Raw genomic sequence first — 72089 nt, forward strand, 5'->3', positions numbered from 1 at the left:
CTGAACTGGTGAGTGAATGCGGACCCTGGGGCAACCTGCCCTGGAAGAGAGCACAGACCCCCTCCCCCCAGCTCCCTCTGCAGGCTTGCTTCTGCTTCTCCCACTCCTGTCTCTCCCAAGTTTTCCCTAGTGTTCTCAGGTGTCCTGCTCCTGTTGTAAGGCCACCCACCCAAAGGGAGTGCAGGCTCCTTCAGATTGTGACGCAAAGAATAGGTCCTCCTCTGGCACTGGGGAGATCCAACCAGTTACAGTCACAGCAAAGATTGGTCTAGGACACCAAACGCCTCCGGGCTCCTTTTGAAGGAAGAGATGGGCAGGCGCCAATGCAGGAGCTCCTCCAACAACATGAAAGGCAACATGACATCACCACAAGCCAGACATCCCGAAACAACAAGATTTGAACACCCTACCCCAGAAGATATAGAAGAAACCGACCTTAAACAATACTTTATGAAAATAATAGAGGACCTTAAACAGGAGGTAAAAAACTGCCATAAAGAAATGGAGATAACAAACAAAAAGGTTGACGAAATAAATAAATCACTCAAAGACACTCAAGAAAAACAAGAAAAACAAGAAAAAGCAATCAAACAGGTAAGGGAAACAGTACAAGACCTGATAAATGAAATGGAGGTATTGAAGAAAACACAATCTGAGGTACGACTAGAAATGGAAACTCTGAGTAAACGAACAGAAACTTCAGAGACAAGTATTTCCAACCGAATACAAGAGATGGAAGAAAGAATCTCGGACTCTGAAGATACTATAGAAGAAATAAACTCACAGATTAAAGAACTAAACAAATCTAACAAATTCTTAACACAAAACAATCAGGAAATCTGGGACACCATGAAAAGACCAAACCTAAGAATAATTGGGGTAGAAGAAGGAGAAGACTTACATCTCAAAGGCCCAGAAAACATATTCAACAAAATTATAGAAGAAAACTTCCCCAACCTAAAGAAGGATGCTCCTATGAAGGTACAAGAAGCCTACAGAACACCAAATAGACTGGATCAAAAGAAAGCATCCCCACGCCATATAATAATCAAAACACAAAACATACAGAATAAAGAACAGATATTAAGAGCTGCAAAGGAAAAAGGTCAAGTAACATATAAAGGGAAACCTATCAGAATTACACCGGATTTCTCAATGGAAACCATGAAAGCCAGAAGAGCTTGGATAGATGTGCTACAGACACTAAGGGAACAGGGATGCAAGCCTAGACTATTATACCCAGCAAAGCTTGCGTTCACCATTGATGGAGAAAACAAGATATTCCAGGACAAAAACAAATTTAAACAATACGCAGCCACAAATCCAGCCTTGCAGAAAGTAATAGAAGGAAAATCACAAACCAAGGAGTCCAACAATGCCCACAATAACTCAGGCATCTAGCGACCCTTCACCAGCACAACTAGAAGAAGGGAAACACACAAACTCTACTACTAAAAATGACTGAAGTTAACAAGCACTGGTCATTAATATCACTTAATATCAATGGACTCAATTCACCTATAAAAAGGCACAGGCTAAGAGACTGGATACGAAAACAGAATCCAACATTTTGCTGTTTACAAGAAACACACCTCAACCACAAAGACAGACACCTACTCAGAGTAAAGGGTTGGGAAAAGGTTTATCAAGCAAATGGCCCTAAGAAACAAGCGGGTGTGGCCATACTAATTTCCAACAAAGTTGACTTCAAACTAAAATCAATCAGAAGAGATGGAAAGGGACACTTTATACTCATAACAGGGAAAATCCATCAGAATGAAGTCTCAATCCTGAATATCTATGCCCCTAATATAAAAGCTCCCACTTATGTAAAAGAAACACTTCTAGAACTCAAGGCAGCCATCAAACCACACACACTAATAGTTGGAGACTTCAACACTCCTCTCTCACCAATGGACAGGTCAATCAGACAGAAACCTAACAGAGAATTGAAAGACTTATTGGAGGTAATGAACCAAATGGACTTTACAGACATCTATAGAACATTCCACCCAAATAGGAAAGAATATACCTTCTTCTCTGAGGCTCATGGAACCTTTTCGAAAATTGACCATATACTTGGTAATAAAGCAAACTTCCACAGTTACAAAAAAATATTAGTAACCACCTGTGTCTTATCGGATCATCATGGATTAAAATTAGAATTCAACAACAATGCTACCCCCAGAAAGCCCACAAACTCATGGAAACTGAACAGTCAACTACTGGCCCACACCTGGGTCAAGGAAGAAATAAAGAAAGAAATTAAAGTCTTTCTTGAATTTAATGAAAACAAAGACACAACATACTCAAACCTATGGGACACAATGAAAGCAGTGCTAAGAGGAAAGTTCATAGCACTAAGTGCCCACTTAAAGAAAACGGAGAAAGCGCTCATTGGTGACTTAACAGCACACCTGAAAGCTCTGGAAAAAAAAGAAGCAGACTCACCTAGGAGAAGTAGAAGACTGGAAATAATCAAACTGAGGGCAGAAATCAACAAAATAGAAACACAGAAAACAATCCAAAGAATCAATGAAACAAGAAGCTGGTTCTTGGAGAAAATCAACAAGATTGACAAACCCTTAGCCAAACTAATCAAACGGCAGAGGGAGAACATGCAAATTAATAAGATCAGAAATGAAAAGGGGGACATAACCACAGACACAGAGGAAATTCAGAGAATCATTAGATCTTACTACAAAAGCCTGTATGCCACAAAATTGGAAAATGTAAAAGAAATGGACAGTTTTTTAGATAAATACCATATACCAAAGTTAAACCAGGACCAGGTAAATGCTCTAAATCGTCCTGTTAGTCGCGAAGAATTAGAAACTGTTATCAGAAACCTCCCTACCAAAAAGAGCCCAGGACCAGATGGTTTCAATGCGGAATTCTACCAGAACTTCCAAGAAGACCTAATACCTATACTACTTAAGGTATTTCATAATATAGAATCACAAGAGTCACTGCCAAATTCCTTCTATGAAGCTACAGTTACCCTGATACCTAAACCACACAAAGACTCAACCAAGAAAGAGAATTACAGGCCAATCTCACTATGAACATTGACGCAAAAATTCTCAATAAAATACTGGCAAACCGAATCCAAGAACACATTAGAAAAATTATCCATTACGATCAAGTAGGCTTCATCCCAGAGATGCAGGGCTGGTTCAACATACGAAAATCTATCAATGTAATCCATCATATAAATAAACTGAAGGATAAAAACCATATGGTCATCTCATTAGATGCTGAAAAAGCATTTGACAAAATTCAGCACCCTTTTATGATAAAGGTCTTGGAGAGATTAGGGATACAAGGGTCATTCCTAAATATAATAAAAGCTATTTACAGCAAGCCAACAGCTAACATCAAATTAAACGGAGAGAAACTCAAGGCTATCCCACTAAATTCAGGAACACGACAAGGCTGTCCACTCTCCCCTTATCTCTTCAATATAGTGCTTGAAGTTCTAGCAATAGCAATAAGACAACATAAGGGAATCAAGGGGATTCAATTTGGAAAGGAAGAAGTTAAACTTTCATTATTTGCAGATGATATGATAGTATACATAAGCGACCCCAAAAACTCCACCAAAGAACTCCTACAGCTGATAAACTCCTTCAGTAACGTGGCAGGTTACAAGATCAACTCCAAAAAATCAGTTGCCCTCCTATACACAAAGGATAAGGAAGCAGAGAGGGAAATCAGAGAAGTATCACCTTTCACAATAGCCACAAATAGCATAAGATATCTGGGAGTATCTCTAACCAAGGAAGTGAAGGATTTATTTGACAAGAACTTTAAGTCTTTGAAGAAAGAAATTGAAGAGGATACCAGAAAATGGAAGGATCTCCCCTGCTCGTGGATTGGGAGGATCAACATAGTAAAAATGGCAATTCTACCAAAAGCAATCTATCGATTCAATGCAATCCCAATCAAGGTCCCATTAAAATTCTTCACAGAGATTGAGAGGACAATAATCAACTTTATATGGAAAAACAAGAAACCCAGGATAGCCAAAAAAATCTTATACAATAAAGGTTCTTCTGGAGGCATTACCATCCCTGACTTCAAACTCTATTACAAAGCTACAGTATTGAAAACAGCTTGGTACTGGCATAAAAACAGAGAAGTTGACCAATGGAATCGTATAGAAGACCCGGATCTTAAACCACAAACCTATGAACACCTGATCTTTGATAAAGGAGCCAAAAGTACACAATGGAAGAAAGAGGGCATCTTCAACAAATGGTGCTGGCATAACTGGATGTCAACCTGTAGAAGAATGAATGTGGATCCATATCTATCACCATGCACAAAACTCAAGTCCAAATGGATTAAAGACCTCAATATTAATTTGAATACATTGAGCTTGATAGAGGAGAAAGTGGGAAGTACTCTACAACAAATGGGCACAGGGAACCGTTTCCTGCGCATAACCCCAGCTGCACAGACATTAAGGGCAACATTGAATAAATGGGACCTCCTGAAGTTGAGCAGCTTCTGTAAAGCAAAGGACATTGTCACTAAGACACAAAGGCAGCCTACTCACTGGGAAAAGATCTTCACCAACCCTGCAACTGACAAAGTTCTGATCTCTAAAATATATAAGGAACTCAAGAGACTAGACGGTAAAATGCCAATTAACCCAATTAAAAAATGGGGCGCTGAACTGAACAGAGAATTCTCAACAGAAGAAGTTCAAATGGCCAAAAGACACTTAAGGTCATGCTCAACCTCCCTAGCTATCAGGGAAATGCAAATCAAAACAACTTTGAGATATCATCTTACACCTGTCAGATTGGCTAAAATCCAAAACACCAATAATAACCTTTGCTGGAGAGGTTGTGGGGTAAGGGGTACACTCATCCATTGCTGGTGGGAATGCAGACTTGTGCAACCACTTTGGAAAGCAGTGTGGCGGTTTCTCAGGAAATTCGGGATCAACCTACCCCAGGACCCAGCAATTCCACTATTGGGAATCTACCCAAGAGATGCCAATCATACAACAAAAGCATATGCTCATCTATGTTCATAGCAGCATTATTTGTAATAGCGAGATCCTGGAAACAACCTAGATGCCCTTCAGTGGAAGAATGGATGAAGAAACTGTGGAATATATACATGCTAGAATACTACTCAGCGGTAAAAAACAATGACATCTTGAATTTTGCAGGCAAATGGATGGAAATAGAAAACACTATTCTGAGTGAGATAACCCAGACCCAAAAAGATGAACATGGGATGTACTCACTCATAATCGGTTTCTAGCCATAATTAAAGAGCATCGAACCTATAAATTTGGGATCCTTGAGAAGATAATAAGAAGGTGAACACCCAAAAAAAGATATAGTAATCCTCCTGGATATTGGAAGTAGACACGATCGCCAGGCAAAATTGGGAACTTGAGGGTTGGGCAAGACTGGCCCAAGGGAAGATGGGGAGAGAAAAGTGTGAAGGGGAGAATGGGGGGAGCTCGGAAGAATGGGGTGCTTGGGATATAGGAAGGGTGGATATGGGAGCAGGGAAGCATATATCTTAATTTAAGGAGCTACCTGAGGGTTGTCAAGAGACTTGACCCTAGAGGGGTTCCCAGGTTTTCAGGGAGACGCCCCCAGTTAGTTCCTTGGGCAGCTGAGGAGAGGGAGCCTGAAAAGGCCAGTTCCTATAGTCATACTGATGAATTTCTTGCATATCACCATAGAACCTCCACCTGACGATAGATGAAGAAAATGACAGAGCCCCACATTGGAGCACCGGATTGAGCTCCCAAGGTCCTGATGAGGAGCAGAAGGAGAGAGAACATGAGAAAGAAAGTCCGGACCGTGAGGGAACCTCCATCTGGCGACAAGATGGGGAAGGTGACTGAGCCCCACATTGGAGCACTGGACTGAGCTCCCAAGGACCTGATGAGGAGCAGAAGGAGCGAGAACATGAAGGAGAAAGTCAGGAACTAGAGGGGTGCGTTCACTCATGGAGATGGTGGGACAGAACTAATGGGAGATCACCAACCCCAGTTGGAATGGGACTGATGGATCATGCGACCAAACCCGTCTCTCTGAATGTGGCCAACAATGGGTGCTGACTGAGAAGCAAAAGACAATGTTGCTGGGCTCTGGTTCTTCTGCATGGACGGGCTCTGTGGGAGCCTTCTCAGCCTGGTCGATCACCTTCCTGGACCGGGGGGGAGTTGGGAGGACCTTGGTCTTAGCATAGAGTGGGGAACTCTGATGGCTCCTTGGCCTTGAGAGGGAGGGAGGGGAGGTATGGGTGGAGGGGAGGGGAGGGAAGGGGGAGAAGGGGGTGAGGGAAGGGGGAGGAGGAGGGGAGGGAAGGGGGAGGAGGAGGGAAGGAGATGGAAATTTTTAAATGTGAAAAAAAATAAACCATGGGGGGGAAAAAAAAATAAAGTCTCTTAATCTGCGTCCAGATTTATTTCTCTTTGGCATGTCTTTTTAACATCTAATTAAAACCTAATTCTTTCATTGCACATTTGAGACTTATAATCTATATACAATTGACTGATTTTTTAACTGTTTGTGTCTTATTTCTCTTTTTACTAAGTATAAACTAAAACTACTGTCAATTATTTCCTTGGGAATGAGGGGATAAGAAAAATATATATATGACATAAAAATGTAAAATATATAAGATTAACTAGTCCAGAAATGTATGAATTGAAGGCTAAAATTGTACTATATTTGGGATTTTTGTTATATTACTATATTTTAATGAAAGTTTCATATAAAAATGTACCTGTGAAATCACAGATGTTAACTTATTTTGCTGTTGATCAGTGAAGTATCTGACATTTTATGTCTCCATCATCCATCTTGTAATATAATGTGCTAAAGATCAAAATGTGCAATACAATTTATTTAACTTATTTTAATCATTTGACTATTGCTCCATGGTCTATGTGTATTTTTTTTGTGTGTGTGTGTAGAATTACATGCAAATTAGTGTCTTGATTAGTACTGATTATATGGTCATTGACTTATTTGTTTTTATAAACATACTTAACTCAATTGATTTTGAAACAAAAATTTAATGATTACCACTTCTGTGAAGGAATGTAAAAGGATGAATCAATCACATTTCCCGTTTTTCAAGAAAATATAATTTGGCTGGCGTGTTGTAGAGTATTCAATTTTGTTTTTTGTTTTTTGGAGGGGTTCAGACAATCATACATATCTCCTCTCTATACACACATATAGCTATTATGTACAATAACTCTAATTTAGTGCAGAAAAAGATACAGGTCTGTCACTAGAGTTTCTGATGGAAAGAGGATTTTCCCCCTTGAATTTTCACTCAAACAGACATGGGCTTAGAAGGAAAAGTAGTTATTTTAAGCAGGTAAAACTAATGGAATATAGATTATAGGTGGCCTTCCAGATGAATAAACACTTAGCAATTTTAAATGGAACTTCTGAGAATATTATGGAAGTTTAGAAGAATAAGCACTTGATTGCTTTACTAAATATAGTTCCTAGTATATTGATTCACTGGATTGAATTATCATTATGTGTTATAAATTACATATTGAATTTTATTGGCATAAACATCATGGGGACTAAAAAGTTGAGAAGAACTATACAGAGGGCATTTACTTAAGAAAATATGACATAAAGTATAATAAGTTTTGATGTTATAGGCTTTCCACCCTATGGTTACAGACTTTACCAGCAGTGCTCTCTCGGATTTTCTTTTGCTGTAAATTTCCAAGACATGATTTTGCACAGTGAAGAAACATGAGGAAAGACTGTAGAACATCTCCACAGCTACCTTCTGGGTTCATTCCCTGCAATCGTTCTCACAGCAGTGGGGTGGGTTTCTGCATTTCTTTGGCCATGGAGAGAAGGAAATGTGAGCTTTCTCTCTTTGAGCATCACAAGGGTTATGTGTACATAGCAGATATATCTGACCAGATTGTTACATTCCACAGGAACTCTCTGAAATGAAGAGCCGAAGACCAAACTCTTCAGTTTTCTACTTAGGTTCTATGAAACAGAAAGGCTTTTAGAAAGCCCAGAAGAGACACAGACTCTCCAGGACTCTCCACAGCACTCATTCCTGTCACCCATCAGAAATAAGCATCATGAAACCTAATACCAGACATGATGATGAGGAGAAGAATTTAAATCATTCATACACAGAAGAATTGTGGGAGGTAAGACAACATTCCTAGATTTTATGTCTAGATTCTGGTGTTTCTAGAACCCAATAAGAGAAATAGGAATTCTAGTTTCTGTGCCTTGTGTTAAGGAAGAAAAGAGCAGGAAGATGTTCTGAAGACAGAAAACTACAGCTTCAGAATCTTTTTATTGTGTTCAGATTATTTAGTAAAATAAGACCATGCTTTTGGGACTCTTTCCTGAGCCCACAGTCAGAGGTTGCACACTTTGGGGCATTATATACTGAGCCCCACAATCAGAGGGAAAGAAACTTAGTGTCTGGATTTCTGTAGCTCAAAGACAGACCTCTCCTGAAAACCTTTCTCCATGACTTCTTTCTCTTATTATAAGCCTGGGACACTTCTGCAGTCTGCCAGATAGATAGCTAACATGACAGTGACAGCTCGTGCCCATGTGCGTGAAAATAGCTTTAGGTTGTGGAGAAAGAAATGCCACCACACAGTACAGAGAACAGGACAATAGCCTTTGATGTCAAGTATTTTTTTCTTGCTCCTTTATCATTTTTGAGATGTTGTACCTAATTATTATTCTTTAAAAATAGATTTCTGACCAACAGGAGGGCCACCTTCCCACACGGAGTCCAGCAGAGTGAATAATGAAAACTTTGCCGTTAAGAACTTGGCCTGATGCAGAACATAATTAGCAGAGGATGGAGACACTTGTGATGTCCTACTTCACAGTAGAGAAACTTCCCTTCCCTTCTGCCCAAGGTGGCTTTTTCTTGTGTGTGTTGGGGAGTGTTTAAAGAGACTCTAAAGTTTGAATGATAGGTAAATTTAGAGAGGCGCTCTGTTTGACTGACATACCAAATCCTCTATTAACTCAGAAGCAGATTTAGATTAATGATCAAGTACCCCTGTTTGATATGTGCATCGTGATGAATTAAATGTGCAATTTAACTAGGTGAGCAGTTCCAGCTTAATGTGTTAGGTGCTGGGACTGGTGAGTTTCCTGGCTGTTTTAACACTTTCTTTATATTTGATACCAAGGAACAAGTCAGTCTCCCAGAAACAAACCATGTACAGCTTTGCTTTGTGTTCTACCCAGGCAAGTTGAAGTCTTTTTTTTACTTTTAAAAAGAATTTAAAGTTAAAGAATATTTAATGTGTATGGTGTTTGCCTGCATGTATGTCTGTGTACCACGTGTGTTCCTGGTGTCTACATAGACCAGGAAAGGGCATCAGATTGCAAAGAGCAGAATTTATAGAAGATTATGAGCTACCTGCAAATATTTGGGGGATGGAGCACAAGTCCTCAGCTGAGCCATCTTTCCAGCCTCCCATGTTATAGTTTCTTTGAGCCTCCACTATTCACATTCTATAGACCAAGGCCTGAATTATAGTAATTTAGTTATCACATCCTATTTTTAGCAGAATTGTTTGTACTTTTTCTCAAAATTTCCATCTTCTTAATTTTATGTGGTTTTGTCAGATGTCACTTAAACCAGATTGCAAGTGAAAATGAATATCATCAACATACTTAAATATTTCTCTGCATGATACAAAGCAGAAAACAGATGATTCTCAATGCTGAAAAATGTGCCCCTGGAACTTTCTTCTGAATTGCTAGTAGTATGTCAGAGTGCCAGGTTACTTAGAGATTGGTGCACAAAGCTTCACTAAACAAATCTTTTTTAAAAAGTTCACTTGAAGAATATGATAAAATGAGCACTATCCTCTCAGACAATACTCATCTCTCTTCCTATTGTTGGAGGAGAGAGCAGCTTGTTCATCCCGGCTACCCAGAACCAAAATAACCACACAGAAATTGTATTAATTAAAATACTGCTTGGCCAATTAGCTCTAGCTTCTTATTGGCTAACACTTATATTAATTTAACCCATTTCTATTAATCTGTATACCGCCATGTGGCAGAGGCAAACCAGCAAAGATTTGACACGCCTGACTCTGGCAGCTCCATGGCATCTCTTTAACTCTGCCCTTATTTCTCCCAGCATTAAGTCCAGTCTTCCTCGCCTATCTAAGTTCTGCCCTATCAACAGGCCAAGGCAGTTTCTTTATTCATTAATGGTAATAACAGCACACAGAGGGGACTCCCACATCATCTCCGCTTTTCTGTTTAAATATAAAGGAAGGTTTTAACTTTAACATAGTAAAATTTCATATCACAGGTATCAAGCAAGAATTACAGTTACAATATTTATATCTACTTTATGTTTTATCATAACTAAGAAAAACTATATCTATAACTATCTATCTATCTATCTTCAACTCCATCAAAGACTCCAGAAGGATATACTATTACCTAAGTAAACAGGAAGTATATTGTAAACAACTTTGAAAACTCTAGAAATGACAGACATCTTACTGCATGGACAGTTACCCAAAGTTCTTCTGTACCATTGGGGCATCCATCTTCAGCCTACATACCCATAGTATCCAGCAGACCTTTCCACGAAGCAGGAAATTTCAAAGACAGTTCAGTTACTTTTTTCTGTATCTTATAGAATGTCTCACAGACTCTTTTATAAATCAGGAACCCCATAGAATCATCTCACCTTTAGGTAATTCAGCAGTCATTTCTCTGCAGGTCCTGCATGTCTAATTAAGCAGTCCAGGCAAGAATAGTTTCTTGCCCAAATGTCTAATCAACTACATAAGGAGCCTCTTCAATGCCCATCTTCCTCTTTAAGTAGCTTCTGCTGCCAGTAGCAGATGTGTCTCATTGTCATGAAAAGTCTTAAGTTTTTAAATATTTTAAATGCCATATTCTGAAGGTCTCTGAAAGATTTGAAGAATACCTAAATGAAATATATCTCTATATATCTAGAAAACCTAACTAACATGACTATAATGTTGAATATTATGGATAACTATTAACCTATATTTCTTAATTATACATTACATTTTTAAATGAACTACACAATCATACTACCTTAATCAAGAGCAGACATATACATATAACAAGATTGACCTTAAATTTTTATCAATAGAACAAGATCCATAGCAATGCAAAGTATCCATCTCTATAGCATATCCCTCTTTAAATGTAAATAAGCAATTATAAACAATATTTGGAAATATGGGCATAGTTCTGTCCATACTGCTTCCTGCTGTTTGGGGGTGCTGTTAATCAGGTCTTTTATAGTGTATCCAGTGTGTTAGGTTCATCTCAGTCAGCAGTTGGGTGAAGTATTTTCTTTGTGGGAGTGTTCAAAGCAACCTTTCAGGGGGTCTTCTTCCATGAAACCATATTGGTTTGGAAGCAATCCACAGGTTCTCATCTTCTGTGGAAACAAGAGAAGAACCTCTTTTCCAAGTCAACATATCCTTAGACCCAAATTCGGAAATCATTATACCTTTATAATGTATGTGCTGGTTTAGCTTAGCAGCTTATACAATGAAATGTCTCTCTGTACTTATCTCCTTCACAGTCAAAAAATTCAAATAAAACACAATAAAATACATAATCCAGACTCTCTGTGAATTTTTCTTTTTTTTTTTTTTGGTTTTTCGAGAAAGGGTTTCTCTGCAGCTTTTTTAGAGCCTGTCCTGGGAATTTTTCATTTTTATGTGGTTTATTTTTCTTTACTCCTTTTAATCTATGACTATCTGTAATGTCTCTTTAAAGACTTTACCTTTTTTTTTTTAAAAAAAGCATTAACTTTATTTTATGACTCTCTCTATTCTTTTTCTTCTTTCATCCAAGCCTATATACATTTATCCAACACTGATACCCATTTAGAGTTCTTTTATGTCTGAATCTGTCCTTATTGCATTATCTATAATTCTCTACTGTCTTGAAGAGATTTTAAAAAGGTAAGCAGCTTGGGTGCAGTTGCTCTGGATGCTGGCTCTGCCTCTCTCCATTTTCAAAATGGTTGAGGCTCTGGGGTCACCAGGTAAGAGCCACACTCAGCATTTTAACTCTGAGCATGAGCGTGCAGCACATAAACCCTTTTTATCTGAGTAATAGCTAAATCTACCATGTAGGGCACTATGCAGCTTGGAAACATCTCTGTGTATGGTGGCAGGAATCTGCCATACTCTCTTGCCTATGTACGCTCTAGTAGACCTGATCATGTTGCCTGCCCAGGTAGGGAGTGCTGAGCCATGGGCATGGTCTCAGCTACTTTCCTCCAGACCCTGAGTGGGCACAAAACACCCAGGTCCACCAATACCATTAAAATACTCCATAGCTGGAGTTTGTGCTAGCAGCACAGCCCAGGATGCTGTGTTTTAAATCCATTTGACTTTTTTTCTACTATGGCTGAATCAGGAAAATCTGTTTTAAAGGAGCTGCAGCATGCTGCCAACAAACAGCAAGAAGCTGTGTTAAACTCTGAATTTTTGTGTCTAGAATTCCTTTTCAAACTCTTTCAGGTTTAAGTGGATTTAGCTGTCCACATGGTAGCCAAACTGTTGGAGGAGGGTGCTTTTTTTGTCCCGGCCACCCAGGACCAAAATAACCACACAGAAACTATATTAATTAATATACTGCTTGGCCCATTATCGCTAGCTTCCCATTGGCTAACTCTTGTACCTTAATTCAACCCATTTCTATTAATCTGTATATCATCACGAGGTCATAGCATACCAGCAAAGTTTCATCTATCTCCGGTGGCTCCATGGCATCTCCTTGACTCTGCCTTTTTCCTCCCAGCATTCTGTTTAGCTTTCCCTGCCTAGATCTGTTCCCCTACAACTCTACTATAGGCCCAAAGCAGTTCTTTTATTAATCAATGAAAGTAAGCTGAGCAGTGGAGGCACACGCCTTTAAACCCAGCTCTCGGGAGGCAGAGTTCAAGGCCATCCTGGTCTACAAGAGCTAGTTCCAGGACAGGCTCTAGAAACTACAGGGAAACCCTGTCTCGAAAAACCAAAAAAAAAAAAAAAAAAAAAAAAAAAAAAGAAAGCAACACATAGACAGAAGGACCTCCTACACCAGTCCTATGTTTGAAAATGTATGTGTCCAACTCCTCATACTCTGGGTGGGTACAGAGATAACTTTGAATAGGGTTGGTAATTTTATAGAAAGCCAGGTCACCAAGCATGAAGCATTAGGTTGATGGTTACTCCTGTGTTTCCTTCATGAGTGACCGCCCAGCTTTCTTGATGCCTCTCTTCACTGGGATCACAGCTTTAGGTGGAGGAATTTCACGACTTCCACTACAGCTTTCCCGGTAAGCTGACAATTACCTGGGAATCTTCAAGACTCACAAACTGCAAAATCTCGGGCTGTTTTCTGTGCATGCCTTTCCTCGGCTCCTCTTGAAACATTCAGTCTGTATTGTCTCTCTTCACCTCTTTCTTTGTTAATAAATGCATGCACTCACTTCACATTAACATGCATTCCAGGTGCTCTGGTCTCGACCCACCCCATTTTTCCTTGAGCTCATCCTGGTTTTCTACTTTTAGAATGCTGTTTTCTGTCTTTATTTTAATTTAAAATTTTTATTTTTAAGATATAAGTACTGTATTTATATAAGTGACAACCATTTCTCCCAATCCCAAGTGATTACCAAGTCCTACCACACTCCCTTATCATGACTTCCTTTTCTGTATTATTGCTACATACATACATACATACATACATACATATCACACATATATAAAATGTACTGAATCTATTTAGTGGTTGTGTGTTTATGCATGCATGCGTGTGTGTGTGTGTGTGTGTGTGTGTGTGTGTGTGTGTGTGTGTGTAGGACTGACCACTTGGGATTAATATCTATCAGGGAGATTGTTCCTAGAGAAAATGAGTTCTTCTTCTCTCAGCAGTCATTATTTGCAAGCTCTTTACCTGGGGCTGACCTTGCAAAATCTTCCTTGCCCATGTTGTCATGTCTACCGGTGTTGTCCTTACAAGGTTCTTGTTCAATACTGTTTCATTGTATGTTTCTTCATGTTGATATTTTATCAATGAAAGAACATGTAGAAGGGTTGGAGAGATGGCTCAGTGGTGAAAAGCACTGGCTGTTCTTCTCCAGAGGACCTGATTCAATTTTCAGCAGCCCTAGGGCAGCTTACAAATATACTGTATCTGTCAGTTCCAGGGTACCTGACACCCTCATGCAGGCAAAATACCAACATTCATAAACAAACAAATCAACCAATAAATAAACAAATAAATAGAAAGACTATGTAGATGTTCTTATTTCTAAAAGATCTCCCTCTTGTTCTGCTTGTGCATTCATTAGAGTTTTCACCAGCATGACAAGATGGCCAATGAATGAGTTAAAGGGGGATGATTTACTTTGGCTGTAGTTTCAGATGATGACTCAGTGTGCCAGGGACAACTTCATGGGGATCATGTCCCAGGAGGTTCTTATCTTGTAGCAGACCAGAAGAAAAACAGATGGGCGATGACTTGGAACTAGGTGTAACCTCCCAAGACATCCCTCCCTGGACCACCCTCCTATAGGGTCCCACCTCTTGCAGTTTCCAGTGCTTCTTAAAATATTAGAACTAGCTGAGGACACTACATAGTCAAATTATAGAGCCTTTCTGGCTGCGCATTGAGATCATTCTTCTCTAGAAATGGTCTATGCAATGTTTAAGTGCTGTTTAGTGTGGCCACCAATCAATCAAGACTTAGCTGCCCATACACATCTATGATAGTTTAGTGCTCACACTTTAGTGTTTTGTATACTTCTCAATTAATTTTCGTTATACCCTTCAAGACATTTTGCTAATTTTTTCCTCACTATTGTGTCATTCCTTCTTGGTCCTATAGCACCTATGCATATCCCCATTATAGCATTGAGGACAAAATGGAAGAGTCACACTATACCATTGTCAGCATGCCCTATTGGGTGGACCACCTAGCATATGCTCACACTCAGCAAACCCTGTTGACAAACTGATTAATTTTTAAGTGAATTGAGGCCAAAGATGAGTATTAATCATCTCCCCTACAACAGTTCAGAGTAATTATATCCATAAAAGTATCATATATATATATATATATATATATATATATATTGTATTAAGTTGGAGCTTTTGCTCTCTAGTGAAACCTTATTAATCATTTAATGAAAAAAGCAACGATGGTGACAATACTCACTAATCATGTAGCATTCACTGTGTACAAGGCAGCAAATGTACCAGCTTAATCATCACATCTCCACTGAGGGTGCTTACTTCCTTATCTTTCTTTTGCAGAAGAGAGAGGAAGCATAGGGAACATATGTGACTTTACTCTGGTCCTGCACCTTGTCAATGGTGTGGATGGGCTTTGTTGCAGGGATGCAGCTAACTTCACATCCAACACTTTCATACACTGTATTAGATCTATGAAAGCACTGTGATGTAATGACCTTATAATAGAGAACGCACTACTTGTGTGTTCCTTCAGCTATTGATACTCTGACTTGTTATCAATTTTCTTGGAACATCTTTAATTTGACTTGCTGATAACTGTCATGGGAACATTTCTTTTATAAACCCTGTGTGAAGACCTGAAACTTTGCCTTCACATCTATGATATTTGTTTCTTGACTTCTGTGAAACAGCTCCATCCTAACATAAATTTTGCCTTCCCATGCTTCTAGTTGAGAATTGCTCTTAAAAAAGACTTTCTGTTTAAAATAAGTAGTAAAAACATTAAAAAAAAATAACAATGCCTGTGGTGGTGGTGCACGCCTTTAATCCCAGCACTCAAGAAGCAGACACAGTCAGATCTCTGTGAGCTAGAAATCAGCCTGGTCTACAGAGTGAGTTCCAGGACAGCCAAGGCTACACAGAAAAACCATGTCTCAAAAAACAAAAATAAAATAATAATAATAATAATAAAATAAAAATCAAATCAAACAAAACAAAACAAACAAACAATAGAAACAAAATTCAGGAGCCAAAGAGATGTGTCAGAGGATGGCAGTGCTTGCATCCAATCCTGAGGACACAATTTAATCCTTGGCTAGGCTCAGATTTGCAACAATCCTCGTGCTTCAGTGTCCATAGATCTGGGTTTACAGGCATGTATTCACCAGACTCAGTATAAACGTGCATTTTTGAATGTAACTGTGGACATCCCATTTCCATAAGCAAAGCACAGTGGCACCTGTGCACTTTAAAGAGCTACTATCTTCCTTTAAAGATCTACCTAGTTAACATCAAGCAGGCAAGAGTTCGAGCAGGGAAGTGACTTGGAAACACAGGAATGATGCTTCCTTCCTTCCTCATCCTGTTTTTATACAGTTCTACCTGCTGGTACTGCACTCAGGTGGCTGGGTCCCCACATCATCATCAACCAAGAAAAGACCCCACAGACTTGCCTGGTGGCCCATATTCTGAAGACATTCTTTTTACTTGAAGTTTTTTTTTTTTTTTTTTTTTTTGCAGGTGATGCCAGCCTGTGTTTAGCCTACAGAAAACCAACTGGCATAATGGGCAGCAGGCTCTCATCTGGCTTCCATGAGCAAGGAGCCACATAGGGACAGGGACTGGCTGGAGCTGCCTCGGTACTTCATGTGTTCATCCCTTTCCTTCTGTACTCAGTATAGGAGCTCTGAGGCTGTGGGTACTTACTGTGGTTTTCCAGGTGGTTGTTAATTTGTTTTCAAATTTAAGAATAAGGACTGCGTTTATTCTCTGAAGAGACAAGTTAAAATGTGTCTATTCTAACAGGTCCTGTTAAAATAGTCTAAGAATAATATTAAAAATCTGTGGGGAAAAAAGAGAAAAATCTGTGCAAATCCCCGTGAGTCTGCCTGTTGCAAGGGGTGGGTAGAATATTTTCATATGTTAGCCCACTTCAACTTCTTCTGTGTTAAAGCTGGGGCTGGGAAGATGACTTAGTGGGTAAAGATCTTGCAGTGTAAGCCTGGTGCAGCTTGCCAGTAAACACTGGACCGACTAACACAAATGTCTGTAATCCCATTACATACACAACTCACAGAGCTGGGGTGGAGACAAGAGATTGGGTGAAAGCTGTGGGCTAGCTAGCCTGGCATCAGCAATGCTGCACAGCAAGAGGGAGCCTGTATCTACCAAGAACGGAGGTGTGCTTGACATGAAGCTATCCTCTGAGTCCTCCAGTCTGCTCTCGCTTTGTCCCTGTTTCTTTCTGTTCCTGTCTCTCTACCTCTGTCTCTGTCTCTGTCTCTGTCTCTCTCTCTCTCTCTCTCTCTCTCTCTCTCTCTCTCTCTCTCTCACACACACACACACACACACACACACACACACACACACACAGCCCAAAAAGTTACAGATAAATTTTTGTATATATTACACTCATCTCTGTATTTTATTCTCACATAGGATGTTATGAACACTAGGAAATGAGGGATTTGGGTTTAGAGTGAATTAACTAATTTGCAAAGGGATAAGTATGAAGTATATTTCACATGCCAAGCTAAGACAGAACTAAGTTACTCTAACAAGAATTATGCTTTTGTTTGCTTTGTTTGAGGATCTTTCTCCTTTAAATTTGCTATCCATAGCATCCTATGTTATTGCATGATGCTGATGTAATGTGACAGCCTAAATCAAATAATAGTTTGTCTAATTGCTTATCAGATGAATGACTTGAGTCACTTACATCCAATGTAACTCAGCTCTGTAGATTTAAGTAGAAAAGGTGAGAGTCTCTGGAAGAATGAACAACCACATTTCTGAGCTGCTTGAGCCATACAGAGAGCACCTAGCTATTCATCAGACTGACACATTTGGCCTGCGTGAGAAGAAAGGAAAAGGAAAGGGCACATATTCTTAGCTTGTGACACTACCACCTGTCACCTGTCACCTCCAGGTCAAGATCCTGAACTACTCAGTAATACAATCTGAAAAGGAGTCAGGGAACTTTTACTGACTGCAAAATGTGATTTATTTAAAGTGTCGCAACTAGTCTTAGATGAAGGCATTCAATATGATTGACAGCTACACTTGATGATTTTTCTGAGGACATTGAAATGAAAATCTCAGCAAGCCATCATGTTGCAATCAGGATATGGGACCAGGGAAAAATGAGTTTATAATTTATTTTCTTTGTGCTTACAATTAGTGCTTCACACTCAAATCTGGCCTTAGAGTCCGAGCCCTGCATGTACAGATAACAGCCATACCAACTGCTAACGTGTACCAAACTGCTTATGCACCAGTTAGGAATCGCTGCATTTAGCTCCCAAGCATCTCCTATATAATCAGAAGTCTTTCCTCGAGACCCCAGGAGATTCTTACAACCGAGCAAGTAGAAGGGTCCTTGCCACATTAAACTCTCTAGAATGTTATACCAGTGCCAAAGCTGATCAGATTCTTTTGTCAAATATTTTAAATGTTGTCTCTGAAAGTGGGCTGGCTTTTATACACACCAATTTGTAAAGTACCCTTCCTTGGCATGTTTTGGATCTTTCATTAAAACCGCAGTGAAAGACATCTGTTAAGATCTGCTGTTCATTATGAGATTCAATGGACAAACTAAAGAACAATTCTTTGGGTGGGTCTTATTTTCAAATGAAGAGATGAAAGTCTTATTTCTTTTAATGAAGAAGAAAGTGTTACAATGTAGCTCTCTGCTTTGTTTTAAGTATTCCAGTACTGAAGTATATTCTCAGTGAAATAATGAAATTGTATGTTACTCCATACTTCATTTTTCTTTTAAAGAACTCATTTAATTACTTTAATTTTGTTTATTTTATTCCATTTACCGTTAGAAACTGCATGTACTGTCAAAAAGTGCTGATATAAATTATTAGAGTAAAAAAAGAAAGATCAAAGCAAACCCCGAAATTATAGGTAAATGAAGTATGCTGCATTTCTGTTGTGGCCAGTGCCTTGGGCACTAACAGTCATGGAACTTCCCCATCTCCTCCCCTGCTTTGTCTCCTCCTCTGCCCTCTTCCTCTTCCTCATCTCTTTTCTCCTCCCAGCCTCTTCACCCCACTCAAGCCTCTACCTCTCCCTTCTCCACTACTTCCCCTCCTCCCTCTCTGATTCTTCTCCACCCCTGCCTCCTCCCTAGCCTCTACCCCTCCCACCTCCACTGCCTCCTCCCCTGCCTCCTGTGATTTTGCATATAGACTCTGTGCACAGGCTGTCCTGTTTCTCAAGTAAGATAAATGATTTAGGGTAAGTGTGGAAACTCATTTGATTGACCTTGTCTTGTGCTCACAAGTCTTCTTTGAGACTTAGGTCTCCCTGGACTTGACCTAAACAAACATGACAAAAGGAAACCTTGAATTATCTAATATTTTATTTACATTGTCCTTTTATTGAATTACTGTATCCAGAGAGTTACAGCCTTAGACATTTACTTAATTCTTAGAAACTATGACTTCTCTTATTGCTTCATCTTCCTACCTTTCTTTCATAGGAGCCCAACTAATTCTGTGGAATTAGTAAAGACTAAAAATATATAAAGTTTGAGTAGTTTTATTTAGTTAGAAGTGGTTCATAAGCAGTACAAGACAAAGTGGTTTGGGGAACTGAAGACAGAGACGACTGATCATAATGAACACAAGTTTTACCTTTCGCGTACCATTTCCAGATTACTTTCAGCGTGGTGTATTACCCCAGGATGATATTCCCAGCATCCAGAATTCTGACACAGGAGCATCACTAATCCAGAAGACCTGGGCTAAAGTTCCAGGACAGCACAAGGCCTGTTGAAAAATTAAAACAAAGGATAAACTAAAGCATAAACAGCACATTCTTTTCAAATTTGTTTTTAGACTGTTTTTAGACTAAGGATGAAAGGCCAAAATGAAAACAAAACCACCAAATACTTTCTTTGTCTGATAGTTTCTGTACTCAAGAATTTTGAGACAATATTTTATTTTTATGATTTCTATTATTTGTTTAAGACATTGAACATACTGTGTGTTCAGTAAATGCTTATCCAGTTTTATGTTTTATTCTATTTGTTTTGTGCTCAGCACATTGGAAAACCATTTAGTCTATTTCCATTTTCTTATTCTTTGGTGTTTTAAATCCTTATTTCAAGTTCTGCCACCCTTTCAATCAAATGAGTTATTACTACTTTATCAGTTTCTCAGTCAATCTACAATATAGGGCGGGCCATGTGACAAACATATCTTTAAAAGAATGCACAAGAATTGGTTTATGTATAAAAGTGTTCCTACATAATAAATTAAAATGAAAGTTTGTAAAACATCTTTGAAACACATAGTGGAATTCACTGAATTTATGCTCGACAATTTGCACAAATCTTCATCAGGGTGTTGATATCAACACCTGTTGAGAGAGAGAGAGAGAGAGAGAGAGAGAGAGAGAGAGAGAGAGAGAGAGAGAGAGAGAGAGAGAGAGAGAGGGAGGGAGAGAGAGAGAGAGAGTTGCCTCTCAGGAGTGGGCAGAGCTTGTCACTTAAAGGGACCTTTGTACCTGTGTACAGACTAGGACCTTAGGCTGGCCAGCGTACTGCCTGGGTGCCTTCTGTCAGATGACAGGGCTGGCCCCGTAAAGAATGAATCCTAAAATTCCCATTTTTCTTATTATAAAAAGGTGGTGAAATTAAAGGGGCTGGCAAGTTGGACAAGGATAGGGCACTAGGTCTCAAGACTGCTTTCTGCTAATTTGTGGGTGTTGAAATCTTGGGGGACCTGAGAAAGTGGGAGTGTTGGCCACATCCTGAGGTATTTGGTTGTTTCAGGCTCTGGGGAACTGTATGGTATCTCTTGGACCTGGTGAGATGCTGGCAGAACAGAGGTTAAGGTTAAATTTAAGAAAAAAATAATAGTCTTTATATACTGGTTATTGAGGGGGGAGCATGTCAGGACCAGAGAAAGGTGGGGAAAGTTGGACTCTTAGGGCTTTTAGGGCCTGGTAGTCAAGGGAGGGGTACATCTGACCTGTTTGAGGTAAATCCTTCAAGTTGGCTCTCTGGGACTTATAAGAATTTTTTGAGTTTGTGAAAACATAAGTTTTAGACATATTAGCATTTTTAATGTTTACAATCTGTATTTAAATTTACATTGTAGAAATGGCAGTATAACCATGTCAGAATGATACTGACATATTTTTTTTTTTGCATAATGAAAAGTATCTTTGAGGTCTATAGTTAGGAAATCACCAAAGGGAATTTAAACTCTTGATCTTGCAGCCATGATAGTGGTAGCACTTTGCCAGTGTTAGATTAATACTTTATCAGGATTTTATTGATTATTGTTAAGACTATGGACCCTTGGAGTCCAATATAACAGTAGCATAATGAAAGAGAGAGATCTGGAACATATTTTATTCTCAAATCACTCGCCTTTGTCATCACTTAAGCTTTTTATTCTCAGACGTTATCAGTTGTATTTACACACCTTAATAACTTGCATTTGCATACCCCAAACACCTTCTTAGACCCTAAAACATCCTTAGATCCTCACATCTTGATCTCTTATGTTTTTAAATAAACCTTAAAGTACCCGTTTTTCCCCTGTTATTAATCATTATGATATCACCTTGACATTAAGGAGAAATCTGTGAGTTTATTTCCTATCTGAGTCTGGTAACAACGTAAATTGTGCCTAGACTTAGTATTGGCTCAAGGAGAGCAAAGTCTCGGACCTGAGTTTTACACAGAGAACTGAGAGGCAGTTGGCAAAGCTACCAGTTGTCAAACTTCACCAGAAATCCTGAGAAGGATAAATTTTACCTGAGTTATTGATTTTAAAATGACAGAGACTTACTTGATTGACAATCTAGACAGTCAACCCAGGGTCCTCCATGGTTATTAAGGGCAAGGCGTAGAGCAACATCCATCTTTCAGCTGGCAGCGCAGGGCCTGTCAGGTTTCAGAAGATCCTGTGGATTAGGAGTTTGTAGAAGGACCAACATGTCTTGCCCTGGGCAACTTGAGGCAGTCAATTCCAGTGCCCTGTTGTCAACATCTGAAGAGGTTTGCAGTAGTTGAGGTGAAAGGCAGTTTTGCTCAGTGACTAGTGCGTTCTCTTGATAAAGTGAGTTATAGGTGGAAGTTGTTCTGCTCCCCATCCATCTTCTTTGGAGGATAAAGGGGTGGTGCTTGGAGCTTACCTGCCACTCCGTTATAAAAAGCTTTTTAAATTAAACATCTAAACGCCATATTCCTCAGATCTCTGAGTATTTGAGGCGTCTACTGGGTCTATCTGAATCATGACTACAATATAGAATCTGCCTGGAGAGCTAGATCCAAGTTTATAGGTTCTAGAGGAATGTTTTACCCAGAGTCCTCCAGCTTGACTGTAACTGGTTTTAACTTAGCAGGTTAGATTTATTATGAAGGACAAAGAAGTAAAGAATTATCTATCTGTCTGTCTGTCTGTCTGTCTATCTAGCTATCTATTGCAATAGAAGCTTAACAGTGAAAACTGACAAGTGTGAAGAACAGTTTACAGAAAATCTCTGGGTTAGCTTTTGTTAATCTGAAATTGATCTTTATAACCTTAAATTTTTATCACTATGTAGGATATATTTTAAAGCAGGGTTGAATCACAGAGAATGTATTTGTAACAGATCTAACTATATGTTTTCATCATTTAGAAGTACACACCATTTAAAAATATTTGAGACCCTTTTGTCTAAAAAGAGATACAATGAACAGACTTTAAACAATAATTATATGAATATATAATTTAAATTTAAATTGTATACACACACATACAGAATTAAAGCTAATTTATACTCACACAGAAAGTTAAATAAAAAGTAAGTGAGAAGAAGCTGGCTTTTTCATCTCTGACTCACACTTTGTAAAAAGTAAACAGAACATTTAAGGAAAAAGAGAGTAGACAGACATTTGCATGTCTTTGGAGCAAAGAGGAAAGTGGAGAATCAAAGCCACCAGTGAAGAAAAAGCAGATTTGTCGCAGGAGGGAGAGAACAGACAGCTGCAGAGTGGGATACCTGCATGAAGTACATGCTCTGGAGAGCCCTTGTCAGGCCAGCATGCAAACATGCCACATGCAACAGAGTTAGCATAAGAGTAGGTTTTAAAGGCATAGCTACTGGCGTAAAGGCAAGTGGTGGCAGGTGATGACATGACTACTCTAGCAGTGGGGGCAGGCTGCTTCCAGCGCTTGGCTAGGGGGTGGATCTGTGGCTCCTCCCTATCCTAACCTCAAACAAAATGGCAGCGGCCACATGGCCACCCTTAGCAAAGATGGTGGTTAAGACATCTGACCTATCCTTAGTCAAGATGGTGCTTGCCCACATGCTGTAACTATTCCCAGTTAACTGCCCACTGGCAGAAGTTAGAAATGTTCCATAAAAGATTGTGAAAGGGTTTTATCACCTTGTTTCCCCATGGGTGAGGGAGAAAGATAAGTGACTGTCTCAGGTCGCTCTCTGACTTGTTAGCTGAAAAAACGAGGACCAGGACAATAAGCCCGAAGGACGTAGAGTCTAAAGGTATGAAGCTGAAATGAGACCATAGTCCAAAGGGCAAGAAGCTGATAAAAGGGGGAGGGCCGTAGCCTGAAAGGCATGAAACCAAAGAAGGGGGCAGGGCAACAACTCCAAAGGACGTATAGATTTGAGAAGGAAGACACCACTCAGTGAGGCAGGGTTAGGATACTAGGCCTGAAAGCCTTACTCAGGGCAAATGCCAGAGGTAATTGTTAGTGAACGCCAACCCTGCAGAGGAGAGCTTATCAATCATAGCTGGTATAGTAGACAGGCAATTGGAAAGTGGGTTGTTCTTGGTTCAGCATCCCTGCATGCCAAGGACGGCCTGCCAACAAGCAGGAGGGAACACACAGAAAGACTGGTGGTAATAACATCAAGTGTAATGTTTACCGTGTTAGTTGGGACCCTGGAGGGTCCCGTGGCAGGTAAAGGACATGCAAGAGAGACCTTTGTGGCAAGTTGATCCAAATCATGGTGAGTAACAAATATGCCAAACAAACAGAGTGTAGAATTTATTAAAGGAGGGTAGAAGGGAGAGATTGGAGAGAGAGAAAAAAAGAGAGAGAAACGGGGAAGAGAGAGAGGCAAAAGCCTGCTTGCCTCTTTAGAACAATGTCAGGAAAGAGAGATCAGGAGCTTGTCTCTTAAAGGGACCTTTGCACCTATGTAGAGAATAAGACCTTGAGCTGGCCAGGGTACTGCCTGGGTGTAATCTGCCAGATTACAGGGCCGGCCAGCACAGTGCCTGAATCCTAACATGTACAGCTTTGAGTATAGAAATAATTTTCTCTAACTGCCATGTATGACTAAAGTGGTTCTTTTAAACAACTTTAAGTGAATAATATTCATAACAAAATTTTGGGAAGTATAAACTGGTATTTATTTTAAAAAATACAGTAGTTATTATAATTTTAGTTGACAATTGGAACATTGACTTTTATGTACCATGCCACAAATGCAACTTACATAGGAAATGTTTATTCTAAGCTTATGTGTCATCTGCTGAGAGACCTAAATTACACAGTGACAAAGACTATTCAGATAGGAAAGGCAAAATGTACGTAGAAAAAAATGAAAGAAAACTGAATTGGGCAGTTGTAGGAAAGTGATGGCAAATCATCCATTTATGTCCAGGAAAGTGCTAGCTTCTGTATTGTTGCTATGTCATGTAGTTCAAGTTGAAATACAAAGCTAACAATTCTTCCTTATTTAGCATCTGTCCAAGAAGAGTTCAACAGCGTTTAAGTAATAGTGTGGCCCAATAGTTCAGTGGAATAAGGGATAGTCTCTGATTATAACTTACAGGTCAGGAGTTGGCACTGACTACTGACAATGTGCTAAAACTGTTGCAGCATCACTACTTAGGGATTTGATGCAAGCCAGCAGGATGAGAGGATAAGGTGTCTGTAGCTGGCTGAATCAAAGCAGGCAAGGTCCTACTTGAGCATAACTCCAGAAATGTCACCAGCAATAGATAGTGAACACTGTCAAGATGGCTGGCATTTCAGTCTTTTTAAAAATGAAATATAAGAACTCATCTTTCTTAAATTAAACATACACACATTTACACCAAATAACAACAATAACGAAACAAAACAAAACAAAAACAGCCCTCGATTTGATATCATGTCACATTGTCTACTCACTTCTGTTGTTTTCTCTTCTATTTTACTACTTGACATGTTTGCAATTAAAAACACTTTAATTTTTACTATGACAAAATGAGAATCGTGATTTCAAATAATATATAAATTTGTTTGCTCAATATAAATGTCATATTTCTACGAATAAAAAATGGAGAAAGTTTGGACAATGTCTTATAATTTACTTGATGTTCAGTAGAATTTCAATGTACTTAGACAAGGGGATCATTTTATTTATTTTGGGTTGTAGAAAAGGATTTGTTTGGCTTATACTTTCACATCATATTTCATTACTAAAGAAAGTCCATACTGAAATTCAACCAGGGGTGGAGCCTGGAAGCAGGAGCTGATGCAGAGGCTGTGAAGGATTGATGCTTCCTGGCTTATTACACATGACATGCTCAGCCTACTTTATTTTCTTTTTAATTGAAAAACTTTTTAATTTTACATACTAACCCCAGTTTCCCCTTCTTCCCCTTTTCCTGTCCTCCTTTTTACTCACCCCTCCATCCATTCCAGAACCCTGGACCATGAGCTGTAGGGATGGCACAATCCACAATGGGCTGGAGACTCACCCAACTAATTGCTAATTAAGAAAATGCCCTACAGGCTTGCCTATAGCCCAGCATTATGGAGGCACAATTAAGTTTCCCTCCTCTCATACTTAAGCTTGTGTTAAATTGACACACAAACTAGCCATGACAGAAGTCAAATGTGATCCTTTCATTGATGACATAATTATTTAATTGGTAAAACTTGAACAAGAAAACTACTTGAAATAAAGAATAAGGAGCTAAGAAATTCATAATTAGGCCAATACGTACAAGGTCAGCATGCTTTATCAATTGTCTTTCTGTACACAAATATTAAATAGGAAACAAAATAAGATAACAAATTGTTTTAAAATTACATCAAAAATGTATATCTTTAAAAACAGACACAACAGCATTGCAAAACATGGCAATGAGAATGTTAAAACACTGTAAGGCTTAAGCCTAAATAAACACAAGAAGGCATATTGTATACTTGGTAGGTAGTCACTTTCTGGATCTAGAAAGAATAATTTCAATATGTAAATGAGGGCAGAGAAGTCAAAGAAATAGGAGCAGCAGGTGCAAGGTGTGCATGAGTCTAAAGTTGGAGAAATAACATTGGAGTTGGTGTTGCTGGAGTACAACCAAAAAGAGCAAGAAAAATGGCAGCAAATTGTCAGTTCCTAGAAACCCCGCCTCATAGGACTAAGATGTTTACTGAAAAGCAGAATTTCAAAAGTAAAGCTGCAACCTAAAAGGTGCTGTTTTTTTTGTTTTATGAGTTTTGTTTGTTTCTTTAGCTGCTTATCCCCCCTAACATTTTTTAAATTAAATTTATTTATTTTTATGTAGGGCCATATTATACAGGCCCATTTTTCTACATTGTATGGTGGCCAGAATTTCAGGGCAGAATGCACCTGCCACACAGGAGGTGGTCACCAAACTTTTGAGACAAAGTGCCTCCATCCTAAACACAAGGTAGGGATATGCTAATGTCGCCTTGTTCCTTCTTTGTAATTTGGGAGGACATCTGGAAAGGAGATGTTAATTCAGTCTATGTTACAGAGCAGGCATACATAGGAAGACATGACAAAATGGGCTTAAAAAGGTGTGGACGTGACTTCAGTCATTTGCCAGGTTACCTAGGAAACAGAATGCTAATGAATTTCCCCCTCAGTTTATGTTTTGGTATAAAAGTTGTTTGTTTATTTAAACATGGGTGAATTTTTCAGGATGTGAACTCGGGATTTTAGGAGGGAATCCCTGAACACTCTCTCCCTATAAAATGATGTGAGTTGTGTCTTTCTTCCCATGCCCCCCCTCTGGTCCGAGAAATAATTTATGGTCCGGGCTGGTCCTGGACCCTGAAAATTTTATATTTTGACCACCGCATGCCCTCCCTCCTCTCCTCCCATTCCCTCTCTCAGCCTCCCTCCACCCCTTAAATTCACCTCTGCTCTGTTTCTGTTCAGAAAGGGGCAGGCCTCACATAGGTATCAACAAAGTATGGCACATCAAGTTATGGTAGGACTAAGCTCCTCCCCTTGTTTTAAGGTTGGGCAAGGCAACCCATAATGAAGAGTAGGTTCCCAAAAAACCCCGTCAAAGCATTTGAAAGAGTTCCTCTTCCCATTGTTAAGGGTCCTACAAATAGACAAAGTTATAACTGTCACACATATGTGGAGCGCCTAGGTCATTTCCATGCAGGCTCCCTGGTTGTTGGTTCAAACTCTGTGAGCTCCTCAGAATCCAGGATGGTTGCTTCTGAGGGTTGTCTTGTGATGTCTTGGACTCCTCTAGAAGAGCATCATTTTCAAATGACCTTTCCAAAAGAAAGATAGGCAGAATTATGGTGTGGGAAGTCCTTCTGTACACGTGTTGCTTTTATGATTAATAAATAAAGAAACTGCTTTGTGATAGGGCAGAATAGAGCTATATGGAAACACTAAACTGAATGCTGGGAGAAAATAGGAGTCGGTGAGAAGTCATGTAGCTGCCAGTTGGGAGAGACGCCTCCACTGGATCCTGTCGGAGATTTGCCAGTAGGCCATGACATAGAGATTGGCTAGTTTAAGATATAAAAGCAAGCTAGAAATATGCTTAAGCTATTGGCCAAAAAGTATGGCAAATAATATAGTTTCTGAGTGATTATTTTGAGTCAAGGCAGTCTGGAAATGAGCAAGCAGCCTCCACTAACAATTTTGCATGAACATGGCTAACTATACCCACATAAAAACTTGAGAAAGCTTGAAAAGGTATTCTAGACAAAATAAATAGAGTTTAGCACAGTTTCATAGTAGCCACAATTTTTTTCCTCTGGATGGGCTTGCAGCTCCTCTAAGAAAGGTGCACTAAAAATTGTGTGGCTTCTTTAAAAACAGCAACTTCCTGGTTCACCAGCACAAACATCTCTGACTCTTTTGGGAGGTCCTGCCATAGAGCATTTAAATGGGGTTTGTGAGCAGAGTGTTCCAATTTGCTAAATGGTATCATAGACCTGTGTGTCTGAAAATGGAGCAGTGAGCATTGCTCGCACTGAACAGACCTCCATCATGTTGAACTGGGTGGAGCCAAAAGGCAAAGCAGCCTTAATCTTAGCCAAGCTGATTTGCATGTTAAGAAGCACTCCTTGGCAGAAAAGGATTTCAGATGCACAATAGGACAGATTCAGATAGAAAAGACCTCTAAATGAGACACAGTGTGTTTTTTAAAAATGTACATAGGCTTGAGAGAGAGAAGAAAAAGAGTAGATAGTAAATGTACTTTAAAAGCATACAGACAGTCATATATTAGAGTAGTAAAGATAATAAAATAAATATTAAACTTGTAATAGAGTAAAAACAAGCAAGCCTCGTAAATATGGAATATATATAGAAACTCTGGATTAGGTATATTATTGTGCTTTCTTTGAATTTTTTGAATGTTGACCTAAGTACAGAGAAACATTTCATTGTATGGGCTGCTAAGATAAACCAACATATATGTTTTAGAGGTATCTTGATTTCAATATTTGGGTTTAAGGATATGTTGCTTTGGAAACAAGCTTCTTCTTTTATTTCCAGAGTAGGAAAATCTGTGGATTTTTTTTCCAGATAATGTGGTTTTATGGACCAAGACCTCCCTAAAGGTCACCATAAACACCCCCAAAAATAACTTCACCCAACAAAAATCAGGAAGCAGTTTGGAGAGAACTATGCCTAAATTCCCCAAATATTATTTATAAATATTTGTTTATATTTAAAGCAGGATATGCTATAGAGATTTGCATTGCTATGGATCTTGCTCTATTGATACAAATTTTAGGTTAATTTTGTTATAGGTATATTTCTGCTCTTGATTATGGTATTGTGTTTGTGTAGCTCATTTAAAAGTATCTTGTATAATTAAGAAATATAGGTTAATAGATAAACATTTATAATAGTTAAGTGTGTAGTCATGTTAGTTTGTTTTTCTAGATAATACAGAGATATATTTCAGTTAGATAGGTTTTCTTCAAATCTTTCAGAGACCTTCAGAATACGGCATTTAGATGTTTTAAGAGCTTAAGACTTTTCATGACAATGAGATACATATGCTCCAGGCAACACTAGTCTACTTCAAAAGGATGATAAGCATCAAAGAGTCTCCTTATCGAGTTTGTTAGCCATTTAAGCATGAAACTGCTCTTGCCTGGACTGCTTGATGAACTGGACATACAGGACCCACAGAAAAACAACTACAGAACTTGCCTAAAGGTAGGATGGTCCTTCGGGGTTCCTGCTTCATGAAAGAGACAGCCAGACATTTTGCAGGACACAGAAGAAAGCAACTGATGAACTTTGCCAGTACAAGGCATAAGAGATCTTCAATTTTTTTGCTTCATGGAAATGTCTGCTGGATATTATGGGCCTACCCCCATGTTACAGAAGAACTTTGGGTGACTGTCCAGGCAGCAAGGTGTCTCTGTCCATTCTAGAGTTTTGGAAATTGCTTATAATGCACTTCCAGTTAGCTTAGGTAATATTATATCCTTCTGGAGTCTTTGATGAAGTTGAAGAATAGATAGTTATAATTATAGTTTTCCTTAGCTATGATAAAAGATAAAGTAGATATAAATATTGTAACCACAATTCTTTCTTGATTCCTGTTTTGTTATATGTAATTTTACTATATTAAAACCTTCCTTTTCATTTAAACAAAGAGGAGATATGGTGTGTGTGTGTGTGGGGGGGTCCTTCTGTATATGTGTTGCTTTTATTGGTTAATTTTTATTGCTTAAATCTCTTTTGGCCAGTGACATGGCAGAATAGAGCTAGGTGGGAAATCTTAACTGAATGCTGGGAGAAAGAAGGTGGAGTTAGTGACAAGCCATGTAGCTGCCCACCAGAGACAGACTTTACCAGTAAGTCACCACTATATCTCAATATATATATATATATATATATATAAATTAGTTAATTTAAGGTCTAAGAGTAAGCCAGAAATACACTTAAACTATTGGCTAAACAATATTGCAAATAATATAGTTTCTCTGTGATTATCTTGGGGCTGGGCAGCTGGGAATGAACAGTCTCCTGCAACAGAATTATTCTACAATATTTACATAAAGTTATTAGCAGTGGCTCTATTATTAAATAGATTAATATAGAATTAACTATTAACAGTTTCCTTACTCTTCCAAGGTTCTTTGTATCTATATTCCAGTGATGGTAGAATGTGCCTCATTACATTAATCTTTTGCATATGTTGAGTAATGAGCTGTTTTAGGCATGATGCTCCATGTACCCTTTATATGCACAATATCATGAAATTTTAGATACATTTTTGCAGTAAGAATTATTTCTTCTGCTCTATAGAAGAGGAACAAAGTAAGGCATACCATGAAACCGAATAAAAGCAGCCCTTTCCCTCCCACGGCGCTGAGGAGCATCAGTTAGACTCTAGTGAAGTATGGCTTTGTAGTGTAAGTTCACTCACACCTTCATGGCGATTTTGGCCTTGGCTGACATCTTTGACTGTGAGATGAGCAGAAATGGTCTTAGTTCCCACTAGAGTGCTCTCTCCAAGCAGAGGTGGGCAAAGCAGTAACTATATATTGTCACCAGGGAGCCCTGGGAACTCTTTAGTCAGATAACCACAGAGTGATGTCATATCCAAGAAAGAGTCAGGGATGATGAACTCTTGGGCTGTATGATAAACAATTCTGATAAAAAGAATGAAGAGAGATAGTGGTTTGTTGATATGCTCCTAGGGACATAGAGAGATTGAGACAATTATTTTTAGTGTTTTTTCTTTATTTTTTTATTTTACATACAAATCCCAGTTTACTCTCCCTTCCCTCCTCTGACTCCCCCCACTCCCCTCACTGTCTCCTCACCCTTTCCCACACCCCATCCACTACTCAAAGAGCATAAAGCCTCCCAAGGGGAGTCAACAATGTCTGACACATCACTTGAGGCAGAATCGAGGCCCTCCCCTGTATCTAGGCTAAACAATTTATCCCTCCATAGAGAATAGGCTCCAAAAAGCTAGTTCATGCACTAGGGATAAATCCTGATCCCACTGCCAATGGCCCCAAAACTGCCCAATCCACACAGCTGTCACCCACATTCAGAGGGCCTAGTTTGGTCCTATGCAGGTTCTCCAGCTGTCAGTCCAGTGTCAGTGAGCTCCCACTAGTCTAAGCTCCTCAGGAAAATTGATGTAAAACGTATCTAGTTGGACAACATAACATTTGTCAATGTTATTCTTTAATTCTTATTTTTGTAAAGAGATAATGACATAAAATTTTAAGATAATAAACATCTGAAGTGGCAAATAAAAGCTTTTTTGAATTATTAAAATTAAAAAATATTCGTTTGCTTCAATATAAATATATAAGGCATGCCTTGATAGTATGAGAAAAACAATCAGAATCACCAAGGCAAAGCTAACATTTTGAGTCATGCATATTTGAAAATGGGCAGGAGGTCATGGAAGCTGTCTTCAGTAGAGAGGGTCTGCAGGAGAAAATTAAGTCTTTATTAGCATGAAAGCAGCAGGCAAATGATTGCTTCATAATTATACTCAGTTTTTACATAAAATAAGCAATTTTTCTTGAGTGATGGAGATTTGTTTGTTTTTAACTGAGAAAATAAAATTTCTCTAGCTCTCAAGATGGAGTGAGAAATACATTTTGTTGTTAGTATTGTTTTTGCCTAGAGTAATGGTAGAAAAATTCCTCAGTCCAGCATGGAGTCTGACATGTTCATTCTGCATACTGTTCATTCAGCTCGGTTTACCTTCCTGAGTTCTTTCTTTGTGAAATAGTTACTCATAGTTTATGCATATTGGTTTTAAATGAGAATATTTAACTAAAAGATTTGATCTTCATATCGTGAAAATTGTTATAAATATGGTTGTCTAAGCCTTGTCATCTTCTCACAACTTATTTACTTTTCAGATTTATTAATATATTTTTAATATATTCATGAAGAAAATGCATGCATTTGAAATCTTTATGAAAACTTTCAGGCTAGTAAATAGGGTAAAATTGTGAAAATGAGAATGGACTATAAATTATTGCACCTGTGTTACCAAGTTGTAATGAGATCATATCTGATTCAGCCAAGCCTTAATCCAGTGTACAGTGTCTTTCTAAGAAATAGAATGGAAATTTGGACATCAATTAGAATACCATGTGACATAGAGGAAGAGGAAACTGGACAGACATAGTCAGAAGCTAAGGGATACATACCATAGCGACTATTAGAAGATGGAGAGAAGAAATGATCTTCATTGCAGCTGATAAAGGGAATATGGCCCTATTAACATCTTCTGTACGACTGACAGGGAGTGTGGCCCTGTGAACATCTTTAGTATAGCTGATGACGGGAGTATGGTCCAGTTAACATCTGGGATTTGAAAATTTTTCCAACAGAACAGTGAGAGAATATATTTCTTACCTTAACTGTTCTGTGAAACTTTTGTAAGTGCCTTAAGAAACTAGTACAGGCATCACATTTCAGTTTTCAAGGAAAAAATATGTGGGTCTGGATAGAACTCATCAGAACCTTAGGATTCATTCTTAAAATCTGAAGGTTAGCCACTTAAATACTACAACCCAGAATTAAAATGCTGAATAAAGATTTGTGATTAAACTGTCCTGATACCTGCCTGGAGATTATACTCTCATGGACGGTTTTGATTTTGTACCTAGGTGTTGTTAGAAACCTCACATATACTGCATTGTTTAGAATGGAGCATGAATGTTAATAGCTGTCTTTTCTAAGTAATTCCAAGACAGCTTCAAACAACCCATTAAATAGCTAGGGAATATTAGGAGCCATTCATTTTCTTTCTATCTACAAATTTCTCTTAAGAACCCTTACAGTTTTCTTAATTCTAAAGTGCTTTTATTTATTTTTTCTTTTCTGATTTGAATGGGAAATATGAGCTTCCTTTACTGAAATCCTTCCAATTGCTTCTCCAAATGTCAGTTTTATTGGACTATACTGAGGCAAAGAAAATATTGCTGTCAGGGAAGCAGTTTGTAGATCAAGTAGATAACAGAAGCCAGGAAGCTATTATTAGCTATGGAGGCGGTGAGCTTGCAGGTTACAGCAGTGAGGGAAATGGCAGCATTCAAGAAAGAGGAGAAAATGGAAAATTGATCAGTAAGGACAGACAGTTGAGAAACTGGTCCTTTCTCACCAATAAACAGCAACAGCAACAACAACCAAAATAGTCCAACATGAAGCTCTGGTCGGTCTGTCTGTCTTCTCCTACTATTTTAATCCAAATCAGCAAAGACTTAGAATGTCTTTTTTTTTTCCCCAGTGTTTCAAGGTTGATTGTAAAATCTCTAGCTTGGGTCGGTGAGCACAAATGAGAAGTTAAATGTCAAGCTGCTCGTCCCAGGAAAGTTATTTCTATCACACTCTATGTGACTGGGTCACAGCGTGTGGAATGCTGACGGCCCTTTCTCCCATCGCTCTGCATTGCTTCACAGTTCACAATCTGACTAATGGTTTGCAATTTTTTTCTCTAATTAGATTTCTGTTATGAGAAAATGCAGAGGTTCTTTATTTTTGTCTTGTTTTCTCTTCACCTCTCCCCATCTTTATTTTTATTCGCGTTCACATGCTGGTTTGATGATTCTGTGGATATTTCCTAAGACTTGGCCATGGGACCCTTAGTGCTTAATCTCTGGCAGAACTTGTGTGACGCTTGTCAGCTTCCACTTTACCTACCCTCTGTGTTTTCTTACTACACAAAGCCCAATCTTTATTCATTGTTTTTTTGAAGATAATGTTGGTTGTGAGCCTGGAACAATGTGAATAAACTTGCAATAAATGATCTTGTCTAAATGCAAAGAGAATTCATGGGGCAACAGTAAAACTGCTAGCTCCCCAGCAAAATCACTGAGTAGTGCCACAGGCAGCTCTCTTCAGGACTGAACCTCCCAAGAACTGGCTTCTTTTCAGTGGCGCTCAAACATTCCCCCATGTATGCACTGCACCTATTTAAAGTTAAAGTTCCGAGTCAACATTCTGAAACACTTTGTATCAAATGATTCATATCTTAATTTATTGAAAATCAAAGAAGCAGATCTCTGTTGAGGATACATTCATCCCAAACCTCTAAGCAAGGTTATACCTAAGTTTCTTGAAATACCATTATTTTTTATTCTCATAGTTAGGAATTAAATAGTACTCAGTAAGGATCACATAGAAGTGATGCCATATGTGTAGTCCAGCCACAGGAAAAGGCTACTAGGGAAACCTGGTGAAATTCTTAGGACAGAGATCTCTCTGCTATTGACTTATTGGTAGACCAACCCTGGGAGATTATACATAGTAGTAGAGCTTGAAACCACTCTTGTTTTGTGGACCAAGCCAGGATCTTACATTTTATATAATGTTGTCAATCCTGGAAAATTTCAAAATTTTTCCCTAATAATAACTTGGGTGTGTTTTAGTCTTAATGAGTCATTTAGTTCTCATGAGAAAAAATAATATCACTATCAACTAAGTATTAAATTATTACAGTGGTAGAAAATTAAGTCAGCCATAGGTAAGGTATATAGGGTAGATGTACTGTCAATAGCCGGTTCCTCTTGACCCACTATGAAACAAGTGGTGTGTGTGTTTAAGTGTCTGTCTGTCTGTCTGTCTGTCTTTCTGTCTGTCTGTATGTTTGTATGTATGTATGTATGTGTCTCCCCCACAGCAAAGCCCCTCACATTAAGACCTGGCTAGGCAACCCAGTAGGAGAAAAAGTGTTCCAAGAGTCAAAGACAGCAGTGGCAATTTTTCTTTTATGGGATTCCTGAGTGTTCAAATAAGTGAGTCACTCTTCATCATGCCTTCCCTTGAACTCTTTTCCTTCTATTTGCTGTGACCAGTTCTAGTGTGTTAGTTTTTATTTTATTTTGTCTTCAATTATTCCTTTGAAGGTTATTTGTTTTTTAATGAGAGACATAGATGGAGTGGATATAGATGGACAGGAAGTGAGGAGGAACTGGGAGGAATAGAGAGGGAAAACTAATCAGAATTTATTATGTGAAAAAAAATTTTCAATGAAAAGATAAGAAATGATTAGACAACAACAACATTCCATGAAGATAAAGACTTTGTTCTGTTGACTGTAAGATTTCCAAGGCTAAGAGCAGTTCCAGAATTTTCAAGTTACTGTCATTGTTTTTTGTTTCATAAAGCAAAACAGACGTTGTGGGTTAAGTTTGTTAATAGGCTAAGTTTAAAATAATAGTTAATATTCAGGATTGTTCAGATCTTCCTCTAAAGAATAAGAAAGAAAGGGCAAAGAAAAAAAATTAACTGACATCTCAGCACTTGGTAGGCTGAGTCAGGAGGAAAGTATGAATTCAAGGCCTGCTAGGGATATAAAATGAATTCCAGGACAATGGAAAACACAAAAATGTGTCAAATGAATGAGTTTGGAGATGCAGATAGAAGAAGGTGTCCCAACCAGGTAGGCTCTATAGACTGAGAGACGACCTCAGTGAAAACCACCAAAGCAAAAGGTAAGGACAGTCATCTGTGCTGCAGAAAAACTTATTTCTGCCAATACTGCCATTGGATAGGGAAAGGTAATCACTTGGAGTTTACAAAGAGGAATACAGAAACTGATTTTGGCCTGTTATAACCTTTCAGCAGAAAATTACTCAAATTTTAACAAGCTTTTAGCTGGGAAAAGTCTATAAAACAAAACTTGAATTGTTTTAAGGGCAAATAAGTCAGCCTGCCTCAGTGGATGGGGGAGGGAGTGGGAATGGCTTGTCTTGTAAAGAGACCAGGGACCAAAACCATAACAGTTACTGTATGTAATATTCTTAGTTCAAACATGAGAGAAATGTAGAAATCTTTAAAAATGCAGGTGGATTAAAAAGGTAAGACATTTACCATTTTCTAGGAACAAACAGAGTGTCTACTTTTCTGGTTTACAACCAGCTACTGGTGAAAACACAAAGATTTTCCACTGTAAATTTCTTCTTTAGATTTTGCATATATGAATAAAATGTTTTTTATTTATATAGATTTATATAATTTTAGATGTCTGGTGCCACTTTGATAAGAAAAGAAAAAAGAAGGTCCTTCTTTTTAGCTTATTTGATCTTGATTTTACTTTGCTCAATCATGATATTTTAGATGTGGGAAGTTTAAAAAAAGTTGAACAATTATTTTTATTCTCTCCTTAGTTATCTTTCTCTGCTACCCATTTATAGACTTATACTTCCTTTGATAGGATACTTATATCTTAATCCCCAAGTCTGTAATTTTGCTCCTTGATACAACAGAAGTGAACTAAAGTTTGAAGATAGAAACAAGGTTGCATATCAATTGAATTCTAGATAGGGAAAGTATTCTGGACCAACTAGGTGGCTTGTTGTAGTCATAAAAGTTTCTCAATCTGGAAGAGTGCGAGAGAGATCAGAATCACATGGAGAGATGCAGTGAGAACAACAGTCTCTGAGATGCAGCTGGACTGCTGTGTTAATGGAGAGGGGAATGGAACAAGAAAGGACACAGACATCCATTTTCCTTGGTAACCTTGAGGGAAAACATTCACCCTAGGTGAGGAGTGACTTTTGTCCAGAGAAATGTTTGTCGGACATCTGAACTGAGGGACAGTGAATTGTTCCAAGGCAGCATAGTGTATCACCTTCTTATGGAGGACATTAGTGTACTGTGTTGTTACACAGAAGTGACTGTGTAGCCATGTGTCTGTATGATGACAGGCCGTTACACTGGAACTGACACAAGGCTAAGCACATCTTGCCTATTTCTCATAGCATCCACTTATTTTTGAAAACCATTAATTTATGTGCTTAAAAATTAGAAGCCAGACTGAAGTATTCAAAGTTTAGAGTAGTTATTATTCATTCCAAAATGGAAATAAAGTTAATGTTAAATAACTAATATTTAAATAATTAATATTAATACTGTATAGTAAGAATGAAACTTTTAAGTTATTCTTAGAATTTGAGAAAACTTTAACAGGTATTTAATGTGTTGTATTTTAAGTTGATATTCTAAAACTTTAGGATTTGTTAGAATAGTATGCTAGCTCATTTATTACTGAGAGGAGCTAGTAAGCAAGTTATTCATAGTGCCTACATTATGCTTGGTAATGATAGCATTAGACACGTTTGCCGAAAACATAGTACATAATTGATATAGGCTTCCCAAAAAATGGATTCCCATTAACTTTTTCTAAGGATTTATTTTTGTAATTGGGTTTTATAAATATGTAATGAGAGCTTCTAACTGTATGAAGTATTTTTATACAAATTCTAATTATACATGAAGTATCTTTAGTGGCCTGTATCCACTATAAGTTAAATAATCCACTATTTTTCCAAGAAAATAACAACATTTGAGGCATAAAATGGATCCTGTGCTCTCACAGTCTATCTGATGGGAGGTATCATTACATAAACAGCATCGCCAAAGAGCAGACTTCGATAGGCAAGAGAAGATCCAGATATCACCCTCTTTGATGTTGAAGCATTTGTAAGCAGAATGATAATTGGAAACATTGAAGTACTTAAATTCTTTGTGGACTAGAGCACAGACTGCAGCAGTTAAGAAAGCCCTGTTTTCACACATGCAGCAGGGACGGAACAGAAGGGAAATGATAAGACTCTCTGGCAGACCTGGATCTGTTTTAAGAGACATGTGTGTGTGTACATTTGTTTTACTGAAACACAGCTAAATTAAGACTTAATGGGCCTCTGTTGAAAATTAAAGGGGTAATTTTAGTTCAACTCCATATGTTAGCAGGTCAATCACGTGATTTCTAGAACTTTTTTCTAAAATAAGAAAAATATTTTATTAAACGATTTCCATATTCTGATTGTCAGAAAGCATATATACAAATTTCACAATGAGAAGCATTATATTTAATATTAAAGGATCAGAAATTTCAAATACTCCTGGAGGTATCGTTTGTTCTTTTTAGAAAATGAGACTTACAGACACTTTTAACTGATTCCTTATGAAGGTTTATAAGAACTGGATGCTGTTATAGTTTTGCCACAGTTTTATTCCCAGAATCACACACATATCATATACATAACAATTAGTCCTAGAATGAATTTAAATGACTCCGTACAACAGTTAAAGTTGAATAAAGTATATAGCAAATGACTATGTGAGTTTAAATAGTAAAGAAATTTACATACATTTGCATACTGGTATAAATTCCCCCAAGTAATTCCACAGAATCATATATTCTCCATTCTATTTTTATGTGGTGGATGAAATGGGCTCAGAATGTTCTGACTTTCAAGCGATGTGTAGATAACAGTGTTGCCTAAGTAATCCCACTTTGCTCTTTTCCATCCTCACTGGAAGTATTCTGTCTTCCTGGTCTCAGATTTGACTGTTTTAACATTTAATCACTGGAGTCGATTATTCTTTGTCATATAACTTTGCTTGGTTTGCACTCTTTCCACATTATATCAGGCCACATAGGAAATCAATAGCATATCGGGTATGAATAGATAAAGCAGAGGGTGGCTTAGGAAATGGCCTGCCTCAGGATCCAGAGTGATTATAATTCTCAGCTGCTTTGTCCATGCTAGTAAAGGATCGGTGTCTCTGTGAGCTCTTCCTGCATCTTTCCCAGTTGATATTGCTCTATAATTCCCATTCAGGTTTAGGCTTATGTGGTTCAGATATGATTCTCAACAAGATGGGGTTTTGCCTTTACACTCCGTGACTATTATGAGTTGGTTTCATATCAACTAGCCACAAATTAGAATCACCTGAGTGGGGAGCATCAGTTGAAGTCTTCAGATTGCCTGGATCAATATGGGAAGATACGTCCAGACTATGGCAGCCCCTTCTGATGGCAGTCCATATACGAAGGGCATGGCAGAAGGAAGATCACCTAAGTTTTAACTGGTTTGGCCTCCTCTCTTTTCCTGGTGATGGTTTTCTTTGTTGTTTCTGCTGCTACTGCTGCTGCTGCTGCCGATTCCTTCACTGGTACCAGACCAAGCAAATTCAAGCTTTCCTCGTGGGCTAGGTACCAGTGCTCTCTGGGAGCCTTACAGGTTTCTGGAACCAGATTGGAGCTGCTGAGACACACAGCCTGTGGACTGAGAAACGATAGATTGTCACTCCTCTCCCCTAGTAAGAAACAGGTATTGAGGGACTATGCAATTGCTGCTGAGTCTCTCAGTCTTCAGGACCTAGTAACTACCAAGTTACAACTCTCGGGTGTAATTTTGTGATCTGCTGTTTCCACTAATTTAAAGAAACACACACACACACAAGTATAAAGCTGACTTAATAAACACATACACATATACACACTAGATTATAAAGATGACAATACACACACACTTCATTTTAAAGCTGATTTACACACACACATACACACAGACACAGACACACACACACACACACACACAACTAGTAAAAATTCCTTTAGAGAGCCCTAATACAGTGATTAGTTGATATTTTCATAGTAGTTAATATCCATTTGTAATCTTTGGTAAAACTCCATGTAATAATCTCTCATGTCCCGCCTAGTTCAGCAAGCATTTTGTACATTCATGATGTGTGTATGCCTGTGTTCACTGGGACCCTCCTGGAGGCCTGGGTCTTCCAGCATTTCCTAGGAGACACATGATCCATCATCCAGGCTGTGTCCAGAGGAGTAAGATGCCGTCTTCCTGTGCAGGATTTCTTCTCACTTCTATCATTTCCAGAGAAATCTCTATTAAACCCATCTCTTAAGAGCTTTACTCTACTTCATTGGTCTCTGTTTTGCATGCCCAATGTCTAGCAAGAAAACATTCCTTCCAATGGGCACAGAGCTTTTCATACCACAGACATCTTTATGTCTCTTCACTGTGGCTAACACTGTGACCAGAAGTGAAAACTTGGGTCATAATATAAAAGGGGCTTTTTTTCTTGTTGTGTTATTACATAATCTTCCCACATACTCTCACTGACCCAGACTTTTAGTGGACTCACTTCCAAAGTTGAGCAAGATTCTTTCTAATACAGGCAGTCACCAAAGAATGTGTGGGTAGTGGAAAATCTCAGCCTTCTCGCATAGTCTTCCGGGAGGCGATCCTGAGTGTTTCCACGTGCAGGAGCCATTACCTTTGATTTCCTTTCAAGATGCACAGAGGAGAGAGACTGTTTTGGCAAGTTCTTTGAGTAGAGTGATTTGAGTGCTTAACACCTGACAGGCGAGAAGCTAAGATCCAAGCCTCTTTCCATGTTTCCAGGGCCTGACTGCAGGGTATCTGCCCTCATGTTACATTGCATACGTCATTAGGAAGGCTGCTAGCACCAGGGGACAGCAGAGAATGGAGGAAGAAGACTAAACTGGAAGACTAAACAGATCATTGCTTCTGAGAATCTGTCAATATTGAGCTTTGGATGACTGTGAATCTGAAAGCCCAAATCTTTGAGAAGTTAAAGGAACAGACACAATGAGCAGGTAGACACCTCAGATAATAAGACAAATTAATTCCCTTCACCTTTATGGCCATGGGAGGAAAGAATGCCTGGGCTGAGTTCCATGAAAAATGTTCCCACCATTCCTTGGAGAGTGAAGAAATGATTCCTCATGGAAACAGCTAAAGAAACAGTCATAAGGAGGATCACATGGGATAGGAGCTTAGCCCTTACAGTAGGCAATCTTTAGTAGCAAAACTGTCCCTGTGGCCAGGATGGCACTTTGCATAAATTTGTGTTCATGTGCCTTGTCTCAAGTAATATTCTAGAATTTTACAGATTTGCAGGAATCCTTGACTCTAAAACACTAAGAATCACTAAAGAAAAGGGATTTAATTTACTTCTTACAGTGACCTTATTTCTCGACGCTTTAAAACACTGTTCCCTTCCCAAAGCTCCAGCTGGAGAGGTAAGTGCTGGGCACAGGTTTCCTCTCTGTTTCTATGAATCATTTTCAGAGTAAAACACACAAGATGTCCACCTGAAACAAAAAAGACAATCACGGCAGAGATTAGCAGCTGCCCTGGAGTCTCTTGTTACCATTCTCATATGGCCTTAAATATGGGTAAGGCAAGAATTAAAAATATCCTTAGGACACTGGATTCTAGCTTTCAGAATTCATTTGTCAGCTGAGGAGTATGTGACAATGAACAGTCACTCATGATAAACAACTTACTGTAAAGGGCAAGTTTCAATGAGGAATTAACAATCTGTCCTTGGGAGGCCTTTATTTACTATTCAAAAGCCTGAACGCCCTTTGCTGCTATCAGGCAGATAGTTACAGAGAAATTGATTCTTCTCTCAAGATTTTGCAACGGCCCTAATAAACGATTAACTGCTCTCGGCCCTACCTTTGTAGGCTTAGTGGCTGCTCTGCAGCGGTCAGCATCATTCTCTGTGCAGCAATTAGCGGTAATAAGCGGGAGTCACACAATTGACGGTGTAATATGCCCAGACAGTGTGGAAGCAGCAGTTATGAAACGCTTCATTAAAGAGAGCTCTTGTACTCTGTACTTCCCTTCCATCAATTTTCCTGGTAACAGAGCCTAATCAAGGTGCAGTGCAGGTGGTGCAGGGACAGTGTGAGCTCAGATGGAGTGCCTTCTGTCATAGCCCAAAAGACTAGCCTTTCTTGCTCCATATTCCTTCCTCCATCATCCTGACTAATATTTCCCCTGTTAATGCTTAGAAAGCTGGAAATAAAAGGCCCAGGCTTCTGAGGCCTGCATAGATGGGCACAATTCTTTTCCTGGGCTACAGTGGTTTTTATTTCAGTTATTATTTTTTATAGTTTTTTTTCACATTTCCATCTCAGCTTAGACACACCCATCGGTTTCTACATCTTGTCTGCTTTTCCATTAGAGTTCTGAATACATTAGTAGCAACTATTTTGGATTCATGATCTGGCTATTTCAACATCCTTGTCCTGATGTGTGGGCGATCTTAGAAACTATGACATTTGCTTTTTGGTAAGCCTTGGGAAGCCTGTTATTGCTCTTAAAAGTCAGATGTGATATATCTGTGAAAGAAACTCATCATAGGCTGGCTAATCACACATGTTTGCTGCTCTACAAATACTTTAAGGAACTATTTAAAGGAGGGAAAAATATTTTGTCTCACAGTGCTAGTCTTCAGTTGACTGGCTTGTTGCCTCTGGCCTAAGGCAAGGCAGACCTCCGAGCAAAGAGAGCCTTCTGGAGAAGGGCTGCTTCACTATCAACTACTGGCACCAACATTTGTCCCCCTTTTAAGGAAGTAATCTCTTGCTCTTGTAGATAGGAATTTCTCATTGTCTACATCCACTGGATCAATATAATCTACTAAGGGATGGTTGACATGGATGTATGAGTTGTTTTGTTCTATTGCTGTGGTGTCACTATAGATTTAGCTGACATCACACAGACACATTCTTAGTTATCATAGAAAGCTCTTAATGAGTCTCTATCCCTTCAAACTCACTCTAAAATAATTCCCTCCATGCAATGTAAGCCCAAACTCTCAAGATCAAAGTTTCTCTAATATAAAAGGGCTTATTGAGTCCATATAGAATATGAATACACACATATGCATGTAGACATATATACACATATGTAGATATATGTATGTCAGAAAGAAAAGGATCATGACCTGAAGGAATTTATGTAATTGCAAGCAGAAGGACTAGTTGGTGGTTGGCTATATCTGCCAGACCTAACAGTGAAGGTCATTTTTATAAGGAATATTTGTGGAAGAATAATGAGTGGTACTCAATGGCTGGTGCAAGGCATTTGGGGATCCCAGGTGAGTCTTTCAGGAGGATGTGATGATTTTAGGTTAGGCCATATTAGTCATCCAGAAAGTTTTACTCTTGAACACAAGAGGATTAACCCACAGAAGATTATGTCAATGCTTCATTGTACAGAGAGAAATGTGCAACAACCTTTTACTGGTTTCAGGTCACAACTAATCACTGATTTAGTTTCCTTGTATCCCCACCACCACTGCTTTCTAGACTTTGTAAATAAATTTAATGCACCTCAAAATACTTTACCATGCAAAAAATAGACCCCTCTTCCAGTCTATTTCCAGCATAAGACCTTGAAATTGAGGATTCTCTTTCATAGTATAATTTTCATACTACTGTAATTTCTTAATTTTTAGTATGTTATTTTGTCTCATTAAGAATGGCAACATGCTACCCCAATTATCTCTTTATATGACTTGGAATAATTTTTCATCCTCCCTGCTTAGTCCTGAGCTTCTGCCCTTAATTTTAAGCATTTGTTCTGCTTTGCAGACCATTTATACATATAGGTAGCTGACTATGCTCACATCTTACATCAAACAATCAAGCTTTTTTGCAATTGTCATGTGTATCTGTGGATGATACTTATCTTTAATAGCACCTCTGATGAAATTAACCTTAAATTTTCAGTTTTTTCCCAGTCTATTTTCCTTTTGGGGGGTGGGGGTGGAACTATATGTCTCCTTCTGCATCTCTGTCTGCTTTGTTCCCATCTCTACTTCAAGAATCGATTGACTAAACTCCTCCAAACACTCCATCTACCCCCAGCTCTATAGCAGAAAACCTGCTGCTGCTGAGGCCTCTCTTCCCTCGCCTGCACCTCCAGTGAATCACAAGGACCTCCCCCGTTCTAGTTTCCCCTTCCAAATCCAGCAGGCACTTCCTGGGAGCCTGCATGTCACTCCTGCCAAAGAAGCAGTTAGGCTAACTGCAGATTTTCACCTGTTTCCATTCTTCCAAGTCTAATCTCCAAGTCTAATGACCACTTATCTCTGTATCAGAACACATGATTCCTCTCCTAACATTCTTCCCCCATTCCCAGAAGACAAAACAGATCCTAGTGGAACACACAATTCTCCTTCCACTTTTGAAGCCTCTCAACTCCTCCCTACTAGCCCATCCTCACTCCTAAGTGTCAGCTCCAAGTACCTTGAACCACATGTAGTCTGAAACTCATTGTGGTCTCATATACCAGGATACAAAGAAGAATTTCCTAACAGGCATCACACAGCTACCTCAACCATCTAAGAACAAGAGAAGACAACATAAATCAAAGACAAAATACCCACCCAACAGAGACAAGACTGGATATCAGCACCCAGAATTTTGATCTTCTCCAACCCAGATACTCATGCACCAGCATAAAATTGCAATCAGTAACAGCCAGGACAATGTCTCCACCAGAGCCCAGCAAGCCTACAACAGGACCTGAGTACTGCGACGTAGCTGAAGTATAAGAAAAAGACTTTAAAACAGACCTTAGAGGGTCTTCAAAAGGAAGGGAATAAAATCCCTTAAATAAATCTATGAAAACAAAAACAAACAGTGGGAGCAAATGAATAGAATTATTTAAGACCTGAAAGTTGGAATAGAATCAGTAAAGAAAATTTTAACTGAGGGAAATGTGGAAATGAAAAAGTTATAAGCAGACAGCTGAACGGCAAGCTTCAACAACAGAATATAAGAGATGGAAGAGAGAATCTTAAGCACTGAAATAATGATAGATGAAATGGATATCTCTTTCAAAGAAATGTTAACTCTACAAATCTTCTTCAATAGAAGACTAAAACCGCAATGGAATATTCCTAAGAACCCTCCATAAAAAGGAAGAAAGAAAGAAAGAAAGGAAAGAAGGAAGGAAGGAAGAAAGGAAGGAAGGAAGGAAGGAAGGAAGGAAGGAAGGAAGGAAGGAAAAATCATGAACTTTGAGGACAAATAGATGAACTTAGAAAAAGTTCTTCCTGAGTAAAGTATCCTAGACCCACAAAAACATATTTGGTATGTATTAACTTATATGATAAGTCAATGACATCTAAACTACAATCCCTAGAACCACATGATAGGCATACAATAATGGACTAGAGAGAACCAGCAGCTAAGAGAGAAATCAAGTAGAGAAGGGAGACAGGGGCATGAGGGAGGACAAACAAGGAACACAGCTAAAATTAAGAGCTATTTAAAGAATAGTATGGAAACAATATGGTAGAAGCTTCCTAAAATATTTATGTTCATGAAGGCATTAGGTATTCTAAATCAAATTGTCAAATAATGGGGAAGACAGACTCCAACTTGTCATCAAATGAAGGTTTTATTATCAGAAATGGTTTATATCTAATTGAGTTGTTGGCCAGAGGGATCATGAGAACCCCCAAATAACCCAAACAGTTGCCAAGACTATAAGTTGTTCTCTAAAAACTATTGGCAAGACCCATTGCTGACAATAGCACCTATACAATTCATTGAACATGGAGAAGTTAAGCTGATACCTATATTGAACATTGATGCCTAAGTGTTTGGTACAGTCTTTGGTACAGGTACTCTGCATGCTACCCAGAAGAAACATAAACATAAACATCAAGCCAGACACAAAATCTTTTATCTCCAAGATATGCTAGGGCAATGGTGGTATGGAGATTGTGGGTGTAACCAACCAATATCTGATTTGACTTAAGGCCCATTCTATGACATGGAACCCATTCTTGGCACTGCTTGGCTGACAAAGAACTTGAGACTAGATAGTCCCAAGATCTAGGGTAAAACCAAATAGTTCTGTTTAAATAAAATAAAAATTTAGTAGTAAAATGACTCCTAATAGCATTCTGCTATATTTCTAGAAAAATGCCTTGATGAGTCATCATTAGAGAAACGTTCTCTTGCAACAAATGGGAACAAATATGGAGGACCACAGCTAGTAGCATGCAGAGAATTAAAGCCCTAGGAACACTCGGCCTTAAATGGGATGTCTCTATCAAATCCCTTCCCTCAGGGCTCAGGGAACCCTAGAGAAGACAGGGCAGAAAGCAGTGTGTAAGATCCAGAGAGGATGAAGGACACCTCACAAACAAGGGTCCTCAAAATGAATATGATCAAAGCTTATAAGACCTCACAGAGACAGAGGAAGCAAGCACAGGACCTGCACAGGTCTGGGCAGACCTTTATGTATGTACTATAGCTTTCAGCTCAGTGTTCTTATGGTACACCTGTGTAAATGAGAGAATCTGTTTCTTATATCTTCTTCCTGTGCTTGTTTCTTTCTGTTGGTTTGTCCAATTCCAAAGTGTTAGTTTTGTTTTATATTATTATATTTTATTTAAAAATAAAAATAGGTGTATTGCACTTTTAAAAATACAAAATAGAAAAAAAACTGAATACCTTGCCCAAAGCCTACCCCTTCCCTGGAACAAGTGAGAAATGGCCATCTGCCTCCTTGGTCTGCTTGAAGGACATGGTGCACCAAACTTGGAGATCAGGCTAACAATGCATGCTGAACCAGTGTCCTGAGGAGGAGAATGTTTTCTGTAATCTTCAAGATGGTTGGGAAAGGAATTGAACTAGATAAAACTTTGTTGTTTACAGGCTATTTGATTATGAAGAAGTTGTTTTGCTCTAGATTCAGAATTAATGATGGCAAAATAAAAATAAATGTGAAAATTCTATGAATCTAAAAAAAATCAATTGATTAGGGATATGCTTCAGAAATTTTTCACATAGCTGAGAACATGGCCCAGTCAATTGAATTACTGCTCCACAGTCATGTGTTGGAGAAGGGAGCCACTTGTTGGTTCCCTGCCATCCAGCTAGCTTAGACTCGAAATAATCACACAGAAACCATATTATTTAAATCACTGCTTGGTCCATTAGCTCTAGGTTCTTATTGGATAACTCTTACATCTTAATGTAACCCATCTCCATTAATCTGTGCATTAACACGGGGTCGTTGCCTACCAGCAAAGTTTCAGTGCTTTTGTCTCTGGCAATGGCTCCATGACTTCTCCCTGACATCTCCCTTCTTTTCCCCAGAATTCGGTCTAGCTTTCCCAGCCTTCCTAAGTTCTGCCTTGCTATAGGTCCAAAGCAGTTTCTTTTATTCATTAATAGTAATCACAGCATACAGAGGGAAATCCCATGTCAGTCATGAGGACCTGTTTTCACATTCTAAGCACATGTGTGCAAAACAGGTCACAAAAGCCCAAAGGATTATAAATGTTTGTAACCCAATCCCTGAGAAGGTGGAGACAGGTATATTCCTAGAGTTCATTGGCTAGTCAGACTTCTTGATCTAGTGAGCTCTGGGTTCTGTCTCAAAAATTTGACAGTTTTTGAGGAAGAAATAAAACATAAATCTCTGACCTTCAAAACATACAATAGAACCCACCAACATGCACATTCACATTTACCATAAAAACAAACAAGGAGATCCCCCCACATAAACATATTCTCCACACACAGATACACACACACACACACACACACACACACACACCACACCATACCAAGAAAGGAAATACAGTCTTCAAAGACCAGGCAATACTGGGAATGCACAGTGACTATGAGGTCTTTTGTTTCCTTCCTCCCAGGAATTAATCCATGTCATTGTAACAGCAAATATCCAGAAATTGTTTTTGAGTGAGAACATCAATTCTTGTGTTAGACTGAATGGATTCACATTAAATGAAAAGACAAGTTTTCCATGACTGAAATCCTTTCATTGTTTCTCATCCTTTTGCCTTTCTTCCTTTTATTGTGTACAATAAGAGGAATTGTATACAATTGTTAGGCCATACCAGGCAGCTTGTGATTGTGTACAACATGCTGTGTCATGAAGACATTGTATCTAATGGTTTCTCTGTGTATCTTCCCCACATAGTACATCATCTTGTCTTTGAAACTTTCCCTATATCTGTATCAAGGAAAATCCTTGTTTGCACTCCAATGGTACACATGAATCATCTAATTAAATACACACTTGCCTTTGTAGTCCAAAGGGATTTGAGGAGTAGAACTAGAACCTAAAAAGACTGTGCAGCATGCCATGATTTATGCATGAGTAAGAAGAGAGGAGGACATTTAAGCAGCTGGAGAGAAATTGTGTCTCATCTTCCCTTCACTCACAGGAAGATGGTAGCTTTCTATTTTTAGTGTATGCATGATTTTCTTGACTTCTATTCCATCATAGGTGCATTTCCTCTGTGTTTCACAATGGTTATGAGCATTTGTGTGTGTGTGTGTGTGTGTGTGTGTGTGTGGAGAGAGAGAGAGAGAGAGAGAGAGAGAGAGAGAGAGAGAGAGAGAGAGAGGGAGGGAGGGAGGGAGGGAGAGGGAGAGGGAGAGAGGGAGGGAGGGAGGGAGGGAGGAAGAGGGAGAGGGAGAGAGAGAGAGAGCCCTTGTGTGTTCCTGTGTGTTTGTGCATGCACATGTGCATTGGTCAGATCCATCTCTAGTATTTCTAAGGAATACCTGCCTTTATTGTGATTCCTATGGAAGATCTTGCTCACTTTCCTACAGTCTGACTCTCCCATAAAGTGATATAGCTAAGGTTTTCCCTCCCATCAACCTTGTAGATGAACACGTCAGAAATAGTTTCATTTATGCTGCAAGAGGTGAAGAATAGCAAAAGAGTAAAGGTGAAGAAAAAAATGAACTATTGCCAGTTTCCTCAGAAGATTGATTTCAACTTGAAAATGTTACTTGTAAAAGTTTGTCTATTACTCTCCAGAGGGGAAAAAAAGACCCAGGTAGAAATTCATGAATAAAAAGAATAATCTCCTTTCTTTTGAAAGGCAGTTAAACAGATTTATTTTTTGACAACTCACATTGTATTGAAAAAGAATATTATTAACTATGAATTTAAATATAGACCCAAATATTATAATTGCAGCTATTTCTTAGAAAGAGTGAAATATTTATGAAAGACTTCAGACTAAATTTAATTCCAGACCTCTTTAAGAACATTTTATTAAGTTAAAGGTACTGTCTAAAATAAAATTAATTTTGTGTACAGGATTTTTCTACTTTTAAGGTTTAGAAATCACTGTTTTTGGTTCTGGATTGAACTTTCAGAAAAGTTTCTTCCCATGTAAAGAACTTCTTAAGACAGTGAGTAACGAAGTGGGTTGGGATGTTTAGCCAGCAGGAAAGTGCCACTGACTGAATGTTGACTTCATTAACTATATAATGATTGTCTCTCACAGGCAAGAAGGCATGGGGACAGTGAAACCATCACCTGCCTTAGCAATCTGTGGGGATGGACCAACTATTCCAAATTCGTACTGTCATTTTCTTCTAATAACTATTCAGAAATACATTTTGAAAAAGCAAAAATTTCTTTAAGCACCTGAACTAGAATAATTGGAAAATTATTAATGACTACACAGCTTCCTTTTCTCTCTTCTCTCTCTGGCATGGTTTCCCAGGCTGCCTTTCATCCACAGTTCTGTTGCTTTGGCCTTTATCTGTTGAGATTACAGGTGTGCACTTCCCTGCCAGGCCTTGCCGTCTTTACATTTTCATTTTGTTTGACTTTTACGTATTTTTTATTTGTTATTGGTATGGATATTTTTGTGCATGTAAATTGTTGTACCATGTGTCTGACTGGTGCCCAAGGAGGCCCAAGAGGACGTTGGACTCCATGAAACTGGAGTTACAGATAATTGGGACGTGTCATGTGGATTCTCTATCTAATTAGCAAGTGCTTTTATTCACAGAACAATTTTTCCATCCATGTCAACATCTTTAGCTTTCCTAAAGATCAAAATATCCTGAAGAGCTCTGCAAATATCTTCCTATTTCTAACTTAAGGGAAGTGATTTTCTACCTCATTTTGTGGGAACTTTGTATATGAGTAACTATGTTGGTCAAAATTTGTGCACCTTATCCCAAACTTTGTCCTCCTGTTTTCAGCCTGTGTGAACTAAACTTGACCTGCTATGCATGTTCTCACACCTGACTGCACCTAAAACCCTGATATTCTCTTAGTAATTTGTGTGACTTAACTGATCATGTGATGTGGCAGAGGACCACATAGTGACTCCTCCTATTGTCAGAGAATCCATGGTGCATAAACTGGAGAAACCTTGAGGCAAACTGAGCTTTTCCTTGGATGGGGTAGGCATGCCTTTTTCTTTGGAGTTCTCTCAAAAGCAAGTTTCCTGTGCTTCTACATTTCACAGTGATTTCTGGAAAAATGACATGAAATGAGAAGGAAATGTTTGCAAACTGCTCTCGAAGACTCTAGGATCAACACACAGAAAAACGTTTTCTAAATTTAAGAAATTTTTTAATAATTTTAAGCTGCTTTAAAAAAACACCCAGGGCTAAAGTGGATACTCCATATAGGGGTTATATTTTAAACACAACCAGACAGGAATCTTCAGCTATTCAGGGATAAGTATTGACTCCTGGTTTGGAGAAAGAGGAGACTAGGGGATGATTAACTGCTTTTACTTCTCCAAGTTTTCTTTTCCTTTAAAAAAATGGAGAGGGTCTTATTTTCCAGGCCAGGCTATCCTCAAACTCATGATCTATCTGCCTCGGTATTTTGATTGCTAGAATTACAAGTGTGCATTGTTACAAATAGCAATGGTTTGAATATTAGTCAACCTTTTCAGGTGGTCCTTTGTAATTCTGCCTTTAATCTAGTAGTCTTTCCATTCATAAATATAGAATCCACACTTATCTTTTGGACACAACTCAGAATTTTATTATTTATGTATTTGTATGTATATGTATTCACATGTCATGACACATATGTAGAGAGGTCAGAGGACAACTTGCAAGTATCAGTTCTCTCTGTGTCAGGGTGCAGGTTCTAGGGAATCAAACAGGTCAAATTTTCAGACTTGGTGGAAGATTCTTTTATCTGCTAAGCCACATTACTGACCCACAACTTAGTGCTGACCTGAAAAAGGCAACTGTTGTTCCCGATCAGGCTCTAAAACAGGTGACTAGAGGGATCCCAGAAGCTGGATGAATGATGTTCACATCCTTGCAGGAAAACAGAGGAAACTGGGGGAAAATGGTATCACCCCAAGACTTTGATTTAGTGGATTATCCTAGGAAAGAAGCATCAGAGAACAAGGTGCCCTAGTGCTCAGGGCAATTGCTAGTTGAGTCTTGTGGCTGGACTCTCAGAAACAGGCTATAGCTTGAGAGCATTCTCACATAGAACAGAATCTAAATTAGTGTGAGTTTAGAGCCGGCTGGGTGATCTGCTCGTTATCTGAGACACTATGACTGCATTTTAACAGAAAGAGTTCTTAGAAAATGTATTAACATGAAAGAATGGATTTCATGTTACACTGAAGTCACTTGATCAGAATTGTGGTAAATACTTCTGGGCAAGAATTTATTGATATTTTTTATTTGAACAATGAAGTAAGAAGCCCCTAGCTTGAAAATCCAAAAGAATTGCCCTCAAAAGTGATTTTTGTTCTCATTTATAAAGAATATATTTTGTGAAGGTGGAGAGATGGCTCAGGGGTTAAGAGAACTGGCTGCTGTTCTGGAGGTCCTGAGTTCAATTCCCAGCAACCACATGATGGCTCACACCCATCTATAATGAGATCTGGTGCCCAGAATACTATATACATAAAAAATAATTTTTTTAAAAAAGAATATATTTTGTGAACATCAGTCTCTTCCAGAATAATGTTAAAGTTTTGTCCTTATTGACAATAACTTTAGATTATTGTAAATAATAGTTTACAACCTACTGTTAAATCTTTGATGGCTACTCACAACAACCAGACTATCTTCATGTAGGCATCCAGTTGAGTAGGATTCCATTTTCTAGAGGCCCCGTCTGGGTGTGCTGTGATCCAGGTGGCATGAAGTATATCGTCATTTGCTCAGCTGCCCTATTGGTTAGGGGAAATGAGACTTAAGGATCTGTTTAGTTCTAATCCTCAGTTATTTCAGTGTGTGCTGTGTTATGACTTTCTTGTAGCTGACCTAAGAAACCGCTTAGGCTTTGGCTAGCTGGAATAAACAACCCTGTCTATGGATTCAAGGCTTTAAAAGTCCCATCTGAGTAGCTCCAGACTGATTTCTAATGGCCACAGATCATCCCCAAATCTGACAAACCATCCCTTAGCTGCCTTGCAGCCTTTTACCTAGGAGAGATCTGCTGTAGTTGCAATAACTGCACCTCCAGAGAAAATAAAGCTCTCTGGCCGCATTTCCAATCTCCCTTTTATGGAAGCACTAGAAATTATGATTTCATGGACTCATTCATGAACAACCTTACCCATCTAGCAATTTTAGGCACTGCCTGGTTTGATGGATAAAGCATCCAGGCCCTTGCCTTTTGCTTCCTGTGGTAATAAATGTTGCTTACTGTGTCCTGTTGCCAGAGATAGAGGTAACGTCAGGGCAGAAAGGTAAGTGGGCTATTACAGCACTGAGAATTCTTAGCTCTTTGTCATGAGAATGTGTTTTTGACCGCTAAGGATAATCTTGACTCCTCTTTCATTTGGCCCTCTTCTCTCCCCCAACTCCCTACTCTATATTTTAAACTGTTTTATATTCATATAAATTTCAAATTTTTTCTTTTTTAAGTTTAGTGCACTGAAAATTTCTACTCATGCATAAAAGATGTACTGAAATTTCCTTTCACGGGTGCATAAGTGCTTATTTATTTTTCACTCTTTGAGAGTAAGGCTCTGAGATAGTGCTTTCAAGAGTTGAACATTTATATTTTTGTTATATGCTTTAGTTCATCTCTTTTCTCTTTCATCCTATTTATCAACAGATAAGAAGGAGTTCACAATATTACAGAAATAGTTTCAATTGGTGGTTAATGGTAGAAACTCTGTAAATAGATGAAGTGGATAGGTGAAGAGAAAAAACAGAGCTATAAAAAGTGTGTTATTTACATGCTATAAAATTCATTTCAAAGTTTATTTAACTAATATCAAATCAATAATTTTAAGTTAAATGCAAATGTAAAATAGAACAGGCAGTTCACTTATATTTTTTTTGCGTTTTGATCTAGATACTATCAATTGTAAGAATTATTCAAATGAAAACTTTAATAATCAGAGAATTTATAACAAAAGAATCCCAAGTGTTGCTGAGAAACATTTTTAAAATGTCCGATATCTTTAGCCATAAGGGGAATGCAAATCAAAACAACTCTGAGATTTCGTCTTACACCTGTCAGAATGGCTAAGATTTAAAAAAAAACCACAAGTGACAGCTCATGCTGACAAGGGTGTGGGGCAAGTGGAATCCCCCTCCATTGCTAGTGGGAGTGCAAATATGTATAGCCACTTCGGAAATCAATATGGTGGTTTTTTAGAAAATTAATAATCAATGTACTTCAAAACCCAGTTATACCACCCCTGCCCATATACCCAAAGGATGCTCCACCAAACCACAAGGACACTTGCTCAGTTAAGTTCATAGCAGCTTTATTTGTAATAGCCAGATCCTGGAAACAACCTACTTGTCCCTCAACAGAAGAACTGATAAAGAAAATGTGGCACATTTACACAATGGAGTTGTACTCAACTGTTAAAAATATTATAAAATTTACAGGCAAATGAATGTAACTCAGGCAAAAATGTCATCCCAAGGGAGGTAACCCAAACTCAGAAACACAGCCATGGTAGGTATTCACTTAACAGTGGACATTAGCTGTTAAGTAAAGATTAATCATAATATGATCCACAGTCCCAGAAAGGGTAAGTAACAAGGAAGGCTCAAGGAGATACACATGGTTCTCTCTGGCAAGGGGAAGTGCAATAGATTTTGCAGGTGTACTAGGTGTGGGTAGGAATGAGAACCGTAGGTATCTGGTGGGCAAGTGGATGGAGAGAACAATGGGAGAGTCGAATAGAACTGGGGAACATTTCAGGGGTGAGGAAGAAAACTAGTACAATGGAAGCTCCCAAGAATCCATCAGGATGTCCTTAGCAAAGACTCCTAGTGATATAGGATATGGAGTCTGAACCTGTCATCTCCTGTAACTACACAAGGCTTCCACTGGAGGAATTAGGACCCACCCAGCCACAAAACCTTAGACCTACAACTTGACCTGCCTGCAAGATATGATGTGGTAAAAATGGCACAGAACGTGTGGGAGTGGTCAGCCTGTGATCAGTCCAGCTTGAGACCCATGCCATGTGAGGGAGTCCACCCCTGACACTGCCTGGGGTCAAGGATCTAGAGGCTGAATAGTCCAGAAACCTAGGATAGAACCAAACATAACTGGAAAAAAAGTCAATGAAATGATTCCGAATGATACCCTGCTCTACTTGTAGACCAGAGTCTAGCATAATTGTCATCAGAGAGGCTTCATTCGGCAACTGACTTGAGTTGATGCAGAGACCAAATATTAGGAGGACCTTGGGGTACCCTGCAGAACATGTAGAAGCCGGAAGAGTCAAGGACACAGGAGAAGATGGCCCACAGAAGCAACTAATCGGGGCTCATAGGAGCTCACAGATATTGACTTGATGATCAGAAAGCCTGTGTGAATCTGACCTAGGTCCTCTGCATTTATGTTTTGCTTGTAAAGATTGGTGTTCTTGTAGGACTCCTAACAGTGGGAGGTGGGTATCTCTGACTCTTTTGCCTGCTTTTGGAAACCTAATCCTCATACTGAGTTGGCTCATCCAGTCTTAATATGAGGGAATGTGCCTAGTCTTATTATAACTTAATATTTTTGAGAGTGATGCCCTTTTCTTAAGGGAAAGGAGGCAGAGTGGATGTAAGGAAGAAGGGATGTGGGGGAAGGGACTAGAAAGAGAGAAGGGAGGGGAAACTGTGATTCAGATGTAATGTGAGAAGAATAAATAAAGGAAACATTTTTTAATCAGTAAGTTGATTTGTAAATTTTCTAAGTTGTATGTAAATGGGGCATATAAAAGCCTAAATCTGAGGAAGTGTGCTGCCAGCACATGGCTGGATATATGACCTTTGCACTCCCGGAACTCACTGCTGCACAGACTGAAGCCTTTCAGTGTGAGAACAAAGCACTTCTCCTCCCTATGGAGCTATTGTTTGCTAATCGTTGCTAGGGAGGCTTGTCACATCCTGAGTTGGTGGTGACACTTGGGAGTTGTCTGTGCTCTAGAAAGTGGTATCTTAGCATGCTCATAGAAGCATCTCTCATTAAACTAAGTTACAGGGTTAAAGACATAAAGGGGGATGTAAAAAGTTCCAAGGAGGAGACAGAAAGAATAAGAAAGTCTAAAAGCAAGTGAAAATGACTAAAATTCAGTATATATGTGTATGAAATGACAAATTAAAAAGACATATTTATAAAAGGAAAAAAGAAAAAAATCATACTCATGGAATGTGAAGAGAATTTATGGGCATTCTAAACTATATTTGAAACTTTTCTGTGATTTAGAAATTAGTGTGCATTTATAAAAGAAATATCTTCACACTATTTTCAGGTTTGAAGTTCTTTTTTTGTAACATAACACTTCTGGTTTCAAGTAAAGCAAGTTGGTAGAGATATCACACTATCATCGTAAATGTTCAAAAACTTAAAATATTGAGTAACCAAAAACTTTGTTCTGCTTTTTCACGAGGAAGGATCCTATGGAACCACTTCGCAGGTAGTCAGTGTTCCTTCCCTCTGCTGAAGTACAAGTGTGAAAACAAGCTCAGCTGCTTCCTCTATAAACTTTCTTATGGACAAAAATCAAAATCCAATTGCCAGTTCCCAATGCAAGCACAGAAATATACTGATATGTGCTGCCATTCAATCAGATGACCTTTAGGCATTTTTTAGGAGTGAGGTGCTGAAGTTTCATAAAAATGGTTAGTGCTGGGCAGTGGAGGCTCATGCCTTTAATCTCAGCACCCGGGAGGCAGAGGCAGGTGGATCTCTGTGAGTTTGAGGCCAGCCTGGTCTACAAGAGCTAGTTCCAGGACAGGCTGCAAAGATACAGAGAAACCCTGTCTTGAAAAAAGAAATGGTTGGAAATGCCCAGTGGACCCTTTTAAATGGCCCCACCTGTTATATTTAAAGTTGACCTGCATGAGACACCGTCCCTCGGCTTTATTCAATGGGATTCTATAAGGCATTTCATATTATAGCCTCATACTAAGCCAATAACCAAAGCCATCCTAGGTCTAGTTGACAGGAAATGCATGTTGCTCATTTTACATCTGAAGTATTTCAAAAGGATGTTCTCCATAGAACACTGAATTTTAAAAAATTATTCCATCCCATTACTAACAATGACTATGTTCTTATTCTGTTACTGTTCACTTGCCCATCAGTACCTGTTTACCTGGCTATGGTTTTAGGAAGAGAATATATTGTTTGGACAAGTGTTTGATAGATAGTACAAAGATTCAATTCTCACATCTAAGATAATTTAAATTAAAAAAACAACCAGATAACTTTATAAATATTTAACTATGTTTAAAAAAACAATAATAAGCAGGGAGTGTTTGAATATGTGAGAAGGAAAAAAATTCAGCCAGTATCCAGCTGAAGTTTGCTTAATGTTGAGTATAACTTGAGATGCTTTTGAAAGAGTTGAAGTCACTGAAGGTGAGGTAAGGATACATCTTCATGGAGGTAACAGCCTATCAACAGAAACCTAATATTGATCTGGCCTACTATTTCTTCACGGAGACTGACAACTTTTAACAAGGAATTCTCATCAATTAATTTATACCTTGTCATCTGGACACTGAGAGTGAGGTTATCCAAAAGTCGGCAGATGTGCTAGATGGAACACCGCTATAGACGCTCCTGAGAGAAGATACACGGGATGAAAGAGTCCTTTAGGCAATGCTTCCTCACCTGATGATGGTTTCTGAAGACCAATGCTGCATTTCCTGTGGTGCAATGTTATTTTTAATATTCCTTTTGCAACTTAAGATCCACTTTACCTCATTTGCTTCGTGTACTTTGGAAAGGGTGCAGCTGCGAGAGTCGTTAATCATGATCTAGCCATAGTTACTTTATCAAAAAGAAGAAAAAAATCCTCTGATACAATTTTTTCTCAAAGTGTTAAAGGATGCAGACCAGAAATTGCCTAGAGTGAGCAGAATCAGCGTCGAGTGTAATATAGATGCAATAATTCTCTATTTCAGCACACCTGTCCACAAGGTTAATACAGCTGTCATTTGTCACAAAAGGCTTTTGGGAGAGCAAATGCAAGATTCTTCCCTTTAGCTAAAACCTACCTGCCTAGAAAGAAAATTACTGGGGAGGGTATGGAATAACTAACATCCATTTTCTCTTGGGAATGTGCTTACCTTGCATTCTCTTATACAAAAACAGAAGAAAAGAAAGTGCAGGGTAGCTGGGTGGTATGTCCTGTCCTTGGGGTCTGGAATCCTATTAGAGACACTTGTGCTGTGTCTCATTTACTGCCACACTTGGGAAGAAGCAGAGACTTCTTCCTGACTGATGCTTGTCTCTGTTTCTAATCCCCAAAATACAATTCATAAGTTATTTTTCAATGTCCTTAAATTTTTTAGTGGGAAAGTTTTCTCCCTTCCTCTGTGTCTTTCTCTGTGTCTTTCTCTGTCTGTCTGTTTGTCTGTCTGTCTGTTGTATATATGTGTGTCTATATTTTTCTCTCATCTACTTATTGATCATCTATGTAACTATACTTACATGTCTGTTTTAATGAGTTTCTAACTATGAATTTTCAGAATTTCTTTTTTTTTTTTCTGAGACAGGACCGCACTGTGTAGCCCTATCTGTCCTGGAACTCATTCTGTAGACCTGGTTGGCCTCGAACTCACAGAGATCCATCTGCTTCTCCCTCACAAGTGCTAGAATTAAAGGCATGTGCCACCACTGCCCAGCTGTGCCACCACCACCTGGCCAGAATTTCTTTTGAAAATCAAACTGAATTGGTCAAAATGTAACCAACACAGGTTTTGTAGGATACCACATCCCTGGCTTTCTGTTGTACAATCCTCACAGTGTGTAACCTCTCCTTTTGGGGAAACTAAGTGACAGTCACAACCAAGTTGGGCATCATCTCTAAGTGAAGTTCAAACAGGGCTGTAAGATTTCAGGGAGGTGGTTAGCTCTGGCTCCCGTTCTAAGCAAAGCAGACATGGAGAATAGCTGCCTGGAGCACAGCTGAGCTCATTCCTTCAGGCGTTGCTCTACATTTCAGCTGAACAAGATGAAGAAAGCTGAATGAATCAGAGAGTGCTAAAGAAGACACAAAGTCACATTCACTACCTTGCAAAATAGTCTGGCAAAAGGCTGGGGAGTGAGGTAAGCTCACCCTTGAAGCCTACCGCCATCATTCCAGGAACAAGCTCAACAGGAAGACCACACTCACAGACTGCACAGTCAGCATCAACATCAGCTGGGTGACTTATTGAAGTGGTGTCTCCTGGGAGTACATACAAGCATTGAATTATCCTGCTCTGTTTGAGGAAAGACACAGAAGGAATGTTACTGTGACTATTATCTCTATTAGCCTGTAATAAAAACTGTAATATTCTCTTAAATCAGCAGTTTTCAGCTTGAGGGTGGAGACCCTTTGGCAAACATCTATCTCCAAATATATTTACATTATGATTCAAAACAATAGCAAAATTACAGTTATGAAGTAGCAATGAACATAATCTTATGGTTGGGGTCATCACAACATGAGGACCTGTATTAAAGGGTCATGAATTAGAAAAGATGTAAACCATTGTCTTAAAATTTTAATTTAATTCTTTGGATTCAAATAACTATCTTATTTTTTAGTATTCTTCCATCTCATTTTAGCTTAAAAATAATTTTGAGACCAGTAAAAAATAAATAACACACTAAAGTAATACAAATTTGTATAGGAGATAATTCAGTGGATTTTCTGCAAAAATTATTTTTACTTTGTTTATACTTCGCAAATGATAGTTGTGAATCTAAGATTAAATCATTTGCTATTTCCTAAATGTGTTGAGTTTAGCCTATAGACAATAATGGAGGTCCAGTAGTTATATAAACCTATCACTACATTTACAGAATTTCTTTTTGTGGCAGGTTTAATTGGATTTCAGGAAGGACTTTTATTTTGTTCATAATTACATGTCAGGATTGTAAGTTGTGTTCCAGATATAGACAGCAACAGAGAGGGGATGCAATTTCAACTTGGCTCTTAGCAATATTAATGATTTCTATTTATTGGTTGGAAAATACACTTTTCCATTGTTTACACATTTCATAATTATCACCAGATGTGCCAAAATAAGAATAGATTGTTTCAACTAAAGCAAATAATTCATTAACTTACAAACAAAACCCATATTTGGCATGCCAAAGTGCAAGCCCTATCCAATCTGGTGTTCTTTGTTTCCTCCTTGCCTTAACTGCTTGCAGATTGCCTCAACATTCAAATCCATAAACCACTTAGTGCTCGACAACTCCTGCTGAGGCAGAGCTTTCCCAGTTCTGGGTAATAGATCCTCTAGAAGCACTGGAAATACATCAGTGTTAAGGAGAGAAGGGTGACATTAGTGCTATAAAAAACAGACATCTCCCTTTTCCTTTGCCTCCTTCTGTAGTCTTTAATAAGAAATGCTGTAAACTTCTGCCTTGCATGCAGGTAAAGAACCTATACTGATTTGGAAGATTATATCTACAGTATTCTGGGGATAAAAAGTCTGAAAATTAGTGATAGAGACATATTTGAAAGTAAGGAAGTCTACATCTTTGCATGAAGAGGTCACATTCATTCTTCTTTGAAAGTAGAATGAATACATTTGACTTTATTTTAATTTATGAAACTTGAGTTATTAAAGCCATGTTTTTGAAATCTGCAGCTTTATGGGACATTTTCATGGTACTATAGATTTTAAGCCACATTATATGCTCCTTTATAGCACATTTTACAGCTGTATGTAAGGAAACTTTTAAATTGACTTACTTTGCTTTTAACATTTGAATTGTAGATTGGATAGAGACTCCACTCAATTCTTCTTAAAAGATGCAACCTACTAGAATAAAGTTCTGCAAATAAATTATTACATCATTTATGTAGATTTAAACTTACTATGTAAAACGTGCTTCATTAGTGATATCTATGTCGATTTAATTGTCAGTTAAGTTAGGAGGTTGGAGATATAGATCAGGTAATTGGTAACAAATGGCTTCCTCTGGTCTAGAAAGTTAAAATTGGTGTCAAATAGGTGGTGGTAGTTTTCTGAAACCTTGGCTATACCTGCTAGTCTAGACCACTCAGCATACAGTGAAAATACCCTACAAACACTCTTTTCTTCATCAACCAATAGCTCCTGTGAGGGCTACAAAAAGTGGTGTCACATAAACAGAACAGATTCAGCTATTTTATTTGCTTGTATTTGATAAAGCATAAAAAGTTGGGTATTGCCTGTATATTATTTTTTAATTTTCATTTATGTTCATTGGTATTTTTCCTACATGTATATCTGTATGAGGTTGTTAGATAACCTGGAACTGGAGTTACAGACAACTGTGAGCTGCCATGCAGGTACTGGGAATAGAACTTGGATTTTCTGGAAGAACAGCCAGTGCTTTTAATGATTGAGCCATCTCTCTAGCCCCAGCTTCGGTATGTATATTTTTAAATGTTTTCCCATTTGATTGAGGCAGGGAAGCTGAGGTAAATTGACTTGCTGCAGAAAGTGTTTAGTTATTGTTGGTTTTGTGTTATTAATTTACTAATTGAACTAAGGCAGGTGTTAACTTTCTGTTTGAAGAATGTAACAATGAGAAATCACACTTTGCATGCTCTGTTCTCCAGTCTTCATAGTAAAGCTGTTTGGTGTCTAGATTCTTCGGGAAATTTTCTGAAAGTGTTTGTAATCGCTGCTACTCTGTTACTGCTAACTATTGTGGTCAAGCAGCGTCAGGCAGTGAGATATCTGGGTTAGAAAAAACCACGGAGGATGCATTGACAATTCTAATTCATGTCATGTTTGAATATTCTAGTAGAGGCTCTTTCATCTTTTACAATAACCTCCCTACTTCCGACGTCTTGAGAGTCTCCATTTTGTTTTAGAGTGAATGTTTAGACAGACATGAGAAAGCATCAAGCTTCTGCTTCAAACCCTCCAATTATGTTCATTATATTGAAAAATGCCTGTTTCTTCCCAAAGCTCTAGTTCATTAAAAACTTGTCCTGAGAGATGCCCTTTGTCTTATCTGTTCCCTATTTTCTGTGCTCAGTCATTATCATCTTAATGTGCCTTCAATAACCAGCACTTAATCCACACTGAGAACAAATGCTTGCTTCTGGCACAGCGGAAGTTTCTGTGTCCTATAAACTTTCTCTTCAGAGCTTCACTTACATGCTTTTGTCATCTTCTAATAAGAACTGAGTGTTCAATGACAGAAAATCCTATCATACTGCAATAAAAGGGTTTTTTAATCTTTCTTTAATTTTTTATCAAGAGTCTCTAGCAGTCATTCACCAAATTACCTTGTTCTTTAAATAAAATCATTTGAGTCATTAGAAAATTATACTTTTTTAGTATTTAAAATTTTTAGATAGGGCCATTACTTGAGTCTGAAGTCCAACTTCATTCCTATTGTCTCCTCTACTCCTACACTTTTCTTGCAGAGGTTATGGCTTTGGATCAGCTTCTGGAAAGCAAGTTAATCAGAATGTTAGAAAGTATAATGCACACAGAAACTTCATATTTTCTTTAATCAGCATCTCTGAGTCTGTTGTCATGGTTCCATGATACTGTAATAACTACCAAATGTAGAAGGAACGACGGGCTGCATCCCGCCACCTGGCTAGCTTTACCCAAAATAATTACACGGAAGCTGTATTCTTTTAAACACTGCCTGGCCCATTAGTTTCAGCCTCTTATTGGTTAATTCTCATATCTTGCTTTAACCCATATTTAGTAATCTATGTAGCACCACGAGGTGTGGCTTACCAGGAGAGATCTTAACCTGCATCCATCTCTGAGAGGAGAAGCATGGTGACTCACTATGGTGACTGCCTGAAGCGTCTCCCCAACTCTGCTTCCTTTTTCCCACAATTCTGTTCTGTCTACTCCACCTACCTAATTTTCTGTCCTCTTAAAGGGCCAAGGCAGTTTTTTTTTTTTTTATTAATCAATGAAAGTAACACATAGACACTCCTCCATCAATGTTTTTCCAGAGTTGAAGACCGAACCCAGAGCCTTACTCTTGCTAGGCAAGCACTCTACCACTGTGCTAAATCCCCAAACCCAATACCAAACTTTTGAGCTGCCTGCCTATCTATCTATCTATCTATCTATCAAATCTCTTGCTCAGCTCTTTCCTAAGCCCACACTTTTATATTTCAAATAAGTTGTATGAAGTCAAGTGTTTGGACCCCCAAGTATGTAATGAGGAGAAGACAATATCCTGTTGACTGTGCCCCCTCCAGTGAAATGGAGCAAGTTGCTGGGCATGCTTTGTTTACCCAAAAGGAGCTGACGTTGTCCAGTCCAGTCCCCCTGGATGAGCAGGCAATTCATTTGCTAGCATCTGTGAACTGTTCTGAGCACCACTGCACAGGGCATTCTACACACACGATGTAGTACAATCATCACCCCTGTGTCTGTTGTGCCTAGCAGAATATACCACTTGCAATCTCTTTCATGTTGATGTTCTAAGGATTAATGAAGTAATATCTATAGGTATTTAAGGTTCCTTGGAATGGAGGCTTGTTTAAGTACCAGAGAATCTGATTGTTGCTAACTCAGAGAATCACATTGCCACCTCACTGTCTTTTATTGCCAAAAGTAGCTGTGAGGATTGCTCAAAATCACACTGAGAGGAGATGTAATTTAACATTAAAAAAATCATGCATATGTGTAGATGTGTGTGTGTTTAAAATGTTCACCGAACCCAGTCTCTTAGGCACACACATTTCTATTCTGAATTATATTTGCTACGATTAACATAAAGGTATTTGCTGAGAAATTTCAAGCTGGATTATGAAGGTAAGTTTTTTTAATCATATTCTATTGGGAAAAGTCAATAAAGCAAAAAGATAGAAAGTCATATTAGAGGCTTTTTCACAAGACTACATTTAACTGCTTTTCATCAGGATTTTACTAAATCTAAAACTACTTTGGTTTTAGATTTCAAAGTATAGAACGGTGTTTTCTAGAACCATATATACCAATATATGCTACTTTTCTTTAAATAATACCTCTTTTGTAAAAAAATAAATATTTCATAAATTAAAAACTGAATTTTAAATCAGAAATAAAGTGAGAAAAGTACTAACATGAATCAGAAACAAACCATGTATGTGTAATGAAGAGTAGAATTAAATGCTTTTATATATTATGTTATAAATTGTTTTGCATTTCACTTTAGGTTTTACTTTTAAGTCAAAATATAAATATTTCACATCCACCTTTACTTTTTTCCTTTCAAACCTTTCCATGCCCCTCTCTCAAACCCCTCATATTATATATGTGTGTAGGTGTGTGTATGTGTGTGTGTGTGTGTTTGTTTGTTTGTATGCATGTGAGTGTAGGTATCCAGAAGTGTCAAAATCCTAGAGCTGGAGTTGTACATGGTTGTGAGCAGCTAGATGTGGGCACTGGACCTGAACTCAGGTCCTTTGCAAGAGCAGTATGTACACTTAACTGCCAAGGCACCTCCCCCAGTTCTGCCTTTTTATACTGTGCTTTAAGATCCTGTGTAATAAACAAGAATATTTCAGTGCTGTTTTAACATAAATTACTTTATAGTATTTACCATTCTGTCTCCCTTTTAAATGTTCCATATGCACTTCTATCCAGCCGTTCATCCATCTGTCTGCATACTGAGCATTCATCCATCAACCAATGTTTCCAATGATCCATATTAAGTAGAATTCTCTAGAGGCACAGAACCAGTAGAATAGATGGCAGATGTATGGGTAATAGATACACTTTCATGAGGAATTTCTCATACTGGGAGATGTCCTAGCCATTTTCAAGCTGGAAAAAAATCGGGAGTGCTAAAGGTGTAGTTCCAGAAAGAAGAAAAATTTATGGTGAAAACATAAGTCCCCAAATGGGAAACCAATACTCTAGCACAAGCAGGAAGAAGAGTCCAAATTCTCCCTTTTCCAAGTCTTCTTCATTCTTACCATGCTCTAATTCAACTGAATTATAGCTATTCCTATTACCTTAATTGGAGTCCATCAATTCAATTGATAATTTTATCCAATATGATCAACATACCCAGTAATAAAGTTTAATATGGCATTCCATAATCTAGTATGTTGACACACAGAGTTAACAGTCTTTTCACAAATCCATTCATCTCTTTATCTCCATGTTTTTCAGATATTAAACAATATTTCCACAAAAATGCAGATCAACTGTGATGTTTCACAGTTATGGGTAAGCTGAAATTTCTGGACAGATGTCTTTGTTTCAAAGTCTCCATTGATCATGTGAATACTCTCTGTAAGTTGGCTTATGATGCTGTTCCTATTTCCTCATTTGAAAATAAAAGTATTGACCTAGCCCAACCTATAAGAGGCTATAAAAATGTTTGCTTAAAGATACCTACATTCATCCAAAGCATGAAAAAAACACTTAATAGTTCTACTTATAAATAGTCCTGGCAATTATTTCCTTATTAATTTCTTACAGTTTCCCTTGTCATTTCTTACAGTTCCAGTACATACTGGAACTGTTCTATCCATCCAGTGAATATTACTGGCTTCCTTGAAAAGAATTCTAGAGTTGTATCAAAAAATCCATTTATTTAACTCTATTTTGTATATTTGAATCACATATTTTCTGCCCACTTGTTATCTCTAGAGTAGAAATTACATGGGTTTTATCCATTACCTCACAGACATAGGAGTAAAACATTTAAACACTTATGAAACGTTTCAAAATTGTAAAATTTGGAAACATGGTCTCATTGGAAATTTATATAAACTGTGTATTATTCAGCTGTCCATCACTATATTAAAATAACCAAGGCAGACTACTAGTTAAGAAAAGCAGTTTTGTGTGGCTCAATTTGTGAAATTCAAGATCTCTCTGAGGTCTTCTCCTTCACTCCATTATCCAAGGAGAGATAGATGGGTGATGATGATCATGATGAAAATATATGATAGATAGATGATAGATAGATAGATAGATAGATAGATAGATAGATAGATAGACAGACAGACAAATAGATATGATGTGAGTCCAGGTACCTACAGAGGGGAGAAGCAACAGATCTCTGGAACCAGAGCTACATTTGATTATAGGTCATCTGACTTGAGTGCTGTGAAGCAAGTTCAGGTAGTCAGCAAGAGCAACAGACACTGTGCTCTAAACCATCAATCCATTCTCCAATCCTTCAATATGGAAGTTTTGAATAAAGTAGAACTACAAAAAAATGTACTTGTACTTAATGAAATAAAAATAAGCATATTATTTAGCCCTGGGAAAGATTCCAATTATTCTGTGTGTATAAAAATTATGATACTATAGATTATACACTCTTCCCATCTAGTGCTAGAGCAGTTTTCTTTCTTCTCTATTTATGAAAGTTTCCAGATTATATACCTCTGACCAATATCCACAAGGCTTCTCTTCATACTGCCTCTCAATTCAAAGATCATCTAATTTAAAGACTCTAAATAATACACTTAATTCTACAACTTACAATGACTTCTGTTAGGTTATCAGATGTAATTAACACACAGTGTAGGCTAAGTTAGTTTTCTGTTCTGCAGATATCTGCTGATCATTGACTGTGTATGATCCCTTACCGCACATGTTTTGCTGTAGTGTATGTTATAGAACAAGAGACTGATAAAATCCCTGGGCCAGAGTAATGCACATAACTTAGCAGAGACAGAAATATCAATGAAGAAGGATGCTTAAAAGAAATCCCACACTAGCTCATAATTGAGAGATAATTGGTTATTTATTTAGGGGTAGACTCACAAATCAGAATTCTCTGCTAGAATGAAGATCAGAAACTGAATTCCGCAGCTGGAAAAGAGACCAGACACAAACTCTACATCGGCATGTGTAGTATAAGAGGCCATGCCCCAGTGGGCCACTGGATGTAAGACTTCCTACAGCACCTCCCCCTTTTGTTGAAACCAGAGAGTTCTAAGCCTAATACAAAATTATATATAATAAGAACAAATATAATCAATAATTATCCTATTCTAACTAGTTTGAGTATTGTATAATAAATAACTTGGCCAAGTCATGAGAGGAAAGTAACTACAACTATCTAGTCTTCAACCCCATCAAAGATCCAAGAAGGGAAAGAATATTACTTGAGTAAGCAGGAAGTGAAATCAAGCAACTTCCAAAATGTGCAACAAATGACAGAGACAACTGGCTACCTGGGCAATCACCCAAAGTCTCATTTGCAACATTGAAGCAACCAACATTGGATAAGAGGCAGGTAAACTTTTCAAAACCATCTTACCCTGCCTTAGCAAGATTTGACAGTCCTGCTAATCCATTTCTGGCTACCATGTACCATGTACCTTGTCAGTGATTGAGACACGGGCAATTCCCTGTCAAGAAGAAAACAAGTTCCAAGTGGAATGTCTTAAGTGCTCAACATTCTCTCGGGAATAGTTGGGTACTGCCAGGCGCAATCATCTCTCACTTCAACAGAACCCTAAGTTATTTAAATTCCATATTCTACAGCTCTTTGAAGTGGTTGAAGATTACCTATCTATGCAGGAGCCAGCTTCCAGAGCAGCTGCAACCATGCTTTTTACCATTTTAAAAGCTCTTCAGGACAGTAGAGAATTACAGATAATGCAATAAGGACAGATCCAGACATTAAAAACTCTCTAAATGGATCACAGTGTTAGATAAATGTACATAGGCTTGGGAGAGAGGAAAAAAGAGTATAAAGAGTTAAAAAAGAAGTAAATCATTTTTAAAAGTCTTTAAGGAAGCAGAGTACAGACAATAATAGATTAAAAGGAGTAAAAAAATTAAATAAGCCACATAACGATGGAAAATATAGAGAGAGTCTGAATTATGAATATTATTGTGTTACTTTGAGTTTTTTGACTGTGGAGGAGCTAAGTACAGAGAGACATTTCATTGTATGGGCTGCTAAGTTAAACCAAGTCCAAAATGTAAGTCAAAGGATATGCTGCTTTGGAAAAGGGATTCTTCTCTTGTTTTCACAGAAGATAAGAACCTATGAATTGCTTTTAGACCAATATGGATTGACAGACCATGACCCCCTGAAAGGTCGCTGTGAACACCCTCAAAATATACTTTACCCAACTGATGACTGAAATGAACTTAACACACAGGATATACCATAAAATATCTGATTAACAATGCCTCGAAACAGCAGGAAGAAGTATAGACAAATCTATGCCCATATTCCCAAATATTGTCTATAAATGCTTGTTTATATTTAAAAGGGGATATGATATAGATATGAATAATTTGCATTGGTATGGATCTTGGTTTATTGATACAAATATAAGGCCAATTTTGTTATATGTATATGTATTTCTGCTCATGATTAAGGTATTGTGTTTGTGTAGCTCATTTAAAAATATAATGTATAATTAAGAAATATAGATTAATAGATAATCATCTATAATAGTCAAGCTTGTAGTCATGTTAGTTAGATTTTTCTAGATGTATAGAGAGATAGATATTCTTCAAATTGTTCAGAGACCTTCAGAATATGGCATTTAAAATGTTTAAGAATTTAGGCTTTTCATGACAGTGAAACACATTTTTTCCTCACAGCACCAATATACTTCAAGAGGAAGATGGACATCAAAGATACTCCTTATGAAGTTTGTTAGCCATTTGGGCAAGAAACTGCTCTTGCCGTAACTACTTCATGGTATGCTGTATAAACTGGACATGCAGAACCCACAGAGAAATGACTGTTGAACTTGCCTGAAGGTGAGATGATCTTTCTGGGTTTATGCTTCATGAAAGTGTCTATTAGACATTCTGCAGGACACAGAAGAAAGTTACTGACAAACTGCCAATATAGGTGGAACTGTCTTTGAATCTTCCTGCTTCATTGAAAAATCTGCTAGATACTATGGTCTTGTAGGCTGAAGATTGATGCCCCAGCAGTGCAGAAGAACTTTGGGTGACTGTCCAGGCAGCAAGATGTCTCTGTCAATTCTAGAGTTTTGGAAGTTGCTTACAATTTACTTCTTGTTTACTTAGGTAATATTTTATCCTTCTAAAGTCTTTGATGGAGTTGAAGAATTTATAGTTATAGTTATTGTTTTCCTTAGTTATGATAAAAGATAAAGTAAGTAAAAACATTGCAACTGTAATTTTTCTTGATACCTATTTTGTTATATGTAGTTTTGCTATGTTAAAGCCTTCCTTTTTGTTTAAACAGAAAAGGGGAAATGGTATAGGAGGTCCTTCTGTCTATGTGTTGCTTTCATTAATGAACAAAGAAACTTCATTGGCCTGTTGATAGGGCAGAACATAGTTAGGTGAGGAAAATGAAACTGAATACTGAGAAGAAGAAAGCAGAGTCAGAGAGAAGCCATGGATTATCTGCCTGAGACAGATTCTGGTTAGAATCTTTTCCTGAAAGCCACTGCCACATGGTGATATACAAATTAATAGAAATGGGTTAAATTTATATGAGTTATCCAATAAGAAGCTAGAGATAAAGGGCCAAGCAATGTTTTAATTAATACAATTTAAGTGTGATTATTTGGGTTCTGGGCAGCTGTGACAAACAAGTGGGGCCCTCCTCCTATATATCAACATGTATAATAGATCTAAGTATTGTAGGGAAGTGCCTTAGAATGTCTTTTGCTGTGAAGAGACATCATGATCGCGGCATCATTTCTCTTACAAAGAAAACATTTAATTGGGGTGCTCAGTACAGTTTTAGAGGTTCAGTCCATTATCATCATGAAGGGAAACATAGATGTGGTAATGGAGTATATACTATTAGCTGAGAGTCCTTGTTTTGCAGGCAACAGGAAGTCAGTCAACTGAGTGTCATGTTGAGTGAAGCTTAAGCTTAAGCAAAAGCCCATCTTCACAGTAACACACCTTTGCCAACAAGGCCATACCTACTCCAACAAAGCCACATCTTTCAATAATGCCACTCCCTTTAGGGGCCATTTTCCTTCAAACCACCATAGGAAAGTTATATATTGCTATGGTGAATGATACAAAGACTTGGAATGGGTTGAGAAAGAAGATACTGAGCTAAGATATTTGCCATAGTGTATTAATCAAATCATGATGAAGTCAAATTTTAGAAGGCTTACTTTGATTGATGGTTCCAGAGAATTAGAGTTTATGATGTAGAACAGAGACAGTAGGATACATGCATGGTAATTAGAGGGCTCCCATCTGCAGTCACAGCAGGAAGAAGAGAAAGAAAACTCAAAATAGTCTAGTTCTTCAAACCCTGAAAACTCACCTCTTAAAACACACCTCTTTCAACACCACACCTTCTCCAACAAGGCCACACCTCCAACACCCCACAGATGTGCCATAAATTTGGAAGTATTCAAACATCTTAGCTGTAGGAGGCATTCTCATTCAAACCACCACATTTTACTACCTGATCTTCACAGACTAATATTTATATCATATCTCAAAATGCATTTAGCCTTAAAGTCCCCATGGTCTTCTAGTCTCAACACTGTTTAAAATACAAAGTCTTTCTTGATACCCAAAACATTCTCTTAAGTATAAACATTTATAAAATTTAAAAAGAGAAAATTGCAATGGCACAGGATAGACATTGCCATTACAAAAGGGAGGGAGGAATAGAGAGGAAATACTGAACCAAAGCAAGATTGAAACCCAGACGGGCAAGCATTATAGTGGTTTGAGTAGGAATCATCCCCATATACTCAAATATTTAATGCTTGGTCATTAGGAAGAGGAGCTACTTGAGACAGATTAAGAGGTATAGTCTTGTTAGAGTGTGTGTGGCCTTGTTGGAGAAAGTGTGTTAGGGGTGGGCTTTGGGCTTTCAGAAGCCCAAACCAATCCCTGTGGTTCTTCCTCTTCTTGCTTCTTGATATTTGGATTTGAATGTAGAACTGTCAGTTCCTCTAGCACCATGTTTATCTGCATGCTGCCACTCTTCCTGCCATGCTGATAATGGACTAAATTCAAACTATAAGCAAGCCCCAACTAAATGTTCCTATTTATAACAGTTTCTGTGGTCATGGTGTCTCTTCACAACTCTGACCAAGTTAAGCATCAATTTCTGCATCTTCATGTCCTGTGTCTGGGCCATTATTCTCTAAGGATTTAGTTTCCTCTAGCTTTGCTGCTAACAGCATGCACCCTCTCTTGGGTTGATTTTGTGCACAGTGTAGAGACCTTTGCAGAAACTTCACTGCTTTTGTATTTCCAGCATTTTCCCCTTTCCTGTGCAGCCCAGGCTTTACTTTCATGGAATTACATGGTGGCTTCTTGAGGTCTCCATGCATAACTACTCTGCCACACATTGTCTGGTTTTGAAAGCTCACTGAAACCACAGAGGGAAATCCCATGACGCCTTTACTCATGCATCCTTCATGACTCTAAAACCAGAACCACATTAATGACATTGTCAAGTTCAGCACCAGCTTGAATAGACCCTTGTCCCCTTGAAACACATTGGCAACAGGTTTAGTCTGTTGCTGCTTTAAAGCAGCAGAAATGTCCTTAGGCATTTTCCTTTCATAAGTGGGGACACTTAACTGGGTGGTGTTGGGAGCAGTGAGACCCCGGATCCTGAATTTCTTGTAATCCCCTGATCTGAGTGCCTACAGCTGCTCTGAGCATGAGACTTTCAGGAGTTCCTGATGGCAGGAGAGTGGTTTCTGGTGGGTTTGGCTGGGGCGTGGCTATATCTATATAATCTGCCCCTGAACACAATAAAGGGGGCATTCTTGGGGAATTCAAGGATGACCCGTGTCGTGTCATTGTTTCTCTGTCTGTGTGCGTCTGTGTATTTTAACCTCCAGCCCTCTTGCCCGAAGCTCGTTAACTGGGTTCAAGCGCACAGAGTGCAGACACGGGGACGCAGTACGCGGCAATTGGAGGTGTCCACTGAGATTTCGACAGGGTGGCATCTGGCTGACAAGGTCAATAATAGATTGTTTTGAAATCACTGCCAAACAAATTAGTCCACGAGTTTTAAATTTTGCTTTTCACAAAATCCTAGGACATGCAAGAAAACAGCCTTGCTTTTTTCCCTCCTTCCTTCCTTCCTTCCTTCCTTCCTTCCTTCCTTCCTTCCTTCCTTCCTTCTTTTCTTCCTTTTTTCCCTTCTTTCTTTCTTTCTTTCTTTCTTTCTTTCTTTCTTTCTTTCTTTCTTTCTTTCTTTCTTTACTTTGTTAGTATTTTGGCATCTGTACTGACCTGCTCTTAAACAATCCTGAAAGGATACATCCTCAGCTGCAGCCATTAACAGAACCTCCTATGCATATTTGCTGTTTCCTTTTAAAAGATGGGCCTGCCTACCTCTTGTCTGTTTCTCCAATTTTCTCTGTCTCCCACTCTCTACTTCTCTTTCTCTCCCCGTTCTGCTACTCTTGTCCCCAGGGACCAGTCTCTGACCCCTTCTCTGCTTCCTTCTCTGCCCCTTCTTTTTTCTTTTCCAATAAACATCTTATATGAGCCTTGTTGCATGCCATGACTTCCCTTTACAGCATTTTTAAAATTACAGCATTGGTTCCTGGTACAGGACGATTGTGTATATTCTGTCAATTATGTTTTAAATTAATACTGATTGGCTAGTAGCCAGGCAGGAAGTATAGACAGGACAACCAGATAGGAAGTAGAGGCAGCTCAATAAGAACAGGAGAATTCTGGGAAGAGGGAAGCTCCCTCTGCAGTTCTTTCCAGACACAGAAAAGGCAAGATGTGATTTCCCTGCTGAAAAAGGTACTGAGCCATGTGGCTAACACAGACAAGAAAAATGGGCTAATATATATTATAAGAGTTAGTAAGAAGCCTGAGCTAATGGGCCAATCAGTTTATGATTAATGTAGACCTCTCTGTGATTTCTTTGGGACTTAATGGATGCGGTAACCAGGCAGGATCAGAAACCTCAGAGAGCAGGTTCCCACACTGAGAGAGGTTCTCCTGGTGCTTACTCCTGCCTACCAGAACCCTGAACCCAGTCAACAAACAACAGCCTTGCTTTTCCAACTAATGGATCACTGGACCCTTCCACCTAAAACGAGCACAACTGGTAAGACTCTTCTTCTCCACCTCTGGCTGTTTTTCATGACTGAGTATGGCTTCTCACCTTTTTGCCTCATTAAGCTCCGG

This window comes from Arvicola amphibius, chromosome 12 (genome assembly GCF_903992535.2).
Source record: "Arvicola amphibius chromosome 12, mArvAmp1.2, whole genome shotgun sequence".
Lineage (NCBI taxonomy): Eukaryota > Metazoa > Chordata > Mammalia > Rodentia > Cricetidae > Arvicola > Arvicola amphibius.